This window comes from Arvicola amphibius, chromosome 5, assembly GCF_903992535.2.
Source record: "Arvicola amphibius chromosome 5, mArvAmp1.2, whole genome shotgun sequence".
Lineage (NCBI taxonomy): Eukaryota > Metazoa > Chordata > Mammalia > Rodentia > Cricetidae > Arvicola > Arvicola amphibius.
In genome coordinates, this window is record NC_052051.1 from 115,144,924 (window position 1) to 115,215,658 (window position 70,735).

Here is a 70,735-nt window from a genome sequence, read left to right on the forward strand (position 1 = left end):
AGGACTGTAGCTGGCACGCTATTGGTCCTGAAGCTATAGCTGTGATGACAGCGTATTGAGGATTGGCTATAGCTAAGATGCTATTGCCCAGGATTGTAACTGGGCTGTTCTTGTGTGCAAGGCTCTCACTGGGATGCTGTTATGCCTGCAGCTAAAGATCTGAAGCTCGGGTGTAGCTAAGACGCCATTTCTTGGTAATATAGCTGGACCACTGTGTGGGGGCTGTAGCTAAGACTCCGTTGTCTAGGAGATGAGGAGCTGTTCCCCAAGATGCTGTTCTGGGAGGTAGCATGCTACTGGAGATGGGAGCTGATCGGCTTAGGATGGTCCTCCAGCAGCCATTGCTGGGTCTGTGATGGGCTGGGTGGGGGAGAGCAGGTGAGTCCTGTCTAGAGGTCTGGGAGATGCCAGCAACCTAAGGTCAGGCTGGAGCTGCTGCTCCGGGAGGCCTCGGCAGCTGCTCTGCTGTGGAGCTCAGAAGCCTGTTTTCATTACTGTTTTAACTCTTTTTTTAACCTTGTTTTTCTCTCGGCTGCACTTTCGCTCACTCATTAATTTTGGTATTTTTCTCACGGTGCCTCAGCCCCTGTCACGGCTGCCATGGCAACAGGAGGCAGTGTGCATAGTGCCAAAATATCTGATCAAAAAATAACCAAAATAAGCAAACACCAGGATGGCTATACTTGGGGCTATGGCCAAAAAAGTGTTGATGGGTGATATTCTGGAAACCCTTAGTTCTCACGGGAGCCCTTCCACTCCCCCCTCTTCTTTAGGGAAGCTTCTGAACCTTCTGATAACCTGGGAGCTTGCTTCCCGAGGGACCGCATAGCATACTTTCCTGGGATTCTGAGATTTTCATCAGTCCTTGGTCAAGCGACAGCTTTTCCTGGGGTTAGCATATGAGGAGAGAGTAAGATCTAAGAGTCTCCATACCTTCCCTAGTAGAATCCTTCTGCACCCACCCACCCACCCACTCACCCCTCCCCTGTCTTAGGCTTATCCCTCCTCCTCTGCTCCTAGCCCATGCTTGGTCATCTCCACTTTCCTCTTTTTATAGCCCAACACCCTGAAGGGATGGACTGAGGCAAGAAAACTGCCATCCCTCAGACCACCCCACCCATCCCCAACTCCTCAGTGAAGGTGCCTGAGTAGAGAAGGGTGTCATAAAAGAACCTAACAGTACTAGGCCTCTGGCCACCTCTAACACTGCCTGCCTAAGGGAGGCTCCTCAGCACCCCAAATACTCTAACCCCAGTCTTATTTCCTCTCTCATTTCTTATTTCCCTGGAGAGACATCCTCTCCAAAGGGCAGGCTCTAAAAGGAAGAGAACCTTGGGCGGCAAGGGAGGAAGAATCAGAAGTCTTGGTATTACCTGTCCTGTGTCCCCCAACCCTGTCCTTTAGCCTCCACTAATGCTCCCTGTGAGGGAGCTTGTCTAACTGTCTGAGCACTGGGAATTGGGGGTATAAGGGGGAACCCCTTAATCATTCAGTTACCTCTCTCTCTCTGTTCCTGTGCCCCACTCCTGGAGAATGCCTCACTCCCAACACACCTGGGAATGACAAGAGAACTTGTTTCCTGATCTTCACTTTCAATTTCTTTTCTCCCCTCCCTTCAAGAGCAGTAGTGGCCTTGGCCTCCTGGCAGAGCCTTCCTAGCCTGTTTCCATAGAAACCTGGTAGGTTGTGCAGTGCAGGAGTGGGAGGGGAGACAGAAGGAAAGAGGGACCAGGCCTCAAGGGCAGCCCCAGATGAAGGAACATGGGTACCGAGAGAACGTGGGGATCTGCTCCATCCAGAGTGGGACCCTGCTTTGGGGAGGGGAGGTAAGAGGTAGAAAATGCCTGCTAGATTCTACTTGTATGCAGTTTGTCCTGCTGCCTCCTGAGAAGGGACCGCAGAACTATCTTCACTTGGCACAGAGAAAGGAGATCTCTCTCTCTCTCTCTCTCTCTCTCTCTCTCTCTCTCTCTCTCTCTCTCTCTCTCTCTCTCTCTCTCTCTCTCTCTCTCTCTCATACACACACACACACACACACACACACACACGCCGCCATCTTCACCTCTTTAAGATGCTTGTTTATCAGAAACTGCTTAATTGGGAGCGACTTTCTTCCCAGGCAGGACCCATTAGTCTCTAAGACTAAGGGACCAAGGGACACCTCTCCCCCACCAGCTCTTCATCCTTCTTAGCCCAGCGACTTGGAATTAGAAGGCTGGGCAGCCCCAGGGGACCCAGTGGCCTCTGCTGACCTCATGGCGTGCAGCTCTCAAAGGCCTCATTCATGTCTGGGGGCTGAAGGCACCATTCCCCCCCCCCCCGGGGGGGGGCATGTAGCTTGGGGACTGAGGGGTCTCGACTCAGAAGGAAGGAATGCGTCTGGAGAAGTTGCCCGCCCCTCCGGGGAGGGGGCCTCTAGTTTCAAGGTCCCCACCAGATCTCAGTCGGGACCCTTTCGTGACCTCAAGTTGGGTCCCCTGTAGTTCCCAGCAGCCTTCGCGCATCCCTTGAGGGTGGGGACTGCTGCGGTGTCAGAGAAGGGGCGGGCGAAATCTGGCCCCACCTCTCTGCACTCGGGAAAACCAGTGCAGAGTCGGGAGCTGTCCAGCACTTCAGGTTTGAGAAACTGCTAATTCGCCTAGTTGCCAATAGACAAGAGCTCTGGAGCCAGCCCTAAGAGCTCATGAAGTCTTCCTCACCTAAGTTAAGACCGCAGGCTACAACTGTCCTAGGTGGGCTTGGATGCTCTGGCGGGGAAGGGAGGAGGGAATCCCTCGACGCTTAGAACTAACCTGGGGAGCAACATGCCCCTTACTCTATCTCAGCAGAACCGAAGAAGCGAATGTTATGAGACTGCTCCTCCGAACAGTCTCAGATCTGAGCAGGAAAAAAAGAACCCTTGGAGCTCAGGCCTTGCCTCCCCTCCCCCATCTCTCTGCCTGTGCTAGCTTTCCTCCCTCTCTCCTCCCTTCCCTCCTCTTTTCCTCCCTGCTGGGTTGGGGGCTGCTGAATTATCATTTCTCAGTTCTACTAATGTGCTCCCTGCTGCGGGGAGGGATCATAATTCTGGGAGATGATTAAGTTTCAAATTGTTTTTCTTTCTGTTGTTGAAGATGAGGCTTTAATATGATCCCTCCTCAGTGGGGGAAAGCACCCCATCTCCCCTCTTTTAATACTTTTATCAGGACAATACCTTTTGGGGTCCCCTCTAGACTTTTGGCTGTTTAAAGTAGTAAGGGAAGTGAGGGGTACAAACTGACCCCTGACTCAGAGGAGAATTCATACAGTGTACTGGAAAGAATTTAGACAAACAAGTATTCAGCTCTTATCTCTGTCACTTACTGCCCCTGTGATTAAGCTCCTTCAACTATCTGAGCCCCGGTCTCTTCATCTATTAAATGGGCTCATGGAGTGTTAGTGAAGAGAAAAATGTTTAGTGGAGTGCTTGGCTTATGCCGAAACTCCATAAATGTTGGTAGTATGCCCCATGCCGTGTTACCCTGCTCCAGAACCTCCCTGAATTTGTTCTTTGGTTCTGTAAATGTTTATAAAATGTCTTCTATTTTCCAGGCACTTTGCAACAGCCATTAAGTGACCCATATGTCCCTCAAATACCCCTCCATCCACCTCCTTCCCTCACTTCAGCTCAGCTTCACTCCCATTGTAGCCTGTCTACTTTTTGCTCTGCCATCGTGGTTCCCAGTCCGTTCTTCCTTCTCTCTTTCTCTTATTGTCACCTCGATTCTTTTTTCTTTTCTTCTTTTTTTAAAGACAAGATTTCTCTATGTAGTCCTAGCCATCCTGGAACTCACTCTGTAGACCAGGCTGGTCCCGAACTCAGAGATCCACCTGCCTCTGCCTCCCAAGTGCTGGTTTTTTTTTTTTTAATATTTATTTATTATGTATACAATATTCTGTCTGCGTGTATGCCTGCAGGCCAGAAGAGGGCACCAGACCTCATTACAGATGGTTGTGAGCCACCATGTGGTTGCTGGGAATTGAACTCAGGACCTTTGGAAGAGCAGGCAATGCTCTTAACCTCTGAGCCATCTCTCCAGCCCCCCAAGTGCTGGTTTTAAAGGCGTGTGCCACCACGTTCAGCTGTCACCTGGATTCTTATTCTTCTAACATACATGCCTCTTTTGTCTTCTCCATCATTGTTCATGTCACTGAGGCCACCAGAGTGGAAAAACAGGGAGGGAGGGAGTTTTCAAAGGAAGAGAGAGAATCTTAAGTCATAATTTATGTGTGCATGTGTGTAAGTCTGTAATGTACTATGCGTTCAACAGTGAATGCTGACCATATAGCAGACTTCTAAACATTAACATCTGCACTGCAAGCTTACTTGTCTGCTTATCTCCTTTAGGAGCTGCCTTGCTAAGGGTTTCTATTGATGTGGAAAGACACCATGACCAGGGAAACTCTTCTAGAGGAAAACATTTCATTGCGGTGGCCCACTTACAGTTTCAGAGGTTGAGTCTGTTATCATCACGGAAGAACATGATGGCACACCGCCAGACATGGTGCTGGAGAAGGAGCTGAGAGTTCTACATCTTGAAGGCAACAGGAAGTAAGCTGAGACACTGGGTGTGGATTGAGCATACTTTAAGACATCAAAGCCTGCCTCTGTAGTGACACACTTCCTCCAACAAGGCCACACACACTTCAATAAAGCCACACTTCCTGATAGTGCCACTCCCTTTGGGGGCCATTTTCTTTCAAACCACCACAGGAACCATAAGCCCCTGAAATATGTCTGTTTCTTTGACTATCTGTCTCTCTTCTCTGTCTCTGCCTCTCTACCTTCTAAAAATGTATTGTTGTTATATTAGTCATCATTCTTGAAAATTTATTTATTTAACTTTATTTTTATGTGTATTGCTATGAAGATATCAGGCCACCTGGAACTGGAGTTACAGACAGTTGTGAGCTACCATGTGGGTGCTGGGAATTGAACCTGGGTCCTCTGGAAGAGCAGCCAGTGCTCTTAACTGCTAAGTCATTTCTCCAGCCAATATATTAATCATCTTTATTGAGATGTAACTGAGATAAAAATGCTGATAGTTGCTGTAGGAAATCTTACAGCTTGTGGTTACCCGCCTACTGGGGTATAGCCTCTTATACTATAAATATGAATGTAGAGCCTGCGTCTGCTCCTTTTTCTTTCTTCCCTGGCTGTTCTTTCAAATTGCTGGATTGCTGGATTCTCTCTCTTTCTCTGCCTTTCTTCCTCTCAGCATTCAGTTCTGTTTTCCCCACCTACCTAAGTTCTGCCCTATCAACTAGGCCAAGGCAGTTTCTTTATTCATTAACCAATGAAAGCAACACACAAACAGAAGGACCTCCTACACCAGATAATTAGTTACTTACTTACTTAGGTATTTTTTTTTTGTTTGTTTGTTTTTGTTTTTTTGGAGATAGGGTTCCTCTGTGTAGTCCTAGCTGTCCCGGAACTCTGTGGGCCAGGCTAGCCTCGAACTTAGAGCTTAGAGATCTGACTGTTTCTGCCCTCTGAGTGCTGGTATTAAAATAATGTACTATCATGTTCAGCTTAAAACTATTCTGTTCTATTCTGTCTCCCCATCCATGTGTATGTGTGTGTGTGTGTGTGTATATACATACATCACAGTACACATGTGGAATTCAGAAGACAACTTCAGGGAGTCAGTTCTTCCCTGCCACCATGTGGGTTCTGGGACTTGAACTCAGATCATCAGATTTGGCAACAGATACCTTTACCCATTGAGCTATTTTATTGGCCCAAATTGCACACATTTAGTATATATAATTTGAGGAGTTTAGATGTCCCTGTTTTCTCTGAGTGAGAAAGCTTACACTATATTAATAAGAGCCTCTGACTTATGGTAGCCGTTTGTGTTTTTGTGAGCCACAGTTTGCTTGTGTTAAGGACAGTTTCACTGAGCTACTGGTCAGTGAAATTTACAATGTAAATTGAAATTATCTAAAGTTAATTTTTATTAAACAGGTTTCTTTGGGTCTTCATTTCCTTATAAAGGCTTCTGTATCAGACAAAACACTAAATAACTATATCTAGTTTTCTTCTGTCATTCTGTGTTTTGTTATAGCAATCTGAGCTATAGACTTAGTCAGTGGTTTAAAAAAATGCTTTTTCTCCAACACTGGCTTTTGTTTGCTTGGTTTCAGTTTGTTTCACTTTATGACTGTGTGAGGGTTCAGTTCAGTATAGGAAATAGAAACCTTTCTAAGTATTTTAAATGGGAGGGAGTTATTTTAGGGAATTAGTGATTCCACAATAATTGAAAGGGCTTGAGAAATGAACTCCCAGAAACTGCACCAGGAGAGCTAGAATGTTTGCCGTGACTGGCAAAATTAGAAATCAAAAGGCCACGATGGTGGAACTATTGATTTAAAGAATGCTTTGCCAGAGATTTGCTCTCGAGGAATTAGGAAGCAGAGATCTGCAAGCTGGAATGGCTCTTACAAGAGAATTCGACGTCTCTAGGGTTCTACTTAACAGCGAAGATCCAGGCAGACAGCGTGGTGGGTAAAAGTGTTTGAATGGTCTGAGTTTGATTTCCAGAACTCACGTGGTGGAAGGAGAGAATGGGCTCCTGCAAGCTGTCCTCTGACCTGCACATGGGCACACACAATAACTAAGTGACATGTTGGGGAAACAAAGCCAGGGACAAAAGAAAGGCTTCTTCCTTCTTCCTTCTTCCTTCTTCCTTCTTCCTTCTTCCTTCTTCCTTCTTCCTTCTTCCTTCCATCTGGTGACTTAAGTGCCCTGATGTTAAGGGGGTCAGAGGAATCAGACCAGATCTCTAGGCTTCTCATTGGAAAGCAGGAGCAGAACACACACTTACCATTCCAGCTACTTGGGAGGCTTAAACAGACGGACTGTGAGTTCAAGGCCGGTCTCGGACAAAAAGTAGAAAGAATTCTGGGGACATACTTCATTGTTATAGTACTTGCTTAAGGCTCTAGGCTCAATGTGTCCAGCACACACAGACACGCATACACCCCAGCTGAGAAGGAAGAAGGAACAGGACTGCCTGTCACTGGACGGTCCATAGCTAAGCAGGTAGTATGAGATCGGTGAAAGGATGAGACAGAAAGTATCTGTCTCAGACCAAGTTTCAGCAGCGCAAATCTAGAACTATAATCATCTCAAACTGATCTCAGTTCTAATTTGGAGCTAAGGAGACCAGGCTCTGAGATTTCCTGGAAGAGCAAAATTAAAGACAGACAAGATTGTGGCCTCAAAGTCAAAGCTATGATGTTCTCGCTGCCCACAAAGAGCTGGCTGTACATGATAATCCAGGGCCTTGAGCATAGCTCCCTGGTAACAATGGCAGCTTCTCTCATGCTTTCTGGTGTGGGTCTGTGTGGCTCCATGAAGTCCACCTGCCACCAACCTTGTAACCATCATTCTACAACAAGGCCCAGGACTCCCCTGAGGGATGCAGAAGGAAAACACTCTGAGTATTTTCAAAGGCTCATCTTTCAAGCAGGAGGGCCAGGAATCTAGGAATGTTTTACTGGAAAACACCGAGGAGTTGATGTTTCCCTGCTGTTGGTGTTCACTTCCTTCTGAAATAACAGATGTTTGGGCATCTCTCCTCTGAGGCCAGGAGTCAGGAGACAGGGCCTGGGGGTTGTAAGGAAACAGTGGCATCTGCTGACATTCCAAATCTATCACAAGTCCACTAAATGGCATCAGTGCGTGACTGTTGAATGAATATTAAAATGTAAGGACTCGGGGTGGCCTGGCTCCCTGGTCTCTTAAAGAGTTTAGGGATGGACAGTATATCCTGGGTTTAAAAACCTGGCCTTACAGTTGTGCTATAACTACTCTGTCACTTCTTAGTTGTGACCTTAGGCCAATTATTTCTTCTCTCTGGACTTGTTCTTCCAGCTATAAAATGGAAATAATTGTGTACCTATCTCACAAGGTGCTTAAGAGGATTGGCTGGGGTGATGATATGTGATAGATACAAAACACTTGGCCAGTGCATGATACATACTGAACTTTTGATGGATAGTATCTGCTAGTATTTTTGCAATGATTAACAGTGTATGTCCTCAGGAACAGATACTTTTCATCCAAAAAAAAAATGGAAAGAGGACCTTCTTCATCCCTCCAAGGCTTTTTCTGTACAGGCTCAGTCACTTTCTAGAGAAGTGGGGATCCGGATCAGGTGAGGGTGTTCCTTGAAACCTGCTTTCCCCCTCTGAATAACCTTCTTTTTTATCCCAGCTCAGTCCCCTGTGGTTCCAACAGGCTTTTAACATGCCACATGGAGGATGGCATGGCGACATCCCAGCAGTGAGAAAGGGAGGGTGTGATATTAAAAGTCGGAAGATCAGCAGGATTTAGAATCATCATCTCTGACCTTTAAGTCTCCCATCTCTTTCTCTGTTTTCCTTTTCTAAAACCCTCCAACTAAGTTTATTGAATATCTACTCTTTAGCAAGCATTATGCTGGCACTGAGGGCATAGAAGAGAAAGCAAGACACCCACTACCTATTTAGACAAATGAATAACACCTATAACAAATAGAACCACACAAGCATATTGATTGGTTGCAAACGTAATAGCTTTATGCAAGGGAAATGATGGGGGGGGGGAGTAATAAGAGTGAATAATGGGAAAACTTGCCCTCCCCTGCTAGGGAGGTCCAAGCGGAACCAGACCAGAAGAATGATTAAGAATCAGCCAGACAAGAAGAAGGAAATTCCCTGGGCAGTAGGGAGTTCCTGCCAAAATGTTAGATGATAACTTTATGGTGTGATGCCTTGACCAGAGGTATTTGACTCTCAGCTGGGAACTCCCAAAAGAATAAATATTTAATGGTGGGATTTGTGAAGGCAGGGGACCTGCTGATAGAATCAGGAGACCTTCTCATTGGATAGTCAACCAGACCATGTGGCTAAGGAGGTCTATCTCTGGGAATGGCGTGTGTGTGTTTGTGTGTATGTGTGTGTGTGTGTGTGTGTGTGTGTGTGTGTGTGTAAAAGAAAGTAGAAGTGTGGTCGTTTCTTTGGGACAGTAAACATCAGTGCAGGTGTGCCTGAGTATATGCAGAGCTATAGTTAATCATTCTGGCATCTGGACCAATTGGCAGAAACACACACTGAAATTCAGGAGCACACCAGCTCCTGCATGGAGGAGTGCAGAGAAGGGAGACCACTCTTTCACCTGCACAGGAGCCTCCAACAGTTGAGCTCTATGTCCTCACCAGTGTACATTCTAGGTCATTCATCCTGGCCAAGTGTAGAACACAAACTAGCCAGCACTTCTAAAGAAGCAATGGTACTGAAAGTGGAGGAGGGGAGAAGGCTTTAAAATCTGAAATCTTTTGGAAAATCATTCTTTTAAAATGTTGACCTTCCTCTATATTTTGGCCCCTGGACCCTCAGTGAGTTCAGTTTATTAACACTCTAAATGTACACATGCATATATGTGTGCTGGTGGTGTGCATTTCTGCATGTACACATGCACGTATGTGTGCTGGCATTATGTGTTTCTGTGTAGCTGAACAGGTGTTTGGGCTAACAGTGTGCAGAGTGGAAAGAAGCCCTGTGAGCTAGTGGTCAGCACTAGTATTCCCCTGCTCCTCTGTCCCCTCCAGGGGCTCAGCCCTCCCACTATGCCCATCTCCACTGCTCTTATGAAAAACAGAGGCTGGAATGATCTACACATCAGGCCTGAGTCCCTTCATATTAGTGACAGACTGAAAATATACTGACCGCAACAAGATAGACAGAAATAATATGCTCACATCCACCTCCATCCCATAAAGCGAGTGGAACCTGGGCCCATTGCAGTGAATGAGCTTCAATAATTCATCCTAGCTGCTGATGTGGTATTGACATAAAGCTAATTTAACACTGGAGGAGCCAGGGAAAGTAAGGAGCAATTACGCCTTCACCTGCGGCATGGTCTTTCAGCTAGCTCTGATGCTGCGCCCGAAGCCAACTCCCAAAATAGGAAAAGTGCTAGGGAGGTCATTGGCACCCTTCTTTCCTTGAATGCAGTTGGCTTTCTGAAGGTGTGTTTGGTTTTACCTTGCTCATTGTCTGTGCTTGTGTGCACATGCATTCATGTGCACGGGTAGAGGTTAGAGGTCAATCTCAGACGTCATTCCCCAGGAGCTGTCCATTTTGGGTTTGTTTGTTGTTTGTTTGCTCGTTTTGAGACAGGGTCTCTCATTGGCTTGGAACTTGGTGAATAGGCTAATCTGGCCAGTGAACCCCAGGGAACCGACTATCTCTGCCTTCCCAGATCTGGTATTATAAGTACATGTCCCCACGCCCAGATTGTTTAATGTGCATTTTGAAATCAGACTCAGGTCCCATGCTTGCAAGGCAAACATTTTACTGACATGCTATCTCTCATCTTCCCCTGATATTTTTTTGAGACAGGACCTCATACAGCTCATACATTTTTATGTGTGTGAGTGCTGTGTTTGAGCACGTGTGTACATGTGTGAACATGTATGTAAGTACATGTGTGTGCAAGTGCATGTGCACATGTGTGCATGTATGTAGAGACCCAAAGTTGGAGGCAGATGCCTTCCTTGATCACTCTTCACTTTATTTATTAAGGCAGAATCTTGCTGAACCCAGAGCTCACCAGTTCCTCCTAGTACATCTACCTAGCTTGTCCTGTGGTCCTCTGTCTCTACCCCCCAAGTGCTAGTATTACAGGCAGACTGTCATGCCTGCCCAGTGTTTACATGCATTCTGGGAATCCAAACTCCTGCCCTCATGCTTGTATAGCAAGTATTTTGCCCATTGAACCATCTCCCCTGTCTTATCTTTGAACTTTTGTTCCTCCTGCCTTTCCCAGGTTCTAGTATTGCAGGCATGTGCCATCATACCTGGCATGTTGACAGTATTCTTACAGTATTTTTTTTAAGATTTATTTATTTATTTTGTTTACAGTATTCTGTCTGCATGTATGCCTGCAGGCCAGAAGAGGGCACCAGATTTCATTACAGATGTTTGTGAGCCACCATGTGCTGGCTGGGAATTGAACTCAGGACCTTAGGTAGAACAGTCAGTGCTCTTAACCTCTGAGCCATCTCTCCAGCCCTGTTGACAGTATTCTTGAACAAAGACTGTCACTTCTGTTTCTAGACTTTCTAATAGTCAAAAGAGATGTTTCTTTAAGATTTCTTTATTCCTTCCTTCCTTCCTTTTCTGAGGCAGGGTTTCTCTGTGTAGGCCTGGCTATTGTGGAACTCACTCTGTAGACCAGGCTGGCCTTGAACTTAAGAGATCTGCCTGCCTCTGCCTCTGCATCTCAAGTACTGGAATTAAAGGTGTGCGCCACCACCGCCCAGCCCAAGAGATGTTTCTTATATTAGATAGACCAAGGTATGTCCTATCTCTCTTTGCACAGAATAAAAACCCCTAGCACTTTCCATGGGGTACGGCAAATGGACAAGTGAGGCTGGAGACAGAGGAAGCTGTGGCCAACATCTTAAATGATGTCCGACATTCCATTTCTTTATCCTCAAAAACAAACATCAGGTCTGGGTTGTACTCAGCGGCAGAGCAGTTGCCTAGAATGCACAAAGGCCCCAGTTCAGCCCCTAGAATTCCAAAAAATTAAATAAAAGTCACTCCATCTGACGTCACAGAGATGCTGAAATTCTTATTTTCAATTATTTAAAAAAATATGGAAAGGGCTAGAGATGTAGCTGAGAAGTAGAGTGTTAGGCTAGCATTCACAAGGTCCTGAGTTCAGGACATAGTGCCACCAAAACTCCTCAGAAAACTCAGCATCTGTTGGTATCAGATTCGGTGAACAGACAGGATCCTTGCCATCGGAGGGTTGGAAGCTCAGTGGGAGAGGCAGGCATCAAACAGGTAAACACGTGAATGAGTAGATAATTGCCGATTATTACCAATGCGCTTTGTTTCTATTTATGTATTCATTCATCCATTCAGCTATCAATCCACACAAGAGAAATAATAACAGTAAGTAAGCAACAGTTCGGAATGGCAATGCTTCTCAGTGCCCCGAAAGGTAAATGGTTTGGGAAGGCCAGAGGTGGAACAGACTCGGGCAGGAAAAACTGTGTGGCTAATGCTTTACTTCTTCCTGCGGGTAAATGGATAACTTTACTGGAGCTGGTGGGGAAAAAGGAATTGTGAGTGTGTGAGTGTGTGTGTGTGTGTGTGTGTGTATGTTTGTGTTGGGAGCCTGGTCAGTTCAAATCTTGCCTCTGCCATTTTTAAACCGGTTGGGTGACCTTGGACAAGTTATTTCTTTCAACTCTCAGTTGCCCCATCTGGAAGACAGAAATGATCACATCTCTCGCTTTATAGACTTGTTGTGAAAAATTAAGTGAAATAACATTCTAAAGTGCTTACCAAGGCTTGGCATATGGTAAGTGTCAATAAATTACTATTATTGCTATTATGATTATCCTCAAGCGTCTTTATTACCCGCAGGCTTTGACACAGTTTGTTCCGTCTGCCTGGATCGCACCCTGTTTCCGCATTCATTCACACTTGCCTTTCAGGTGACACCTGAGATATATTTCTCTAGTAGAATGTTTCTAGCTTCTAGATCAGTAGCACATGTGAAAAACATCATGTGAGGCCTTTTAAGGCAGCTCAGGGAGCAGAGCCCTGCACATAGGCCTAGCAACCTGAGTTAATCCCTAGAACCTACATAAAGGTGGCAAGAGAGAACTGAGGCCACCAAGCTTTCATCTAACCACATTGAACACCCTCTAACTACTGCACATGCACAGGAGTACATGCATGCTAATATACTGAAACATACTTGGTTTGAATGAGGATGGCCCTATATGCTCATGTATTTGAATACTTGGTCCCAGTTGGTGGAACTCTTTGGGAAGGATCAGGAGGTGTGACCTTGTTAAAAAAGGTGTGTTACTGGGAGTGGGCTTTGGGGTTTCAAAAGCCCACACCATTCTCAGTGAACTCCATCAACTCTTGTGTCTGTCTCTGTGTCTGTGTCTCTGCCTCATGTTTATGGATCAGATGTAAGCTCTCAGCTACTGTCCAAGACCATGCCTGCCTGCTGTCATGCTTCCCACCATGACGGCTATGAACTCTGACCCTCTGGAACTGTGAGTGCCAAATTAAATGCTTTCTTTTCTAAGTTACCTTGGTTATGATGTTTTGTCTTGGCAGTAGAAAGATAACTAAGACACACATGCATAATAAATAAAAACAATTTGAAATTACTGTGTGAGAAAAAAGATATAGCTCATTAGTAGAGCTTTTGACCAGCATGTGCATGTGTGAGGTCTCTGGGTTCATACTCCTCTCACACACACAAATAAATAAAATTTAAAAGAAAGAGTCTCTCTCTCTCTCTCTCTCTCTCTCTCTCTCTCTCTCTCTCGTGTGTGTTTGTGCATGTGCGTGAGTATACACTCATGTGTAACAAAACGGTTGTTCAAACTTGATAAAGTGCAGTGGCAAGGTGATAGCACTTGGAGAAATGGAAACTGAATGAGACACACAGGGGTTCTCCTTCCTATCCGCAACTTCTTTGTAAGTCTAAAATTATCCCCCCCCCGAAAAGTTATTTTAAAATGAAGATTCTGTGCCAAACCACAGTGACATGTCATTTCATACTATCAAAAAGAAAGAGGAAGGAAGGAGAGAGGGAAAAAACAATCTCAGAAAATAACAAGTATTAGTGAGGCTATGAAGAAATTGGAAACCATGCAGTTGACAGGAATGTTAAATGACAAGGTTTCTTTGGAAAACATAGTATGTTTTCATATCAAATTTCATAAAAAATTAAAAACAGGGCTGACAAGAAGGTTCAGATGGTAAAGGCACTTGCCACACAAGCCTGGGGATCTGAATTTGGTCCCTGGAGCCCTCAGAAAGGTGAAAGGAGAGAACCAATTTATGGAATTGTTCTCTGCCTCCACATATGCACTGTGACACTCACACACACACACATATAGTAAGTGAATAAAATTTTGAAGTTAAAACGGTCAACTTTAGTTCATGTGTATTTTACCCGTGTATTTATTTTTTCAGTCACTCCTGGGTTCTGTCTTCATATCTTTTGATTCAGTGCAGCAATAAAAAAGTTGATCCAGAAGTCCATGTCAAATTGCAGGAGCCCTATAAAGTCAAAACAACTCTGACAAAGAATAAGTTTAGAGGACTCACACTCGCTGATTTCAAAGCTACAATTGCCAAAATAGTCTGATACCAGATTAAGGATAATACATCTACCAAGATGATAGAATTGAAGCAATGCATGTTGGCTCACACCTTTAATCCCAGCACTTCAGAGGCAGAGACAGGCGGATCTCTGTGAGTTTGAGGCCAGTCTGTTCTTCATGGTAAGTTAAAAAAAAAGAAAGAAAATAGAATTGAGGGCTCAGGAAAAAAGCTCTGATACAACTGTGGTCAACAGATTTTTAGCTCCAAGAATAAAATGATTCTCTTATGGTGCTAGGATAACTGGATATCTACACACACACACACACACACACACACACACACACACACACACAAATTAGAGGTTGGACAATGATGGCAAAGCCATAATCTCAGCAATTGGTAGGTTGGAGTAGAAAGGTCTCAGTTCAAGGCTAGCCTAGGCTATGTCAGGACCTTTCAAAACAAAAAACACATAACAAAAATCCCAGAAACTGGTGCCCCTATTGTGATGATAAATTTTGATTGGCAGTTTGGTTGACTGTAGGAGCAGCTAAAAGACACACTTCTGGGTGTTGTCTACGAGGGTGTTTTCAGAGTGGCTTAATGGAAAAGGACAGACCCACCCTGGCTGTGGCCAACACCATTCCACAGGCTAGAGTCTCAGACTGAACGGAAAGGGGGCAGCATTCACCTCTCTGACTCCTAACTACAGGCCGCCCCACTGTCCTGCTGCAGCGTCCTCCCTGCTAGAGCACACTGTGAGCCTAGAAAAGCCCTTCCTTGAGTGGCCTTGGCCAGACACTTTGTCACAGCATTGTCTCAGGAAGTAACTGTACACCACCTGACACCATGCACAAAAATTGGCTAAAGAGTTTCCAGGTGGCCGGACACTCCTGGAGAGGGCATGGGTGTTCTACCCCCCTGACCACATGCCTTGACCTACCTTTCGCTTCCACAGAGCTGTTTGTATGCATCCTTTAATACATTGGTTGAGTCATAGACAGGTAAACATTATATGTCCATATGGTATTCCTGATGAAGCATTTGACTTCTACCAGAACCCAGAAACAAGCTTGGGAACTGGTTTCTCAAAGTATAAACACGGTTGTGTCAGACGGCACGTCTGAGTGGGGAGGTGGTGGCACACGCCTTTAATCCCAGCACTCGGGAGGCAGAAGCAGGGGTATCTTTGTGAGTCTGAGGCCAGCTTGGTCTATACAGCAAGTTCCTGAATGGCCAGGGATACATAGAGAAACCCTGTCTTGAAAAACCAAAATAAAACAAGAAGAAGAACAAGAACAGGAAAAGGGCATATCTGCAATGAAAAGAAGAGACATATCAGCATCTTCCTCTCAGGGATTTCCAGATGGTCCATGAGTGTCCCTATCTGCAGCAGACACTAGAGCACTGCTGAATTGGTGGTCAGAAGACCAAGCGAGAAAGCAGCTTACAGTATACCTATATTAGCTTCAAAACTTTTCCCGTTCCAGGCCTGTGCTAGTTTCCTACTGGGTGTAACAGGTTGTCACAACTTAGTGATGATAACAAAAACAAACCAACAAAAACTTTAACTCTCCATGGAACTAAATATAAGAGCAAGAACTATAAGACCTCTTGGGCTAACACACGAAGGTACACTTTCATGACTGTTGAGTTTAACAATGGTTACTTTTCCTTTCTTCCTTCTTTTTTTTAAAATATTTATTTATTCTGTATACAATATTCTGTCTGTGTGTATGCCGGCAGGCCAGAAGAGGGCACCAGACTCCATTACAGATGGTTGTGAGCCACCATGTGGTTGCTGGGAATTGAACTCAGGACCTTTGGAAAACCAGGCAATGCTCTTAACCTCTGAGCCATCTCTCCAGCCCCATCTTTCTTCCTTCTTTTCCTTTGAGATAGATTCTCACTAACCCAGGTTAGCCTCTTACCTGCCCTCACAATAGAAGTGCGAATGCCTCGCTGGCAATGGTTTCTTAAATATGGTGCCGAAACTACAAGCAACCAGGCCAATGAGATGGCTCAGAGGGCAAAATGCTATCTGCCAAGTGTGGTGAGCTGAGCTTGATCTCCAGGACCTACGTGGTGGAAGAAGAGAACTCATTTCCACAGGTCATCCTCTGACCTTCACATTTGGGCTGTGGCACACACATGCCCCTCGATCAGTCAATATAATAATAACAATAATAATAAACCAACTACAAACAGCAAGCTAGGGTTAGCAATATTGCCTGTAATCTCAGTACTTGGGTGCTAAAACAGGAGGATTTTAAACTCAGGTTATCCTGGACTTATAGTGAGATTATTTATAAATAAATAAGTATGTTAAATAAATAAATAAATAAAAAACAAACAAATAAATACATAAATCTGGGTGGTGTTGACATACACCTTTAATCCCAGCACTCAGGGAGCAGAGACAGGTGGATCTCCATGAGTTCATGAGTTTTGCAGTCTTGTCTGCAAAGTGAGTTCCAGTACAGTTTCCAAAGCTACATAGAAACCCTGTCTCAAAAATCCAAAATAAACAAATAAACACATAGGCACATGTATAAATAATAAAAAATACATAGACTATATCAAAATTCAAAATGTTTGTATAAATAATACCATCCAAAAAGTTAAAATAAAAACCTTTCAATTCTAATTGCAAATCGTATATCATCCAATGAACTTCTGGTATTCAGAATATATTAAGAATCATTCCAACTCAACAATAGAAGGACAACTCAGTTCTTAAAGTGAGCAAAGGATTTTACTAGGTATCTGTTTTAGTTACTGTTGTGAAGAGACACCATGACCAAGGCAACTTACAGAAGAAAGCGTTTCATTGGGGCCTTCCTTACAGTTTCAGAGGGTTAGGCCATAAGCATCATGGTGGGGAACATGACAACAGGCAGGAATGGTGCTGAGCAGTAGCTAAGACCTTATATCTTTTCTACAGTCACAAGGCAGAAAGCGAGCAAGCTGGGCCTGGTGTGGTGGGCTTTTGAAACCTCAAAGCCTGCTCCTAGTGGTACATCTCCTCTAATTAGGACACATCTCCTAATCTTTCCTAAACAGTCCTCCAACTGCAAACCAAATAATCCAATCTATGAGCCTAGGTGGACCATTTTTATTCAAATAAATACAGTATCTCTCCAAATAAGATATATAAATGGTCATTAGATACATGAAAAGATGCTCATCAGTATCGGTCACTATTGAGATGCAGATCAAAGATACATAAGTTACTGCCTCACATCCCTGATGACAGTTACAGTTACTGAGAATCACAAGTGTTGGCAAGAATGTGAAGATATGGCAATCTGTGCATTCAAACAGAAACCGTAGTGGGACAGCTAAATAGTCGACAACCAAAGTGTTTTGGTGACTCTTCAAGAAGTTAATATAGAACGTGGTGTGACCATGCACACCTGCAATCCTAACAGTTGGAAAGTGGAGGCAGGAGGACAGGGGAGTTCAAGAGTTCAAGACCAGCCTGGGTTACATGAGACCCTGTCTCCAAACAAACAAACAAACAAACAAAGAAATAAACAAAATGCCCCAAAAGCTAGATAGAGAATTACTATATAACCCAGCAATTACATTACTGGATGTGGACCCAAGAGAACTGAAAACACCTAATCAAACAAAGTGTGTTATAGAAGGTTATCTGCAAATCATCTACCCAATGTGACTCAAATGTAAAAATGTTCATAGCTCTGCTGTGTTCACAGTAGTCAAGGGGTGATACCTACCCAAATGTCCATCAGTGGATGAAGGGCTAAAATAATGCAACAATCAAAAGAAATGAAATATTGACTTACCATATAGATATACCTCAAAAACATATGAAGTGAAAGAAACCAGATATGAAAAGTCACATACTGCTTCATTTTATTTACATGAAATGTCCAGGATCCACAGAAATAGACTACAGGTTACTGGCTGGAGTACCTGGTTCTTAAAGGTAGAGTGTTTTTGATGGCTGGTAAAAATGTTTTAAAAGTAGATAGAGGTGTGATTGCACACCATTGGAAAAACACTAAAGGGTGCTGGAGTGTGCACGCGCTGATTTTTCCCTTAGCTACATTTTATCTCTTCTTTAAAAGCAGCTTGCTTGTGACCCACTTTCCACTGCATTTTACTCTATTCATTAATACAGAGAGAGAGAGAGAGAGAGAGAGAGAGAGAGAGAGAGAGAGAGAGAGAGAGAGAGAGAGAGAGAGAGAGAGAGAGAGAGAAAGTGCAGGCTCCGGCGTGTCACAGCACTTGGGTGGAGAGGTGTCTGCCGTCCTCCCTGGGTTCCAGGAATCCACCTCAGGTTGACATGGTTTGCTTAGGAAACGCCATCTCCTGCTTAGCCATCTCAGTGGCTGAGCCCTATTTTCAAAGACACACATATTCCCTTGATACATATGGCGTGATGTCCAGGCTCTGCATATTTTGACAAGGAGCTCAAACTTCTGATAGGTAGTCGAGGGAGAAGGACCATTAAACTACTACGTTAAGCCTCCTGTGATGGGGTAGCTGACCAATCCCTTGTCTGAGGGGCGTGGTCGCTCCAGGTCACAAAATACCTTTAAAAGATCTGTGTTTGGGTAAGCTCCGCCCTCTTGATTCCCTGCTCTTCGCTGGAACCCTGGCTCTGTAAGTTTCTCCCATTTCCTTCCTTTATTAAAGCTGATTATTTCTGATAAAGCTAGTTTGGTTATTTCCCCTTGCCGGCCAACCACCCACGCTACACTCCTGTCTGCTGGGCATGAGGGTACATGCTGTAATTCTAGCATTCAGGAGGGAGTGCCATGAGATGGATCCTGGTCGAGGCTACATAGCAAAACCTTGCCACAAGCAAACAAGCCAACAAACAATCTCCTACACAAGTCTTAATTATAAGCTTTCTTCACCTCTTTTCCCCTGTACTGGCTAGTTTTATGCCAGCGTAACACAGACTAGAGTCATTTGGGAAGAGGGAACCTCAATGGAAAAAATGCCCTTAGCATATAGGCCTGTAGGCAAGTCTAAGGCGCATATTCCTAGTTAGCTATTGAGGTGGGAGGGTCCTATTCATCCTTGGCAGTGCCATCCATCCCTAGGTCCGTGGTCCTGAACAGTATAAGAGAACAAGCTGAAGCCAGGCATAGTGGCACACACCTTTAATCCCAGCACTTGGGAGGCAGAGACAGGGGGGGTCTCTGTGAATTTAAGACCAGCCTGGTCTATATATTGAATTTCAGGACTGCCAGAGCTACATAGTGAGATACTGTTTCAAAAAACAAAACAAAACAAAACAAAAACACAACAACAAACCATAACAAAATAAAAACAAAAAAGAAAGCAAGCTATCCGGAGCAAGCCAGCAAGCAACACTCTCTTCATGGCCTCTGCACCAATCCCTGCCTCTTAGTTCCTGCCCTTACTTCTCTGAGTGATGAACGACAAGCTGTGATGAAATAAACCCTTTCCTTCCCAAGTTGCTTTTGGTCGTGGTGTTTATCACAGCAGCAGAAACCTTAAATAACACATGCTCCTACATTGTAAACTCCATCAAGATATTATTTATGCCTTCCTTGTTTATCATAATAATCCTAGTATCTTTTTAAAAAAAGACACCTGGATATTATATGGGGTCAGTAGACACAGGTAAAAGTTTAGGGTATCCACCAGAAGAAGACTGCTCATACATGGGTTTAAGCTAATAAAAAGTTTTTATTAGCTGGCCAGCAATTACACTGAGTGCTCGGGATCCCAAATCCTCAGTATGCTTTCTCAGGGTGAGATTTTTAAGTATATATATAAAAAAAAACCCATATTCTGGGTTGACATACTTCAGTTAGCAGGGACAGTTAGCCAGAAGCAGAACTACAGAAACCAAAAAGCAAGGTTAAGCACATTGAGAGACTCTCCCAGAACTATGGGCTCTGGCGGATCAGGTCTTTGTTTTACACTATGGCAGGTGGTACTGTCTGCCTGCTGAGTTTTATGGTCTGAATGGAACTTCCAACATGGCATCAGTTGTATACAGGTCTGGGGGCCCCCTGCATAACTGAATAACTGAAGTACATTAGCCAGAACAAATCTGAGTAAAGTGAAAGAGACCCTAAAGGATCCATAGTGTTGGTTGTGGGTTCAAGCTTTAGACCTCTCATCTCTGGAACTTTCACTGGCCAGGGGGTGTATCAACACACAACGTGGAAACGGGTGGAACTCTAGTTTTAATGTGGGTCCCAAAACTCAAATTCCAATTTGAAATTTGTCATTGTAACTATCTTAAGTGGAAGGCCTTCAAGAAATCTGTGTGTATGCCTGCAGGCCAGAAGAGGGCAGCAGACCCCATTACAGATGGTTGTGAGCTACCATGTGGTTGCTGGGAATTGAACTCAGGACCTTTGGAAGAGCAGGCAATGCTCTTAACCACTGAGCCATCTCTCCAGCCCCTGCTTTTTCTTTCTTGTCCTGTCTTTCTGTTTGTTGTGCTTGCCATGTCCTTCTGCCATGTTATAGTGCAGCAGGAAGGCCCTTGTCAAATACAGCTCCTTGATCGTGAATTATCTAGCATCTAGTACCAAGGGCAGAATACACGTCTATTGTCTGTGGGCCCCGTCTGTCGCATTGTGTTATAACAGAGACACTTGGGAAACGAGGCTGTTTCCAGTACCCCAAACTAGGCTCTGTCTGGGGAGGCCTATCTTGGATCTTATGGCAAGCTTGGCCAGAGCAGTCTTGGCTCTGAGACCCTCAAAAGGCTTGCATCCAGAGGTGCACAGTCCTGCTGGAATCTCTTGGCTAGCAGACTCTGGCCAGATTTTCCTGACCTCCCTGGCTGATTCCAGTGCCTTTTGGCTGGGTGAGCAGTCTTACTCTTGGCCTCTTCCGCGGTACCTTTAGAGCACAGTCAGCAGAATTGCTCCCCTCACCATCAATGAGCTGGGTCTGGGCCAACCCACTGTCGCCTGGACTGGCTTCTGAAGTCTCATCCACACTGCAAGAAGCGTGATACAGCCAAGTGGATTTAGGTGAGACATCCAGGGGTCTACTGGAATCTCAGACCTGTTCCCCTCCTATGAGCCAACACAAATGGAATGTTCTCCTTTTGGCCCTTATCCCTGTTATCTAGAACCTCTGGAGTCAACCAATTTTCCTGTTCCTCCCCTTCATGTCTTCTCTAGGGGCTTAAGAGTAATGCTTTCCAACTCTGCGTTGAGCTTGTAGCTGTCCATTCCTCTAAATTAGTATGCACCTCCTTCCCCATATATACATACACACAAAAATAGGCAGTCAATGCTTCAGGTCTAAGGAGTTTCTTGATTTTATCAGTGACTAACTGTGTGGCCCTCTCCAAGGCTTTCAATCATCCCCTCAACACGAAAAACTCACTTCCATTGACTACCTACTACATACCAGACAGGATTGGTTAGAGCTTTAAATGCACTATCTCCATCAGTGCACACAGAATTTACCGGGTAAGTTATGTCTAAACAACTTGTGAAGCATAACAAATCCAAGAGATTCCTAAAATGTCCGCAAGAGCAGTTAACTCATTATCCCCCGTAATTCCATGTGGTTATCTATTACACATGTCTGTGATGGACATTCCCTATCTTTTTTGTGTGTGATTTTGGGATCAAACCAGGGTCCCACTCATGCTAGGAGAGCATTCCGCCACAGCGCTATAGCCCCAGATCCCTTGTTTTTCTATTTTTGGATTTGTATGGGAGGTGTACACTCTATTTCAGAAATCTCAAGGCCAAATTTTGCACTGGATGAGTAGGCTTTAGTTTACCAATGACGTCACGGTTTCAGTCTAGGTAGCTCTGGGGCAAAGTGAAGAGGAACCCTCTTATAGGATCTCATTTTTTCACTGAACACATTTTGAGTGTGCACTTCCTGCGCAGCTCCAAGCGCATGCCCCAGTATTGTGTGGTTTACCATTCAACAGGGTTCCAGAAAACAGCATGCATGGGTAAAGGTTAGAGATGTATGCAAAGACTCAACAAGCACAGAATCAAATCAGTCTCATCTCATACATCCAGCTGCATGTGCCCAGCCAGGAGAGGTTCCTCCCAGAACATGAGCTGGGTGAGACATGCATGGGGAAAGCGTGGTGACCCCCAGAAGATGGTACTATTGTCTAGTGCTATGCTTCAAGTGACCTCAGGTGTTGTGGAGCACTGTCCTCCTGGCCAGCCTTGGCTGCTGTCCAGTTGTACTCTCAGCAGCTGTGAGAACATGAGATTCACACAAGAGTGGGCCCATTAACATCAATAACAGGGAGAGGAGAGCTTCACAAGGCTCTGCCCCCTCCCCATGGATAAGCACATAGGCAGGTGCTGGCTGCTGGGGGAGAGGTTTTTCCTTAGTGGTGTAGTTGCCCATAAGTTGATAGTGTTCCTGTAGATAAACCATCACCCATGCAGATAATTCATCAAACTGAGATTAAACTAACTCATTAGTTTCCCAAGTTAGACTTGGCTAAAATTCTTTCTTTAAATAATTTATTTATTTTATGTGCATTGGTGTGAAGGTATCAGATCCTGGAACTGGAGTTACAGACAGTTGTTAGCTGTCATGGGGTGCTGGGAATTGAACCTGAGTCCTCTGGAAGAACAGCCAGTGCTCTTATATGCTGAGCTACTTCTTCAGTCCCCTAAAATTGTTTCTTCAGTATGTGATTGGTGTTCTATCTGGAATGAATAGACATTTGTTCATTCTTCTCAGGAAAATGTCACACAACATGGGAATCTCCATTCTGCTCAGAACTGACCTTAACAGCTATAGATAAGGACAATGATAGGTCTTCAAGGGTGTGGTCTAAGGAAACTGGCTCTTACATTCAAATACTCCTATCCGACAATCTATAGGGCTCTTTCGTGGGTGGGATGAGACAGGGTCTCACTATGTATCCTGGCTGTCCTGAAATGCTCTGTGTAGACCAGGCTGACCCCAAACACAGAGATCCACCTGTCTCTACCTCTTGAGTGTTGGGATTAAAGAGGAGCACCACCCTTGCCCCTAGGTCTCTTAATGTCTCAAAGTGTCTTCCAGTAGAACAGGTGTCTATAAAGTTGAAGTCTCCCTGCCTGTCAGAGAAGCCAGTATGGATTAAGTAACCAGTATGGATTAGGGACCCAGTAGGACGACTTCCAGATTTTCCCCAGGTTTGAGCCTATTTTCCAAGTTCAATGAATGTTGTTTTCAGATGGTCATCATTTTTGAATCAGTACCTACTAGTTTTTTCTTCTGTCTTATGAAGGGGGAAAGGCTCTGGTCTTTGCCAGGCAAATGGTTCAGGCTGGATTCTTGGGGGGAGCGGGAGTGGTGGTTTGGGGGAGATGGGTTGGATAGTGCCCTAATTTGTTTCTGCATCAGTTTCCTCTCTGTGAAACATACTTGAATCACAGATGTAGAAATTATTCTTTTTTTATATGTAGGAAACTCCAAGCTCTAAAAAGTTAATTTGTGCAGAAATTCCCTCTGGAAAGTCGTCGAGATTCAGTCTGATTCCAGAGTTGGAGTTTGTGATTACTGATAGATCACTATTGGGGTGGAAGAATGCAGGATGGAGGGGGAGATGCACCACCATATTAATACTGATGTCCACTATTAGATGCTTTCTGGTATCCAAGGTGTCAAAAGGAAACAGTATGTTAGTATGAAAGGAACGGAATATGGTTTTGAGGGTTAGCAGGAAGCTCAAGGAAGAGTCAGCCAATCTGCACTTCTCTTTCTCCCTTCCTCACTCTCCCTCTCTCCTTGCCTCTGGAAGGCTCGAAAAGGCAGAATCGCCACGTTAGCACAGATCTGCAGCGCCGACCCCCATGGAGAAAGCCCAGCACCCCCTCTGCAGGACGCCACTGCATCTCCCTGCCCCCCAGCAGCCAAGGCTTGGAAGAGGGAGCAGAACTGCAGCGGTTGCCACGGTTTATGCTTCTCCAGAGCTTCGAAGCAAGATTTCCCCAAAAAGCCATATTAAATAAATAAAGGGAAATTCAGCAGATGGGAACATGAATCAATGAAAACTCCCATATGAGTGCGAAGATTTATGTCAAAAAACAAAACATCAACATCTGGGAGCTGCCGCGTCTCCTCTTGGTTGTTAGTTTGAAATGGATTCTTGGTGTCGTTTTCTCCCTCTTTCTGGCTGCGAGAGAAAGCAGGAAAAATAAAATAAAGAATAGAAACCCAGTTTGAAATAGTCGTTTTAAATCAGAAACGAAAGCCCGTTTCCCACCCCAACCTCTACCCCCAGGCTGGAGGGGATGTGATGCAGGCGACCGGGCTGTGGGCTGGCTCCGGGAGCCTGGGACCTAGAGCCCCCTGCCGGACTCCGCGGGGCTCCCCGGCCACCCGACCGGGGCAGCTCGCGGCTGCAGCCCGCACAGCTGCGGCGGCGACAGAGCGCGTTCACACGCACAAGCGCCTTCCGCACTGCGGTCGCGTCCCACGCGGGTGGAAGCCCAGGTCGGCGATTCTGTGACAGCTTCTCCGGACGGTCAACCCGGCAGTCAGGGAGCTCATGCCTGCCCCGAGGGAGGCAGGACTGCTCAGGAGTAGCGTGCAGCTCTATGGCTGGACCACACAGGGGTGAGGAGGAAAGGTGCTCGCTCAGCCCTGAAGTCTGGATTCAAACCCTAGCTACAACAGCCCGCTGATGGTCTTTGAGCAGATTTACCTTTCCAAGGCAGCGTGGGAATAGCTGTAACAGGCTCCCAGAGGATTGCGGGTGGTGAATGACAAAAGCACACAAGGCGCTTAGCACCGTGTACAGATACACAAAATTGAATAAATGTAGACTATTATCATTAGGACAGAGGCTCACGTCCCTCATCGTGGCTCCGTAGGATGCATTCTTCCTGCTCTGCAGCCTTGTAGAGGTCTTGACCCACCTCATCACTCGGCTACAGCTGCGCTAACCTTGTCTTTTGCCCAACAGCCCCATTTTCTTCCGCCTGAGGCCTTCTGCGGAAGGTTCTTTTTCATCTTCTGCTTCAAAACAGCCTGCACTTCGCATCATCCAGGAAACTCTTACTGCCTCCTCCCTCCCCCAAATGTGCTCTGTTCTAGCCTGGGCTTCTCCTTTCTTGTAAGGTTCCTGGATGAAATGTATCCCTTACCTGGGTAATATGCTTAATGCCCATAAATCGGATAGTTTGCTCCATAATGTCAGCATCCTAATCTATCGTGGTCCTTGCAGTATTCTTGGCCCCCAGGCCAAGCCAGTGACAACAGCTTCTTCAAGTGAGGTAAATGACCAGAGTGGAAGGTGAGCCACTAAAGTCAGACAGAATTCTGAGGACAGGACAACTCCTCTCCCACCTACTCGCTTCTATCTCCCTCCTCCTTCATCCTCGTCCTTCTATCCTCCTCTTCTTCCACTTCCCCTTCTTGAGACAGAGTCTCACTATGTAAACCAGGCTGGCTAAACTTGATAGAGGGCTGCCTGCCTCTGCTTCTAGAGTGCTGGGATTAAATGCACACACCACCACACCTGGCTTATTTTTCATTTACGTATGTGTGTGTCTTGCCTATGTGTATGTGCACCATGTGGGAGCCTGGTGCCCTTGCAGGCCAGAAGAGTGTGTCAGATACCCTGGAGTTGTGAATCAGTATGTAGGAGCATGGAATCAAACCCAGGTTCTCTGCAAAGACGCCAATACTCCTAACTGCTGAGCCATCTCTCCAGCCTCTGTATTCTGGGTCTTCTATACAGCCTCACCAATTCCTCCCAACGGTAACCTCATATGCCTATTGACAAACAGGGCACGAAGAACTCAGGCACATACAATTTTATTCTTGACCTAGTGGCGCTCTGGCCCAAAGATGGAGATGGACATGTGAACAGAGGACAACAGAGATGGGAGGGAGGGAGTTGAGTGCTGGGGTGGGAGAGTAGCGGTTCTCTAAGAACAGGACCAGTACTGGAAAGATGATTCTGCAGCTAGGAGCACTGACTGTTCTTCCAGAGGACCCGGATTATATTCCCAGCATGCACATGGCAGCTCACAGCTATCACAGATTCCAAAGGATCTGACACCCTCACACCAATGTACATAAAATAAATAAAATTAAAAAAATAATAATAAAGGAACAGGGCCCTTGGCTCCAGGAGATAAAGGTGAACCAAGCTGCCGAGTGCTTTCTCGGTATTATCATAGTAAAACTCAGCGCCACTGTGAAGGCCTATCATCATCCCTGCCGCACAGAAGAGGCAGGAAGCAGTTAATTCGCCCAGGGCCACAAAGATAGTAATGGCAGCAGAGGGATTGAAATGGGCGGGTTCTGACTCAGAGCCAGAGCTGTGAACTACTTAGCCATGCTGCCTGGGAGCAAACAGCTGTGAGGCTGCTCCACCCCCAGTTCTGAACTGGTGGGAGTGGGAGCTGCAGTCCTGGTGCAGGAGAGCCACCGTAGTCGAGCAGGAGCAAACACCTGGCTCCCACACAGAGCCTAATGACAGGGTGCAGAGGGGACCTGCTAGTGCTCAGCAGAATTGGAGCACCTCTGGCTTCTGGCTGCCAACCCTCGGGGAAGGCCCCAGCCTGCGCCTGGCACAAGGCCCTGAGGGTGCTGCTCTTACCTCTCACCTCCAGCAAGCGCTGCAGATCTTGCCACATCCCTCACCATCCCCAGCTTTCACAAGGCTGGGCTCCATCCTCTCTGTTGCTCTTTGGTGGCAGCCGCACCTAGATTCTCGCGTTAGTCTAGGAGCATAGGCTTTGGGCCAGGGAAGGGGGATCCTGCTTCATGGTGTTCTGAGCTGAGGCCTGGCTGAAGCTGAACAGGGGTTTCTTCAAGGAGCTGATGAGACCGCCTATCTTTTTCAAGTTTCCCCACCCCCCAGCTCTCAGAAGCCTGCATCCACCCCAATACCTAAAATTTATTTTCTTAAATTACATTTATTATGTAAGTGTGCATGCCGTAACACATGCACCAAGGTCAGAGGGCAGCTTGTAGGAGTAGCTCTCTCTTTCTACCATGTGGGTCCCACGGACAGAACTCTGGTTGTCAGGTTTGGTGGCAAGCATTTTTACCTGTTGAGCCACCTCACCAGCCTTTATTTCTTACTTTAAAAACATTTTTTTCAGGGGCTGGAGAGATGGCTCAGAAGAACACCGGCTGCTCTTCCAGGGAGCTGGGAATTGAACCCAGCACATAGCAGCTCACAGCTGTCTGTAGCTTCAATTCCAGGGGGACCAACACTGTTGCACAGACATACACAAAGGCAAAGCACCAATGTACACAAAATAAAAATAAGCCATTAAAATTTTTTAAAATTAGACTTATTTATTTTATGTATATGAGTATTTTATCCCCGGGTATGTCCATGTACCACACTGTTACAGATGGTTGTGAGCCATCATGTGGGTGCCGGGAACTGAACCTGGGTCCTCTGTCGAAATGGGTGCTCTTAACTGCTAAGCCGTCTACCTCTCCAGTCCTTCTCTCCTTTTAAGATAGAAACCCTGTCTCGAAAAACCAAAAAAAAAAAAAAAAATTAAGATAGAGTCTCATGTAGCCAGGCTAGCCGTGAATCCGCCATGTAGTTGAGGACAAGCTAGAACTTCTGACCCTCCGGCCTCCACCTCCCGGGTGCTTGCATAACAGGTGTGTGCTACCTCATTTGGCTTTAGTGCTGAGGAATGAACTCGGAGCTTTGAGCACGTTGCCAGCACTCTGCCACTTGAGTCACATGCCCAGCTGGCCTCGAGCAGCTGCAGAACTCTGCCAGGTGGACCCGAGGTCATAACAAAACAGCTAACAGAAGGAACTAGAAGGTGGGAGAGGACTGACAGTTAGGAAAGGAGATAATGGCAAGATCACGGCCACCACTCACAGAGGCCTTTATGTACCAAGCGCTGCACTGAGGGACCCGTTTCACAGAAACAGAAATAACAGTGGTAAACTAACAAGGAGGGGCATCTTGGAGGAAGCTGGACCAGAGACACGTGTAAGCACCTGATGCAAGAGGGTGATTTTTACAGGACCTGGGGACCAGCTAGACATGGGAGTGTATGATACCTGTGGGGCGTCTGCACAGATCACAAGAAATCCATAAGGCAGTCTGTGGAGGGCTCACTCAGTTGGCTCCTGAACCCACATCTTTGATCTTTCTTGGGTCTGGTTATGTCCTGCTCTTGGTATTCCTTAGATCACCACCCCACCCCTCCAGATTCTGACGCAACTTTTACATATGCAAGGTTCCAGTGAGTCTTCAGTATTTACAATGACAGACCAAACTAACATGGGGAGGGTGGAGAAGGGAGATGAGCCAACCAGAATCCAAGGTTGCTTTCCTGGATCACTTGGAGAAACACAGACAGAAACAGGGATGTGGGATAATAGGTCTTTGTAGGTGAGATTGAAGGAGTAATGTGGCCAGCCCACTCAAATACTCTGGGTTCCATGTACCCTGGTAGCTAGTGAGGGGGGCTCTGATGGACCTAGTGTCCAGCGCAGTAGAAAGAGAGATAGAAGTGGATGCCAAGGCTGAAAAGCCAGGCATTCACACAGAAACAAGAGGCAGCATTCGTATTGAGAAATTTGGCAACGGAGACAAAGAAACAGACGGATAACTGAAGAAGCAGGAGGATCGACTAAAAGTCTTGGCTGAGATAGGAAAGGCCTGTGCTTATTTCATAGGCAGAAAGCAAAGACGTAGTGAAGAGATGAATGCTTTGATATGAAGATCGGGATGACCACAGTGGCAAGGTTGAGGAAGAGTCAGGAAAGGAATGGGACAGAGAACGATCCGTTTGGCTTAGAACAAAGGAGAAGCTCAAACTTCTCCAACTGAGTCTGGGCTCTTGTCATGTCCTCCAAAGCACAACTGTGCCCTGAATTTATTTGTATGGTGTGTGAGCAATGTGCACAGTGGCTCTCAAGCTCTCTCCTCCTCCTCCTCCTCCTCCTCCTCCTCCTCCTCCTCCTCCTCCTCCTCCTCCTCCTCCTCCTCCTCCTCCAGCACCATCATCTGTGATCACCACTCACTGATGCTGTTTTCTCATGAAATGGGTACTACTTTCATTAACCCCATGATACCGATAAGAGAACTGAGGGAAAAGATAATAATTAACCTGACCAAGATAACCAGGCGGTCAGTGGGAGCACTGTGTTGAATGTCACACAACCCCTGCTCTTCTGCGCGGCTTCCTGACATTTCAAAGAGTTGAAAATGGCCGCCTCCCGGGAGCCGGACTGCAGGGTAGAGAGCATGAGGCAGAGGTCTGCTGCTTTTTGATACAACCCTTTAGTACTATTTGACGTTTTACTAGAGTAGAAACTCTCTTAACGACCTTCTTTGCCCTCTTCTACATTACCTTTTCATTGGTAATGAAAAGATAATTTCAATTTCATATATCTTTTATCCGAGAGGTCAATGGCATGCTCCCTGCTCCTTGCCAGCAGGTTCTCCCTCAGCACACTTCATACCCAAGTATAAATTGTTTGACCACCTGACCAACCCCATGTCCAGGTGCCTACCAGGCAGTAGGTTTCTTGCAAAATGTTCTTTGAAAAATAAATGAAACAAAACAAAACATTTGTAAGAAGGGGTTTGCATTTATAAAAAAGCAAAAAGAACTGGTAGCAATGTTGAGGTAATGACTCGGACTTCTCAGTGACAAGCGTGAGGTTGTTGGCCGAGAACGGACAGGGTGACAAGGAGGGCTTGACCTCTTTCCTGGACCCAATCTATCCCACACAGCAGCTACACACACACACACAGAGTCCCTAGTCCTTATTATTCTTTCTTTTTCTTTAGGGTCTCATGAATTCTAAGCTGGCCTCCAGCCTGCCATGTCAATCGGCAATGTATCTGAAATTGACCTTGAATTTATGATCCTCTTGACTCACATACCTAGTGCTGGGATTACAGGCATGTGCCACCATGCCTCTTTTTGCAGTCCTGGGGAATTGAGCACAGGTCTTCATGCATTCTAGGCAAGTACTCTTCCAACTAAGCTACATTCCCTCACCCCAACTCTATCTCTAGCTCTTCATTCAGTTTCGAAAGAAGTCAACCCGTGGAGACTGGAGACATGGTTTAGTAGGTAAGAGAGTTTGTTGTGCTAGCATGAGGACCCGAGATCAAATCTCCAGAGTCCATGTAAATAGCTGTGCATGGCTGTGCATGCATATAAAAATTCCAATGTGGGGAGTAGTAGCAGAGACAAGCAGATCCTACTTGTTTATTGGCTGGCTGGCCAACAAGCATCCGGGTTAATAAAAGACCCTGTCTTAAAGGAATAAGGTAGAGAGATGTTGGCAGAGGTCGCTTGTTTGTTTCTGGCTTCCCAGGCCTGAAATAATCACTCAGAAACTATTAATTAAATCACTGCTTGGCCTATTTGCTTACAAATATTTCTAGATAACACTTACATTTTGAATTAACCCATTTCTATTCATCTGCCTATTGCCATGTTGCTGTGGCTTACTGGCAAGGTTCCGGCATGTCTGTCCCCATGATAGCTACATGGCTTCTCCCTGATTCCACCTACTCTCTCTTTAAATCTCTTTTAGCCTGGCTATATTCTGCTAAGGCATTGACTGAAAGCAGCTTCTTTTTCATTAACCAATAAAAGCAACACATATACAGAAGGGCTTCCCACACTAGAGAGTGATAAAGGAAGACATTCAAATGTTCTTCTATGGCCTCTGGTTGCATGTGCCTAGGAACACACACCCACTTGCATGCATACACACAGGAGGAGGAGGAGGAAGAGAAGAAGAAGAAAGGGTCAGAAGAGGAAAAGACAAATAGGAGGAAAAGGAGGAGAAGGAGTTGTTATTATTATCTTATATGGGCTCCTATACAGCCCCTCCCATAGAACCTGAGTCTCCAAAGAACCGCATTCTCACAGTCATGGTCTAGGGTCTTGCCCTTCCACGCTAATTTGGGGCTGGCCTTCCAACTTGCTTTAGCCAACAGAGCACAGGAGGAAGAGAGTGCAGGTTCCAGGCCTAGGTTTTGAGGTACCTGGCAGGTCTACTTTTGTACACTCTCAGTCACTATGTAAGAAGTTCAGCTGCCCAGAGAGGCCACATGGAGTCAAGAGGCCCCGGGACTCCATGCAGAAAATGCCCAGCCTTTCTGTGGCCCCAGGTGTCTTCATATGACTTCTGGTACAGTTGCCATCTAACTACAACCTCATGAGAGACTCCAAGTGAGACCAGCAATATTGCCCAGCTGAGCCCTATTTACAGAACTAAAGGAAATAATGATGGGTTTAAGCCACCGAGATCTAGAGTGTTTGCTATGCTGCAATAAATAACTAAATGACATTCTGTATTTTAATTGCCTATTGGCTTTGTTTGCCCTACTATATAGATTCCTCAGGGCAGGGTTCTGTTTTTATAGTTTTTTTATTCTTGGGAACTTCATACATATGCACAATGAAATATGATTGTGTACACTTCTAGACTCCCCACGTCCCTCTCCAACTTCCTCTGTATCTCTCCAACACATCTTCTCAACCTCAGTCTTCCTTTTCCTTTGATAGTCCACAAGATTAAATCAGTGCTGCCCATGGATGTGGATGTGGGGCCGTCTCTTGGAACATGGGAGACTCACCAGCAGCCAGACCCTCAAAAATCAAATTTTCCTCTCCCAGAAGATATCAGCTCAAACAAGGGGTGGGGACTGGAGAGCCCCTCTCAACTATATCAGAATTTTAGCTGGTTTGATTTTGCGCCAGTAACCACAGTTGCCATGGGTTCACGAGTGGGATATCCTTGTCATGTCCTGAAGACAGTGTGCACAGCACCCTCCCCATCCTCTCTCTCTCTTTCATTCTTTCTGCCTCCTCTTTGGAAATCTTCCCTAAGCCTGGGGGTTGGAAGATGATCATTTCGGGCCAAGCACTGGGTCAACTCCTAAGCACTTGGATCAGTTATCTATCACTGCACTGACTGCTGCCCACTGCAAAATCAAGTGGCTTTGACCCGTTTTGCTGTTTTGAGACAGGATCTCCTAGGCCACCTATAACTCACTATGTAGACTAGGTTGCCTATAGCTCATTATATAGACTAGGCTGCCCTCAAACTCATGACAATGCTCCTACCTCAGCCTCCTGAATGCTGGGATTACAGGCATGAGCCACAATACTGGGCCACATCCATTTTCTTTTTAAGTTGTTAAATACTCTACGCTCTAGCACTGAATAAACTCAAAAACTTGATTAGTATGAATTTAAAATGTCTACAAAAATAAAGGCAACAACAAATGTCTACAACGCTCCCTGTTGTAAGAACAGAAGGGCTTGTATACATATCACAAGGCGTGATTTACTAGGTACCTAGACAATAGGTTCCTAATGAAAACAGCTGGCCTTTGTAAAACAATTGAATCAACTTGACTTTGGGCCATAATCCAAAAACAGACTGTGAGAGCAGCGGAAGAAAATGGCTGATGGCTTCAGGCCTTGGCATTTCTAGTAAAGACAAAAGTCCATGTGATTCCCACAGTGTTCCTGTTGGATTGTTGGATTGTACTGACAACCGAAAGGCTCTGAGGATTCCAGCCACCCCCACACTTCTCACTCCAGCAGCCTCTGATATCCCCAAGATATGGGGGGGAAATGTTCCTTCTTTCCTTCTCCTCCTCCTTCTAAACAATGTCTTACTAGACATCTGATTGTCCCTGAATTCACAATCCACTGGTTTCAATCAACCAAGTGCTGGGATTACTGGTGTATGCCACCACCCCTGGCTATAACGTCATTTTGTGTATGGGGGCAGATACTTTATTTTCTCTTTCAAACCCCTTCAACTAACTTCGAACAGGCCAGGACCTCAATGAAGGCACATGGAATGAACACACTTTTGCTCGAATCATGATAAGGGTCTGGTGCTTCCGGCTGTGTGCAGTTAAGAGGCATCGGGGACACATACTTTGTGGGCTGACAGTGTGTGTTAAGCCCTATGTGGGACACAAAAATGGGAAGATGCCACCCTTGCCCTGAGGGAAAGAACCAGAGAGAGCACACTTACATAGACGAGATAATTAAATAACAGGACAACATATAATTACTGCTAAACTGTGTAGTAAAAATTAAGCACTACAGGGATTGGGGAGAGCAGAGAAGTAAGTGGGGAGGGCTCCACCAGTTGGGGATCTTCACTGTGGCCCTGCAATCAGGCTGAGCCTTGAGGAAGAAAGCCAAGTACAGACAGGCTGAGAGGAAGGGGTGTCCAGAAGTCCCAGGAGGGACAGAGCCAAGTCGGCACACTTGCGGTTTTATGTCAGGCAGCACAGGGACTGCGAAAGGTGACCGTCCCAACTCCCCAAGCAAGAACATTTCTGAACAGTTCCCCACATTCAGGCTCCTGGGCCTTCATGTGGTTTCCTCTGCTTGCAACACCCTTTCCCCTTCTCCACCTGATAAACTTACTTGTGTTTAAAGGGCCCAACTCAAAACACAAACCACGTGGAAGAATCCCTCCGTGATGTACCCCCACTTGCTGCTCATGCTCTATTAAAACACAACTCACAGTTCCCTGCTTACCTCCTCCACTACTATAATTAAGACTAATTTATATTTCTTGGGCCCTTTCTACACACAAGGACCTAGGCTAAACAGTTATGTTGTTTTGAATCTCACAATTACATGAGGTATTATTTTCCCTGTTTTACAAATAACAGGCTTAAGTGTGCTTAAGAACCCTGCAAAGGAGTGGTAGCAGTGCAGGCCTTTAATCCCAGAGGAGGCCAGCCTGGTCTACAGAGCAAGTTCCAGGACAGCTAGGGCTACACAGAGAGATGCTGTCTCAAAAATTCAGTAATGATAATAATAATGTCAATAATAATAAAATAGCAAATATTAAGTTTTTTACAGAGAATTCTAGGACAGCCAGGGCTACACAGAGAAACCCTATCTTGAAAAACCAAAAACCAGGGGCTGGAGAGATGGTTCAGCGGTTAAGAGCATTGCCTGCTCTTCCAAAGGTCCTGAGTTCAATTCCCAGCAACCACATGGTGGCTCACAACCATCTGTAATGCGGTCTGGTGCCCTCTTCTGGCCTGCAGGCATATACACAGACAGAACATTGTATTTATAATAAATAAATAAATATAAAAAAAGAAAAAGAAAAAACAAAAACCAAACAAAACAAAACCAAAATAAAACAAATAAAAGCCCTGCAAAGATAACCAAGCTAGGAAATGAGAAAGCTGGCATTCACAGGGGGGCTATTTGTGGGTCTGGAGCCCGTTGGCTATTTGTCAGTGCTAGAGACTGAACCTGGCTTGTGCCTCTGACACTGAGCCATGATTTCAGTCCTACAGACTCTGTCCTTTCTCTTTTTGAGGCAAGATCTCACCACGTAGCCCAGAATGGTCCCAACTCATCTTGAATCTGTGATCCTCCCATTCAGCCTCCCCAGGACTAGAATTACAGGCACATGTTCTCGGGCCTATGTCAGAGTCTGTGAAGTGAAGCATGCCCCGGCAATGCTGACACACGCATGGGCAGCCCGTTTATATTGGGTTCTGTGTTCTGAGTTGACGAGGACAACTGACCAGGTCTCTTCCTCAAGGAACAGGTTCCCCCGAGATATGAACTCGGATCACTGGATTCAGAGTCCAGAGCTATACCCAGTACACCACGGGAGCTGGTGTTATCTCAGAGTCTATGCCTATTCATTCATTCATTTTTGGAAGACAGTGTCTCATGTAGCCCAGGCTGGCCTAGACCTAGGTAGCTGAGGATGTCCTTGAACTACTGATCCTCCTGCCTCCGGTTCACCAGACCCACTGCAGTCTACTCTTCATGTACTAGAGCCCTGTATTTTTGGAGGCCACACATGCTCTTCGTCAGTCTGTCTTCTCAGATCCTAGAACGGTGGCTGACATATGGCTCGAGATTGTCTGACAGAGAAACACAACTTTCACACCACATGCCGGGGTCTAACCGTAGGTACACCCCGTACTCTCATCCCAGACACTTCCACCCACCTAGAAGTCACATATTTGGGGGAAGCAGGAAGTCTGAACACCTTCCCCCCACCCCATATAGGACTCTTCACAGTAGTGAAAGTGGGGGGACCAGTTTACAAAAGCTAACACTGGCTGAACCTGAACCGGAGGGCTCTGACTGAACACCGTCTGTGAATCCTTCAGTATTCTAAACGAGCAGCCACTCAAAAGCCTCAGCCTGTGGCATCAGGAAAGGGCAGTCATGACTGCTCCAGCTGGCCCTATCCTTGCGCAGGGGCCCAGACAAGAGAGTATCTGTGAGGGGACAGGGAAACAGCATTACACTGTGACCTTCAGCAGCCTGAGTTCTCCTAATATTTTAGGGACTTTGACTCAGGCCAAACCACAATTCCTAGCTGAGAGGATGAAAACAATTTCAGGAGTAGCCACTCTGATGAAGAAGAGCTGGAGATTTTATTAACGATAACTTTAACATGGGTATAAGCATGGGCTTAGGAAGCGCACAGGGAAACAAAGTAAGGCAATACCAATGTGCAAGTCTATACTCAAGAGGGAGTCGCAATTGTTATCGTCTTAGCCATACATAAAAGATTGCTAAGAACCACCCCCACTTCTCTCTTGGGTTAAGTGAATTTATAGGGTGATTCCTTGGATGGAATTATAATCTGATAAAGTGAAATCAGATGCCCCTAGGGTTGCGCAAGGGGTGTAGTACATGTCGTTTGCCTGTAAATCGAGTTTCTGGTGAGATTACTAGAGGAACAATTGCTTTAGGCTGAGAAGGGGGGAAAAAGGCCTTTAGCAACTGATAACTGGGCTGTGCAGGAATTCTTGCCCGGACGCTGGCAAGGATTTTCTTTGCTTTTCGATTCTGACTCAGAAAGTGCCCAGGCTAAACGTAAAGAGACAAAACCGGGCTAGAACCTGGGAACAAAACCTGCCCTGGGTACTTTGGTCCACCAACCAGCCGCCATACGGATCCACGCACCTCCGCGGCTTGTGCGATTGGTGACAGAGGACACCTCGGCTCTGGCCCCGCATCACGTCCTTGTTACTCTCATCTCGCCAAGCCCGCCCCAGCCACCACTTCCTCCCGAGAGCACCAGCCTTCCGGTAGGGCTCCATGCTGATTGGCCGGCCGGGAAGTCGGCCGCTGGGGACTGCGCAGCGGCCGCTCCTGTCCCTGTCCGGTCCTTCGGCCTTGATCTCTCGGCTGTGAGCGCATTATGGTGCTGGCCGCGACATGTGGCGCCTGACAGGTCTCCTGAGGCGAGGTAAGGGTCATCTGCAAGGGGAGTTTCTACAAGCCATGGCCTCAGAACTGCAGTGCTCCGCGGGAAGACAGCCGTAGCGCCAGTAGGTGGGGTTAGATGCTGGGAAGGCGGAGCATAGGCTCTAGTCGAGGAGTCTGGAGCCCTTGGAATTTGAGACGTGGTTGGGCAAAGTAGGGAAGAAGGTGGAGCTTACATCCAAGGCGGAGGGATATAGAGTTCTAGAAAGGGAGGAGCCTATAAAAGAAAGCCAATGAAAAGAGGAGGGATTTAGAGACATGCTCAGCTTAGTGAGAATGTGTGTCTATAGATTTATGGTTCTAGAACAGAAGTTGCCACTCATAGGCAACTCTGTGAGAATTTTTTGAGAATAGACTTACGCCATTCTGAGGGGTCTTGCTTTATGGGGTGGTGGAACCTTGGGATCCTTACTAGACTATGGATTTCTATCTGTACCTTTGTCTAAGAAACTCTGCAAGAGCTGGGGGCTTAGGCTCAATGGTAGAGGGCCTGCCTAGAATGCTGCAGGTCCTGAGTTCCATTCCCAGCACCAGAAAAACAAAACCAAACAAAAACACGGCGCAGACAGACGTCCGTGATTCCTGGGTTCCTGGGGTAATGCTCCCTCACAGACTAGAAGGAAGATTGTTGAGGCAATTTTTATTTCAGCCCATCCCTGTTGGTGTGACTGATCCTTTTTGCTTCCACAGCTTTTCCCCGCGTGCTGAGACCTGGCTTCCGAGGGGTAACACCCAGGCCCACCGGTTCAGATGGGTCTCAGACATCCTCCACTACCCCACTGCTCCCTAGGCCCAGCATTGTTAGGTGAGAGTCTGACATTCTGTCACATATGGCCTCCTGCTCCCATTTTGTACAGAACTTAGTAGCCTCTAATTGTACCGTTTAGGTCAGGCTCCTGTGGTCCAAGGAGGAACAGAGACCCCAAGAGCTATGGGTGGAGAGATGCCTTCCGCTGGATGTCTGCTTCTGCTCATGTCTCCCCAAACACTCTGCGGGATGCCATCTCATGGGTAAGGCTTCCTCGGCCCTGTCCTGTACCTTCAGCACAGGCGAGAATGATCTTGCATGGGAGAACATCCTAGCGTAGAAACAAGGGCAAGATCGTATCTGCATGGTGAGTTCTGCAACCGTGAGCGTGGTTCCTGGAAACCTTGCCGTCCCTCTAGCCTCTGCATTTATTCTTCTCCATTCGGTAGGCATTTAACACTTTTGAGCTAAGCACTAAGAACAGAGCAGAGAACAAGGAAGACATAATTCTTGCCTTCATGGATAATAAGTAGCTGATAGATAGCATGACTCACCAACAGGAACTGTTAATGCCCACATCATCTTGTTTAATATTTACAAAAATCCTGCAAGGGAAATTTAACCTTCATCTCATACACAAGGACACTCAGGCTTTAGAATATCAGTAGTATATCTAAAGTCACGTGGCTAAGTAGAAGAATCGGGTTTTGCTTTCCTGACATTCAAGCTGCACCGCATGGTTGCTTCACCTGGTGTATCTTGTAGAATCGCCTAATGCAGAGCCTCATGCATAATATTTGCTCGGTAAATATTTGTTGAACTGATCTCTAAGGTCAGGGATGCATCACAAACATTAGGTCTCCTAGGGCAGACTCTTGGCCCACAGGCAGTGTTCCATGTAGAGATTCTAGCTATCCACTATTCTGAATGAAATGGACACGCGCGTATATCACTCTCAGATCTGCCACATCCCAGTCTGGTACTTCGTGCTTTGTACTGTAGGCCAGTGACTCGACACCTCTGAGCCTTGCTTTTGTTGTTTCGTTTGTTTGTTTTTCGAGGTAGTGTTTCTCTGTGTAGCCCTGGCTTTCTTGGAACTTGCTCTGTAGACCAGGCTGGTCTCGAACTCACAGAGATCCATCTGCCTGTGCCTCCTGAGTACTGGGATCAAAGGCGCGCACCACCCCCACCCAGCCACTTTTTTTTTTTTAATAGACCGTTAATTTGGTGTCATCAGAGCTGAACATGGGATATCTCCATGACACAGACATGGCTATCTGGGTTTCTATGAACTGGAGGCAGATTATACCATAGAGTAGGCAATATTTTTCCATTTTTGTCAGAGAACTGAGCCCTAGGTTGGTATCACATCAATTCCTTCAGGGAACCGCACCCAGATTCCAGAGGTCCTGTTATCTCTAGGTTCTGTCACCACTGCCCACGTGGAGGGGTCTGCATGCAGACTCCTCTCACCAACAGCGCAGACTCACCAACAGCATTGGCCTCATCTTCCTAATGATGGTGCCTTGTCTTTCTTCCTCCCGCCTGCATCCCACTCATCATTCCAGTACTCTTTCCTCTCAGGCTCTTTGCAGCCCCCTGATTGATTTTCTTCTTGGTGTTTCGCACAATTGCTAGGTTATTGTATTTGTTTTTCTGTGTGTTTGGGTTTTGTCTCTTTCAGCAAAAGATACAAATGTCATGAGGGCCCAGACGCTTTCTGTCTTAACTTGCCGTCATGCATAGTTCCTGTTGCAACAGAGAGATACTGGGGTATCATCCAACCCAGGAAGATAGGGGTGAAGGAGCAGCTCCTGGGATAGGAGCTGGCTCAGCTGTTCTGCGACACCTTTTCAAGCTTCCACTTGTATCTGTGTGCTCTTGTGGCTGGGTTGGGAACTCTTTTTTTTTTTTTTTTCCCCCGCAGCATCTTTTTGCCTGCCTAGACCCTTTTGTTCTGTCCCTCGCTGGCACACGCATTCAGCACGCACTTTTTAGGCACCTGCTCTCACTTCACACTGCCCTGGGCTCCAGGGATACCAGAATGTGCATGGTCCACGGGCCCTGCGTCTCTCATGCTTACAAACTAAAAGGGAGTGACAGACCCTAAGCGAATGATTGAAAAGAACTACAGAGCCGCAAAGGACAGGCTCAAGTGCTGTGAAAGTACATGGCGTGGAGCTGCCCCCGTTAGTCAGGAAAGGCTCCCGGCAGATGATGATTGACAGGTGGGGGCTGTGTTCCTGATGTGCTGCTTTCTTTCCCAGGGCTCTCTGGCCGTGCTGGCCTTGCACCTGGCGAGGCAGATCCACTTCCATGCACCCCTGATAGCAGGACCCCAGCCAGCTGAACGCTGCTCTTGGCACAGTCCCCTCTACCGCTTCCTCTCCTCTTCCTGGTGGCACCCACGCTCCTGTGAGTTCTCCATCCTCAGGGGGCAACTGGGGCAGGTTGGGGAGTTTCTCTGGGCCAGGAAGTATCTCTGGCCACACCTCAGGAAAAGAGCCATCAGCAACTCCTTGCCTTTCCTATCTGGAGCCAGAGGGAGAGGAGTGTGGGGAAGAGGGCAACGCTGGGTGTGGGCCGTGCCTGCCCCTCCGTGCCCCCCCCCCCCCGTGTCCTTCTATCACCTCCCAGAGAGGAAACCCCCACACCTAGGATACGTTAGACCCTGGGTGTGGCTTCCTGCCCAATCCCGACCAGTTCAGCTCAGTCCTGCAGTGACTATCAGTAATTGAAACTATTGAGTGTGTATTTTGGGTTGTATGCAGAAAGCATATAGCCACATGATTGAAGCTCTGGAGTAGGACTTTAAGAATTCTAACTTCCCAACTACTGCTTAGCAACTACTCTTGTGTCCCTGAAGAAATCAGTTTTGGTCTCCCCATGCCTCAGTTTTCTTATCTGTAAAATGGGGTGATAATAAAGGGGATTCCTTGGGAAGACCAAATGAGTTAATAATTGTCAGGGACTTAGCATTGTACCTAGCACATAGTATGCACTCGGTCATCATCGGTTGGAATTTTAGTTCTTGTGTTAGCATTAAGCAGAAAGCTGGGTGCTAGGCTACAGTAGTGAATCAGATAGGCACTCCCGGCCTCTGGGAGGATTCAAGCGATTTGTGCTCAGGGTGGGAGGTCAGCATAAGTATGAATTTCAGTAGAGCAGTGGTTCTCAACCTCCCTAGTGCTACAGCTCCTTAATACAGCGCCGCATGCTGTGGAGACCTCCAACCATAAAATTATTTTTATTGCTACTTTATAACTTAATTTTGCTGCTGTTATGTATCATAATGTAAATATCTGTGTTTGCCAATGGTCTTAAGTGACCCACGGGGTCATGACCCACAGGTTGAGAACCACTGTTTTAGAGGAAGGCCAACCAGAAGGGTGGAAGAGGAACCGTGGGAGGGAGGTGTCTCAGGAGTTTCACAATTCTTCCTCAGGCCTCCCAAGCCTCAGGGAGGACTGACTGGCAAGTGTTCTAAGCTCCCAAAGATCGGACCCCTTTCTTACCTGACCTCCTTGCTGGCTTCTCTTCAGCACTTCGGAGGCACGTTCTTCCCAGGCCTGACCACCCAGCTCCCACATACACTGGCCTCAGGGAACCAAGGCTGGGCCAGAAAGAACCCTCCCCTCAGACCCAGTGCTGCCCTTCAGACAGCTCCCTGAGAACTGGTCTTCTGAATCTCCCTGAAGAAGGTGCAACCTCACCTAATACCTGCAGAGTGGGGAGGGGGTGGATGGACCCAACACCCGCAGGAGGGAGGGGCTGGTGGGCGGACCTTTGTTGCACTGTGCACCCAGATAAAGAGCTATCATCCCTGTGAAGCCTCTTGCTTTCTGGGTGACCGAAAGTTACTGGACATAGGGCAGACTGGAAGAGAAATAAGGGAGAAGTCATACCTTTCTCCTCTCCCTGACACCTTGCAGAGCCCAGTGACTTTGACTTCTTGCATGCCAGCAGGGACTTCACATCCCAAGCAGAGGCAACCGAGGCCTGCCCCCCTGGAGAAACAAATGTATGTTTCAGGTTTGGTACCCTGGATGCCCACTCCTATCTTGGGGCTGGTGGAGAGCCAAGTGAACCATACCTTGATGCTGCCTTCTGTTTCTTCCCCAGGAACAAGACAAGGCCAAGGCTCTTCCCCTAGAGGAGGCTGTGACTTCCATCCAGCAACTCTTTCAGCTCAGTGTTGCCATCGCTTTCAACCTCCTGGGTACCCGATTCCCCTCCTCAAGGCAGGAGAATGAGGAACAGGAAGGGGCATGGGCTGGGTAGAGCACAGCAGAGTAGAGAGTGGTTTAAACAAAAGAGGTTTATCTTCTCTGGGCAGGCAGACCAGACGTGGCATGCTGGTTCAGTGGGGGTCAAGGACCCATCCTAGTTCTCACGTGTTCAGCTCTCATCTTGAGTTTGGTATTAGTCATTCCAGCTCCAACTTTCCTGTACATTCTTGGCCGTTGGGTGGAGAGACGCAGTAAGCTAGAGGACCACTTCTTTCCTTTAAGGGCCGAACCTTGCTCTTTATAGAGGTTCGTAAGCCACAAAGTCGGCGTCTGGCCGTCTGTTATAGAGGAGACTGAGAGATGTAGTCTTCAGCCGAATGGCCATGTGCTTCCTTGAGTAGTCTGTCCTGTGTAGACAGTAGAAAAATTTAGAGGACACCTAGCATTCTCTGCCATGCTTAGAAAAGAGAGGGTCCTGCGGTTTGCAGCAGGCCCCAGTGCATAATGGGAAAGAACCCTTACCAAATCTGGGGACTCCACGTGACTTGGCCATTTGTCCTGGTTCTCTGGTGACTTGGCTCTTCTCTCAAACCATCTAAAGTGGAGCCCTGTATTCCCAGCAGCACCTGTTGGGACCTAGTAGTTGGGAACAGGGAGGAAGAGGCCGGGTCTCATTCAGAGCATATTTATTGATTGTTCACCTTTGCTAGCCTCTGTCCGGGAGATATGGTGGTTCTTACTCTCGTGTTGTTCACGTGTGAATTGAAGGATAGTAGACAGTAACTGGACAGGTACAGTGGCCCATGCCTTTAATTCCAGCACTTGGGAGGTGGAGACAGGCAGATATCTTGAGTTCGTAGCCAGCCTGATCTATAGAGCAAGTTCCAGGACAGCCAGGGCTACACAGAGAAACCCTAACTTGAAAAACAAAAAACAAACAAAAAAGAATTTCAGATGATAAACGTTATGAAGAAATTGAACAAGGGGTTGTTTCACTAACTTGGGCAAGGAACAACTTTTCATGGAGAAAACTGCTGGAAGGGAGATCCTTGAGCTAAGCCTGGCTGACAGAGGCCAGGTTTATTCCCATTTGGAGAAAGAGTTCTCCAGCAGAGAGAGAAACAAGAGTAAGGTGCTGTGACAGCGTTGAGGTTTATTTGTTAAGGGACAAAAGAGAGGTGACTGTGGCTGGAACTTAGCCATCATAGGAAGGAGAGAAGGATGAAGTCAGAAGCAGCCAGGAGCCAGCTCAGGTAAGGTCTTCTGATCCCAGGAAGAGTAGGGATTGCCTACGTGACACAGGAAGGCACTGGAGCAGGAAGAAGGATGGTCATGTGATCTGATTTACTCTTCCAAAGGTCTGTGTGGCTATTTACAGACCAGCATGGATTGAGGGGGGCCGGAAGGGAGACGTGAGACCAGGCAGGAAGACTTGCTGAGAACTAGACAGGACGTGATGAGGGCTTAGCCATGGCTAAGGCAGCAGAGACTAGAGGAGTAGAGGAATCCTGATGAGCAGGTGGTGTCTTCTGCCCCCGTGTCTCCTTCCCAAGGACAGAGGACTCCGTGCACTCCGGACAGTAGATTTTCAGGAGGCAGGGAAGCAAGTGTAACTCTGCTTGCTGAATAGGGTGCAGCTTTTTCCTGGTTGGCTTTTTTTGTGATTTTGAGGGCAAGGCTCTTCTCAGAACCCTCCTGCCCATTCCCCCATTCATGTATTCATTTATTCAGCAAGTGCTGAGCCCTGTGGCAGTGCACAAAGGCAGCACAAGCTATAATCATATTTTGCATTTATGTAGAATTTTCATCCCATGCAAAATTACTTCTCTGTTCTTGTTCTGCCTGCCTCGAGGATTTTACAGTATAATTGAAGAGACGGGGCTTATTCTTTTGTACCAGCTGTGTCCATAGACAAAGGTTTGGTATATTAGGAAAGCGCTAAAAAGGGTTTAAGCCCCGAGTGTGGTCTGAAGGTTCTAGAGGAGAAACAATGGGAGGCCTGGTGATAGGGGCAGAACCCAGGGTCTCAGGCAGGAGCCAGTTTGAGCAAAGATGAAAATTGGCAAAGTTGAGTCCTGCCTGTACATTTTCTGTTTCCTTAATGTCTGGGCAAAGCAAAGGGCTCTGACTTTGGAGATGGGTGTCAGCCAGGTATTGGCTGTCTTCTGCTGAGGCTCTTCCTTGCCCTATAAGGCTAGCTGAGCAAGATCACCTGTGCGATGCAGGTGTGCAATGGAAACCCTCTTCTAGCTGACATAAGCCAAGAATCTCGGGGATCTCTTGGCCTGTCGAGCGTCAGGGGGAATGGGAGTCAAGGCACCTCCAGAGAACCCAGGGGCCAGCACTGATAGTGTCTCAAGGTTGCTGCTGTCAGAATACTTAAGAGTTCTTTTCTCTCATGAGAATCTTCTCCGCCTGATTAAGATTCACACTCCTGACAAAGTCACATTGGTGGGGAAGAGCACAGGCATATGATTGACAGCCCAGGGGAGGGGTTGTTCCCGAAGGGCAACCAGGGCTATGACCAGATAAGCAAGCACAGCCACCCATCCCTGGCACCAGCCTCCAGCCCCCACCCCCATGTCTCTGGCACCAGTGAGCCAGCTGGAGAAGTAAGTGCTGCACAGCTGTATCCCGCACAAGAAGAAAAGAGGGATTCTGGGAGGAGATGAGCAACCCGAGTGTCTGGTCAAGGATGCGGAAGGTCACGGTGGGAACTGTGTGTGTGCTTCGTTTCCTACAGGGACAGAGAACATGAAGGCAGGGCACCACACAGAGGGCTTCTCCTACTTCCAGAGAGCCGCAGACCGTGGCTACAGCAAAGCACAGTACAACGTGGGCTTGTGTCTGGAGCATGGCAGAGGCACCCCTAGGGACCTCGGCAAGGTACTGTCCCATCCCAGACCCAGTGAGCTCAAAAAATGAGTAGTAAACAGCAGGGGCTGATAGTTCAAAGTAAGCCCTCCTAAATTATAGACGTGTACTCCAAACTCGGGAGGGCAGGCATTTTGCAACTGTACTCTCAGAGCCTAGATTGTACCTAGATAAATAGGTTAATTTTAAGATAGAAGGGTAGGTATGCAAGGGTGTCATATGTAGAATATTTTGTTGAGCTGTATGTGAAAGGAAAGGGGATAATCAACTTGATGTTCTTGTGTCTACAGGACCTTAACAGTGATATATCAGATCTGTATCAACAGGGAAAGACATTCATGGTATACTGCTATGTCTCTCTCTCCATATAAGTGTATATTCATATAAAATGTATAGTTCCGGAGAGATGTCTCAGTGGTTAAGCGGACTGGCTGCTCTTTCAGAAGACCCAGGTTCAATTCCCAATACCCACATGGTGGCTCACAACCACCTGTAACTCTAGTTCTGGGGAATCTGACATTCTCTTTGGCCTCCACAGGCACTACACATGTGTGGTGCACACACATACATGCAAGCAAAACACCTATGCACACAAAAACATATATATAGTATACACATGTACACAAGCTTACATGTATAAATGTACACACAGTATATGCAGTGTGTATAACATATCCATGGGGAAGACTTGGAAGCCTATACACTAAAATTTTAATAAAGAATGATCTTAATTGAGCAGGGTAACACACACTATAATTCCATCACTGAGGCAGGAGGATTTCTCTACTTTTGAGGCCAATGTGGGCTCTATGGGTAGTAACAGGCTGCAGGAACTCTATCTCAGACTCCCTCTCAAAAAGACAATTGGTCAAAAACACCAACAAAAACTGATGCTCCTTATGAGGCAGGATATCTTGGGCTTTTATGTTTGTGCTCTGGGTTTCTGTTTTTAATTTTGACTTAATAGCATTTACCATTCTAACCTGTAATGATTATGTATTTATTTGAATGGCTCTTAAGATTTCATTCAAAGAAAGAGGCCATTACCTACAGACTGGTTATTTCTCCGGTTGCCCCAGGCTGTCCTCTTTTACCACCTGGCTGCCATCCAGGGCCACAGCCTTGCTCAGTACCGCTATGCCCGGTGCCTGTTGCAAAGTTCAGCCTCTTTGTCAGACCCTGAGCGGCAGAGGGCAGTGTCTATGCTGAAGCAAGCTGCAGACTCTGGCTTGCGAGAGGTGAGTACCATCCATGGGATCTGTCTAAGTGAGGTGTGTAGAGCCTGAAAGTGACTAACACGCCCTTTTCCTCCTTCCCTTTCAGGCCCAAGCTTTCCTTGGGGTGCTCTTTACGAAGGAGCCGCACCTGGATGAGCAGAGAGCCGTGAAATACCTTTGGCTCGCAGCTAGCAATGGGGTACGTGTGCGATCTCTGGTCCATACATGTTGGGGATCAAGTCTGATAAGAAAAGGAATTTGGGAACTGGTTCTGAGCTCTGGGCTTATCATACGTTTTCCAGGAGCCTTCGGCTAGCCACACCCTGGCTCCCACTGACCCACTGTGTGACCTGGACAGGGCCACTGGGGTGCTGAGTTTGAAGGTGGGGACACTGCTCAGCCGAGGTGGAAACACTTGCTCTCAGACATTGTGAATTGTGGCACAGCCGAGCTCCTCCCCTCCAGCTACCCAGCCTGTCGCTACTCACTACATATCGAGCTATTGCTTCTTGATTCGGACTTTTAAACCAGCCTAATAATGCCCACTCTGTCTGCCGCTTCACAGGGTTGTTAGGAGTATCCAACCAAAGTGACAGGCGTGCAAGCTCTCTGTGAGCTGTACCCATGATGCGTCCTTGTGGTGGCCTCGGGAAGTCAGACATATATGAGAGGGGGGATACTTGGTTGTCCGACCTGGGTGTTGGCATTCAAGCGGCATAGCCCAGTTTGTTCCACAGGGAATTGGTTCCATGGGATGTTGATGAGGAATGCCAAGGGAATGGGCACTTGGATCTCAGGAGCACTAAGTGAAAATAGTTGTTTTGTGAGTAGACAGTCTCTGAGCTCTTTATCACTGTGAAATGCCAAGCTGATCTGTGGCTTGCTGGATCCCTGTTGTACCTGGAAGGGTCAGAAGTCCTGGATTGGAGCAGGCGGTGTGTACAGTGTCATTTCCCTGCCTAGGACACTCCTGCTTCTCTTTGATCTCTGACCAGCAGGCTGATAACACTGTTGCATCAGAATACTTAACCCTGGCCACTCTGTGCTACACACAGTACCTGGAGTCTGACAAAGGAGGACAGCTAGCATCAGCCAGCAATTGTACTGTAACTCTTCTTCCTCGGAGGAGTGGGCCTGCTGTCCATATGCCGGGTACACCCTGGGCCTTCTGACCTGCTAGGGTTAGACCAACATGCTGAAAGAAGGGATGCACAAAGGGATATGTGTCCCCCACTGTGGAGCACTGTGTTGGGACACAGCCCTTCCACTCTTCAACCTTTCAGAAACTGGGTTGGTCACTTGGGGGCTTATTCTGCGTGGTGTTGCAGAGGTAGGTGTCATGGTTTAGATGCAGCAGTGGGCCACAAGGAGAAGCTGGGTTCCACCACCCAAGGCCTCTGTGGGTCCCAGGCGGGTGGGAGGTGGTGGGTGAGAGACCTTGGCGGGTTTGCAGGGCAGATGAGGTGGATAGATGCCATACAGAGAAAGTGGGTATAGTTTATTAGTTTATTTAGTGGGTTGTGGAAGGGAAGGGGTGAGAGAGAGAGAGTGAGAGCTGGTGCATGCTGATAGGATTTACTGAAGGAGAAGAGGCCTCAGCCACCTCTTCCGAAGAGAGCCAGGGCAGAGAAACCCAGGCTAGAAGCAGAAGGAAGATCTGCTTGCCTCAGGGGAAGGGAAGGAGTAGGCGGGGCTTGTCTCTTAAAGAGACAGGACAGACCATTACAGTAGGGTTTAGGTCTTACCTATGGCTGTTGCTATGTTCTGCCCTAGCCTGCAACTCTCAGATCTACTGTATTTCTTACCGACTTTGGCCTTTATGTCACCTAAGTAGGAACAGAGTATGTAGCAGAAACTTGTGGTACACATGGGACCATGGTTGAGAGTGTAGAATTTTTTTTTTTTAACTGAGGGGTTAAATATGCTAAGAGCTCTCTAGTAAGGGAGGAGAACTCAGTGGTGTGAGAAGCTAGAGGGGCCTGTCATGCTAGTTGCACTGACCTGAGCACTTTCCATACAGCGAAGCCTAAGTAGGTAGTGCTTCTGTTACCCCTGCCCCGTAGCCGAGGAAACTGGGGTACCTAGGTTGGAATCCAGGAAGGCTAGCCATGCACGCCAGGCTCCTGATGCCTACTTGTCTCACAAAGGAGTGTCATGTCAGTGAGGAGGCAGAGCCCAGGGCAAGGCAAGGGGCAGAGAATGAGGAAGACATGGCTTGTGCTATGGTTTCTATTCTGCAGTCCTCTCAGGGAGTCAGGAAGGTGGACCTGGCTTTGGGAAATCTCTCTGTGCACTGGCCTGTCAGAAGGCCAAGGCTTGCCTCCTGGCGTCCTTCCCATCTAGGGCCGAGTCCTTCTGCATTCTTTTCTCAGCCAGTCTCAGCAAGAGAAGCCTTCACACTGGTGGGGACCTAACTCCTTAGGCAAGCACTGGGCCTCTAGTATTTCATGGTTGAGGAGCTTGAAATGTGGCAGGCTGATGGATGAAGGCTCAGCATCCCTGCCTGACTCCACCTCACTCCTGCTAGGCATTCCTGTTCTTCAGTTTGTCTGTCTTCTCCTTTAGGACTCCCAGAGCAGGTTCCACCTGGGAGTCTGTTACGAGAGGGGCCTTGGTGTTCAGAGGAATCTGGTCGAGGCTGTGAAGTGTTACCAGCAGTCAGCAGCTGTGGGGAATGAACCCGCCCAGGAGAGGCTTCGGACCCTCTTCAACATAAAAGCAGCAGGTAATGCAAGCCAAGGCCTGGTTCCTTCCAAGCTGAGTGCCCGGTGACAACAAAGGATGGTGGCCCCAGTGGTAGCTAGCAGCCTGACTTTCAGAGTGAGGTAAACTTGTGTTTTGACCTGTGCTGTCACTGAACTGGGACTCTATGTCTTTCCACCTTGATTTCTTCTCTGACAATCAGAGACACAGTAGAATTGAGCACTTAGCTTGTTATAAGCACTACATTTTAGTAAAATAATAGGCTAGCACAGCCGGTCCTGGTGGTGCATGCTGGGAATCACAGCATCTGGGATGATGATGCATACATTCCCAGGCTGGCTTGGGTACCAAAGCAAGACACTGCCTTTAAAATTAAAGCACAAAGCCGGGCGGTGGTGGTGCATGCCTTTAATCCCAGCACTCGGGAGGCAGAGGCAGGCTGATTTCTGTGAGTTCGAGACCAGCCTGGTCTACAAGAGCTAGTTCCAGGACAGGCTCTAGAAACTACAGGGAAACCCTGTCTCGAAAAACAAAAAAAAAAAAATAAATAAATAAAATAAAATAAAATAAAAAAATAAAAAAAAATTAAAAAAAAAATAAAAATAAATAAAGCACAGTAAGTATTCAATAAACGAGTAAATGTTGGTTCCTGTCATGATTTTTTGGGGAGAGCCAATGTCTTGAGGCTGACTGAAATACCTTTCTAGGGCTATGAGAGCCCCACAGAGTCACTGGGGCTGAGCCCCATTAGCAATGCCAGAGGAGCCAGGTCCTTTAAGAAATCCCTGCCCTGCCAAGGCGTGGTGCACGGCTTCAATACCAACACTTGAGGCAGAGGTAGAGGCAGGTGGATCTCTGAGATTGAGACCAGTATAGCCTACATAGAGAGTTCTAGGACTGTGTAGGGAGACCCCATCTTAAACAAAGATCCTGCTAAACTGCAGGAATAAGCATTGCTGTCTTCTCTTTGTAGCCCCAGGGCCCAGCAACCTGGCCATGACAGGACTGAAGTCTTTCTCCAGTCCCTCCCTCCGTAGCCTGAACACCCTGTTGGCAGGTGCCTCGGGCCTCCCTCATGCCTCAAGCACTGGCAACCTCGGCCTCCTCTGCAGAAGTGGCCATCTTGGAGCCAGCCAAGGAGCCCCCAGCAGGGCTAAATCATCCTTGGAAAGAAGTCTCGTGAGACTGGGTTTTGGCTAAGGTGAGATAAAATACAGCCCTGGCTAGGAAGGGGTGGACTGGAGGTTGGGTGGCAGCAGAAACTGAGTGTTAGTACCCTTCCTAGAGTAGCAATTCCAGTTCGTGCTCAGGTGCCACCTATTTGAAGTGCATGGCTAATCAGTGACTTCGTCCTTTTTTCCACTTGGTAGCCTTCCAAGTAGCACCAAAAATATTCATTCAGTGACTCCATTTGCCACCTTTGCTTTTGTTTGTTTTGTTTTGTTTTTTAAAGGTAATCCTTGATTCAAGTGTTTTTGTTTTTGTTTTGTTTTACTATTTATTTATTAAGCATAAGATGTTGTATGCACATATGCCTGCAGGCCAGAAGGGGGCACCAGATCTCATTACAGATGGTTGTGAGCCACCATGTAGTTGCTGGGAATTGAACTCAGGTCCTCTGGAAGAGCAGCCAGTGCCCTTAACCGCTGAGCCATCTCTCCAGCCCTTTGCTTTTGTTTTTGAGCAAATAACTAACCTCTGTTCCTGTGCCTTCGTTTCCCTACTCTTAGACCATATCATAGTTTCCAACAATCCTTGATGTGTGCATGCCCCTGGTAGCTGACAAGATTTTACATGGCATGTAAATTAAGTTGCTTTACTTCAGTGATATGTTAATAGATAATGCCAAATATAATGGACAGATTGGCCTACAATTCTTTTGCACTTGTATATAGAGCTAAAGGGTAGTGACTTAAAGCATCCTGTCCAGTGGAGCGCAGATTCCAAAGGTGACGGAAGTATCGGGGTGTCCTCAAAGGTGACGGAAGTATCGGGGTGTTTTCAAAGGTGACAGAAGTATCGGGGTGTCCTCATGAGTGGCTGAAGCTGGGGATCCTGCGTGTCACCGACATTCTTGCCTTGTTCACCCCTGATGGACTCACGATCGTTTTCATCTTTGGTGTGGAAGGGAGAGGTTGCCTGAATGCTTACATGTGTCTGTTTGGATTTTCTTCAGACCTCCCTGCCTGAGAGCTCTCAGAGATATCACAACTTGAATCCCAAAGAAGAGGCCAGTGAGCTCCTCACCTTCCCGGGAGCCTCCAGCACTTCCCCGCACCAGAAAGAAGAGGAAGGCCTGTGAAGTCCTAGGTTCTGGCTCCACCACTGACCTAGCTGTGCCACCTGGAAGCAGTGACCGATTTTCCAACATTATTTTCTCAATTCTAGACCAAGGACAGTAGCATGAGCCCTCTTGCCTTAAAAGACTGAGGTGCAGCCATTTTTCTACATAAAGGACCTTAGTCCTTGCTTAGGGTTCCAAAGGCAGAGTGATGCCCACAGTTCTATTTAGAGTCACCAGGCCACCAGGCATGGTGCGAGTGTCTAGGGGGATCTCAGTGAGTTCAAGGCCAGCCTGTTCTACAAAGCGAGTTCTAGGATGGCCAGGGCTACATAGGGAAACCCTGTCTCAAAAAAACAAAACAGAGGTCTGGATGAGGATCAAAGCTGACATCATGGCTCCAGCCCAGACTTCTGGTCTACCAGTTCACGCTATAGTGTTATTTGCAAACATTATCATCACCCGGCAGGTGTGGGGGTATCAGTAGAGATTAGGCACCTGGAGTCTTGGAGTCAGAGAACTGAGAGTGTGAGTCCTTTTTGGAAAAGGTCGGGTAGGATTATGCAAGTGTTTAATAAAACAGATGGTAGGTTATCTCCTCTCTCTTGCCCTTGAGTGTATGGGGGAGAGCCAGGGAGATGGGCAGGGGGAGCTGAAAGCTGAGGCTCCATCCTCGTCTCTAAACTCTCCATTAACCAATTTAAAGGGACTTAAAAGCTCTCCAAGAGAGAGACTTAGAAAAAAAAATGACTTCTGAGTCAACGCTAATGACTCCAATTACTGAATTTGTGAATAGCTGTTCCCTGGCTTCTGGAAATTAGCCCAAGTTCAATAGCAGAAACGTGGCTGTGGGTAGGGGGTGGGAGGAACTGAGGACCAGCACGTCCCCCCACCCCGAGACTATTTCCTTGTCCAGCCAGCATGATCAGTTCAAAGATGGGAGGGTTTGGGTGGGGGGTAGCTGTGCACGCTTTCTTCAGCTGCCCACCCCTCCCTCTCCTAACTCCTGTGTGGTCTTAGCTAAGCTGTTCTAGCACCTTCCTGAAGCCCCAGTGCCTCCCCTGCTCTCTGCTTCCTTCCCAGATTTGCCATGTACACCATCCTGACCCCTGTTGGACACCTTGTATGATGCCTCCCACAGACATAGGCACCTGGTCATGTTCCGGCACTTAGAACAGTGTCCCAAGCAAGGGGAAGGCTCCATGTTCAGATTTTGAAGCCCTGCAGTACACTAACCACTGTGGCAAAAATAAATAAGAAAGGTTTCTGTGGTCGACTAAGTTTGAGGAGCGCTGCCCTTGACGGCCCCTTTTTATGAATTCACAACACATCCAGAAATGTGAGTTCCAGGAAGCCCTGCACTAAGACAGAAGCAACAGAGCCTTCCTGGGTGCCCTGAGAAACGTCACCACCAGCATTCTCAGGAGTCTCACTAAGCAGCTTTTAAGTCATTTGGGTCCCCTGAGCCCTGCTTGCTTCCCCAACCATGTAGGTCAGACAATGAATCCAGGTGTCCTGCCATGATGGTATCTAAGCTTCTCCCTCCTACTCAGTCCCTGCTGAGTTAACTGGGTGTCCAAGTTTGGGGTGGGGTATTTCTAAACTTTCCAGCCTTGGAAAGAAGAGCCTCTGCTTGGGGGAGAGGGAAGGAGATGTTCTCTTAAGAGATGTTATCGGGGCCCCAAGCCCGTGGCTATGCAGGCATTGTGGTCTCAATGCAGTCACTGCCAGTCTCAGTACAGCCCCAGGGGACAGGCTTCATGGACAGACTCCATACTGCTGCACTTCTGCCTTTCAAATTCTATTAATGACTCATCAGTGCCCTGAGAGAAAATGGGAGAGGAGGACAGGGAGGTGGCCCCACAGCAGAGCCAGTTTGGATTTTGTGCTGGGGATGGGGGGATGCAAGGCTCCATGCCTATCCACGAAACCAGTTCTTCAACCGTGAGACCTTTCAGCAAAGCTGTACTGATGATGCTGTGGTGGGAACAACCGTTCAGACCATTAGATCGTTGTTGCTAATACAGTGCAGGGCACTCAGTAGGTGCTCAGCGAACACATCTCTGCCCAGCAACAAGTCTGCACATAGTGGGGGCTTTAAATAGTTGTTTTGGGAATGGATGGATGATTATGCCTTTCTCCCCTCTGTGATCATTATGCTACTTCCGACACTTAGAAATTGTTCAAGAAATACAAAATATAGCCAAGTGTGGTGGCTTCTGTCTGTAATCTTAGCACTCAGAGAGGCTGAGGCAGGAGGATCGCCTTGAGTTCAAAGCCTACAGAGAGAGACTTTGACTCAGAAAAGTTTATTGAGTGATGCTTATGTTGCCCTCGTAGTATGCACCATTCTTAGGAGGAACTAGAAAACGCTGACCTACTTGGCAGGTAAATATGATTTGCCAAGTTGGTAATATGCTGTCTCCTGCCTCCCCGACTGTCTTTTTTGGGAATTTGGTTCCCTTCAAAGTCCCAAGGGTAGTGGTGCCATCACACTCTTGTTTCAGCCGGAGGAGAGGTAGGGTCAGTGAGCTGCCAGGCTGAAGTTGGTGACAGACGGGAAGGCTGCCTGTCAATCTCTGAGCTGCCCCAGGCTGAGTGAACACTGCCTGGCACTCTTGGTGCCGGAGAACGGCTGACTATTGATTTAAAAAAAAAAATGTCCCTCTGTGCTTTCCAAATTAAGACGACATTTAACTGAGTGCTTGCTGGCTTGCCTGCTCTCTCTGTCTCCCAGGGGACAGAGCCCATCTTGGTGGAAACTGCTTCAAGTATGTCCAAAGCCTTAGCTTTGACATCTTGGCTGATGTCAAGAAATTTCTGTAACCTTCCTGTTCAGCACACCCAGTTCTGTCACCATATGTACTGCCTCGTTCAGAGCCCATTGCGGGGAGGGGGTGGGAAAAGTGCTGGTGTCAGCGCGCTAGGAAGGGATACAGCGCCAGCCCTCACAGGGTGCAGGATTCAGCACCAGCCCTCACAGCACGCCCCCACTCTGACAAAACAGCACTGCCCAGGAGTTCTCTGAGTCCTGCGGGAGGGCTGAAGACAGACCTAGAGGGCTGCAGCGGTCCTCAGTCTTAGAGAAGTCAAAGTCTACTTTGAAAATCTAATGAAGGCACTCTTCCAGCCCAGAGGAGAGTGTCTCCAACCCTGCTCAGTTTGCAGTCTAGCCGCTCATGGGTCCTGAAGCCCAGACACAGTAGGCTGACCTGTGATGGAAGCCAGGAATACTGGCTAACACTATTCAGCTCAGGACGCTGAAGCACAATTGCCAAGTGTTCAAGTCCATGGCTACACAGTAAGCTCCAAGTTGGCCTAGGTTACCCTATGAAACTATTTGAAAGAAAGGAGAGAGAGGTCTAATGAGGGGCTCAGCAGGTAAGATACTTGCCCCTAAACATGACAACCTGATTACTGATCCTTGGAACCAACAGAGTAAAAGGGGAGAGTTGACCCCCTACCAGTTGTCCTCTGACCTTCGCATACATGCCCTGTGGTATGTATCCCGCCTGCTCCCCCTCAAAAGATAATAAAAATTTTAAGTGGCTAAGCCTGGTGATACATGCCCTTTATCCCTGCAACCAGGAGGCAGAGGCAAGCAAACCTTCGTGAGATCAAAACCAGTCTGGTTTACCAGGCTACCAGGGCTACACGGTGAGATCCTCTTAAAAAAAACAACAAAAACCCCACTGTGATGTAGAATATGTTAAATCCCAAATTCCTGATCCCAGACCCTAGCTTTTCAGCAGACCTGCTGCAAGTCACAGGTCGTTTACATCGTTCCGTGTCCTTGGCTATAAAATGAGCTGAGAGCTGGTGTGACAGTCGTACACAGGCAATCCCAGTTCTTGGGAGGTAGAGTCAGCAGGATGAAGAATTTGTCCTCAGCGCTAACAAGGAGTCGAGACTGAAAAGTTCAGACTCTGTGTCTGCAAATGGTTTAGTATCTTGAAGCCATGCTGCATAAACTTTTACAGGTCATGTGTTTCCTCAAGAATCTGATGAGAACTCTGTGTCTTCTGCTCAGATAAAAATACGCACGCACGAAGCTCCGTCTGGTATGCAGGGTTCCAAGGACTGGAGCTTTAGGACTAGAGTGATACAATTAGTCTTTTTTTTCTTTTTCTAGATAGGGTTTCTCTTTGTAACTCTGACTCTTCTGGAACTCACTCTGTAGACCAGGCTGGCCTCAAACCCACAGAGATCCATCAGCCTCTGCCTCCCAAGTGCTGGGATTAAAGGCATGCGCCACCACTGCCCAGCTTGGTTTAGTGTTTCTAATGATCAAGTCTCAGCTGTGGTTCCAGCATCCCTAGGTCATCTGCCCACTCCATCTCTCCTCTGCCTGCAAGTCCTCTAATAACTTGTGAGATCAGCCTGGTCTACTTCGTACTGCAGTCTTTAGACTTGGCTTTTACATAGTAGAACTATTCCCACCCTCCAATGAAGTCTTACCTGGAGCGCCAACATAAGTAAAAGGAAAGTCTGAAGCATGTATTTACCCATTTATTCATTCATAGGGCCACTCAGCTAGTATCTCTAGTGTCAACTGTGCCAGGCATCTGGCTGGACAAGCTGAGCTCCCGCTTACGGGTTTTCATAGCCTCTTTCTCTGACCTGGAACCCGGCAGCTCCATGAACCAGTGTGAAGATCACAGGTCTCATAAGATCACCCTGACCTGGAGTGAGCGATGAGAGACCCAGGCCTTGGAAATGCTTAACTTCGTCGGGTCTCATACTGCTCATCCATAAGATGCACTAATATCACTGCATTGCAAGTATATGCGACCGTTACCAGCTCTCGGTGGGAGCCCGGCTGGTCCGGAAGAGGACAAGTGAAGCAGACACTATCTTCTGCCTTCAGTGTCCAGGAGAGCCCCCCACCAACATCTTAAACTAGCTGTGATTGCTTGGAACAAATGTCCAGGAACAAAAAGCCTCGGGAACGTCTTAGCTATTTCTTCATTCTTCCCGCCCCTGGGAGGCTGGCTGCTGTCAGTATGGGTGTCATAGTCTCAGTTCACATATCATCCTCTGGGGCCTCGATTCCCAAACCCAAGCCTGCCAGTGGAGAAAGACTTCCCCGACTGGGGTCTCAGATAAGAAGACTTCTGCATCTCAAGGGCTGCTCCCTGGACTGACACTGGGCAGATACAAACTCCCTTTAACCCGTGCTTGCAAGCATGGCGTCCTATGGGCCTGAATGCCTTCTATTTGCAAACCTTCATCTCAGGGACTTTTCCTTTTCTTATTCTTGGTTGGCAATCAATCTAATGCCATGGTTGATGGCATCGGCTTTGGAGTTGGGCCAGCCTGAGCACAAATCCTGGCTCTGCCTCTACTCCCTTCTCACTCCTAGGAAAGACACTCAACTTTTCCAAGCTTTGCATCTGTGGAATGGGTATAATAATACCACCAACCTAGCATTGTGGGGAATATAAATACTCCATCTACAGCCTTGCTTTACTTAGTCCTGATTTTCTGACTGAGAAGCCTATTGTTGGATAACACAGTGGAGTTGGGTCAAGGACACACATGCCCATCATCTGCGTACCTGTCCCTGAACCAGCGTGGCCCACTCCCGCCATGACCCAACAGGAGTTTAATGCCAAGAATAAATGACAAAAGCCTCCCCCAACCCTCCAATACTCTGGCAAACAGGAAATTGAGCTGCAGTTTTTCCTTTTTTTTTTAGTAGGTCAGAGAGCATTGCCTGTCTCCCCCAGGAGCCATCCCTCTGCCTCCAGTATCCAGTGAGGCCACCCCCCTTGTTTATGATACTACACTCTGTGACATCTGGCATCTGTTCCTCCTGAGGAACTCTGTATGTGTTTTTATCACAAACTCGTCTTTGAGAAACAAGATGCTTCTCTTCTCCATAAAGCTCAGCCAGAGTCTGTTACAAGGTCTGCTCCAGCCAGTTACCTGTTAGTCCTCCCCTGTGGGGAACAGCATCATTTACCCTAAAGTTGAGGGTGTCTCTGGCCAGTGAGTTCCACAATTTTAAAAACCAGTTCATTCCCTGAGATCCTCAAGGCCTGAGTACTACCCTAACATCTCCCAGGGGACCTGGTTCCTGGAACCAAAGGCATCCCAACCAAGCATGTTCATAGATTCCTGCCACAGCCAAGTCTGCCCTCGGCTGCCTTCTTTCTACCCAGCTGTGCTTCTGAGCCGGAGGTTCCACTGGTGGCCAGGTCTAGACTGAGGGTCCTGCCGCACACGGATAGCCGCCGCAAAGCCGCAGACGCGGCCTCCACTGGCACCGTGTGCTGCTCCAACAACATCTCCAGCAGCGAGTTCATCTCTGAGACGAAAGTGCTGGCCAGGCGCGTGCCTGTCGGGCTTAGCTCGGGTCCTGGTCCGGCTGTTTTGCCGAATGTCTGGAAGGTTCTCGGTTCCTCTGAAGCTGCGGCGTCAGGGGAAGACAAGTTGTCTCGGTAATTGGTGGTAAGGGGCAGTGACAGTCTCGCCATCCAGGCAGGGTCAGGGGGACTCAGCTTGTCCAGGGCCAGACCTGTAGAGGAAGGAGGGACACGGTGAGGGCCAAATGCAGGGAAGCCAGGCAGGCGGGGTGGGGCTGTAAGCAGGACAGGAGCAGTGGACAAAGAAGGGAAGGGAAATGGTGGGGGACATACGACGGTGGGAGCGGGACGGGAAGGAAGAGGCCTTGACGGGCAAGCTCCCTGGGCAGGAAAACTGCTGACCAAAGCCGGAAGAGCTTAGTTTGGGGGAGGCATGAGGTAGATAGGATTAGCCTGTTTGAGCCTGGCATAGAGGAAGGAACACATCTAGTATCCCAACACTTGGGAAACTGAGGCTGGAGAGTCACAGCAAATTTGAGGCCAGCCTCATCTGCCCATCAAGTTCCAGGCCATTCAGGGACCCTATCTCAAAAACAAGCAAAAAAGGGGGGGGATAATAATAACCACTTATTAACTGCTCATATGCCAAGAAATTGCATAATTATCTCATTTCACCTACTCAGGTGTTTGAGGTCAAGGGTCTTATCTCCATTTTAAGGATAAGGATTCTGACCCTCAAAGAAGTCTTGATTTCTAGGAAACCAAAACTGGGTTGGACCTAGGTCTAACGACTTTGAAGACCCTGGTACTCCGCAGCCCTACCCACTCTTTAGGAAGCATGGCCTTCTTGCCCCTGGGTACTTCTCGGATGCGCCTCTAGAATTCCCAGGGCTGACAGGGCCTGCGTTGTCACTATAGGGCCATCTCATCTCCCCCCACACTGTTTCCTGGCCTAGTGTCCAGCTGACAAGGGGCTGTCTGCCTGAGGATTGTCCTGAGAAAGGAATGGGGCAGTGGCAGCGACAGCCTGGTATTTGTGGCTTTTAAAAATAACGTCCCCTGGATTCTCATGCCACCGTCACCCTTTTCTCATTTCTCTCGGAAAACCCTGCCTAGGAGCTGGATGTGGTGGCACGTGCCTGAAATTCCAGCACTCAGGCTGAGACAGGAGCGTTACTGGGAGTTCCAGGATAGAATAGGTTACACAGGACAATAGGCCAGTTAGGGCTACATAAGACTCTTTCTCAAATAACACCAAACAAATAAACATGAATTCCAGCACCAAAGACAAAGACCAAGCAGGAAAAAAAAAAGGAAATCCAATTTCCTGCTTATGAACCACACACACACACACACACACACACACACACACACACCACACACACACACACACACGGGGCGGGGGGGGGGAGAACACTTATTAATGTTAACAGGTACTTAATGCTTGTTTCAGGCTAGTGGTTTTAAATCTGTGCAAGAAGATGCTGGAAGGAAATAGGGCACAGTGTTAACTGAAATTCTCTGGGCATAAATGATTTGTTCTTTGTTTGTCTGTTTGCCTATATTTTCTACGTTATCAGAATGCTACTTCCACAACTTGAAAAGGTCATTCCAATGAGCAGCTAATCATTCGTTTGGATCAGTGAATGATCCCCTGGTTCTTGTCTCCAGCTCTGGACTGTACAGGCTGGGTCTGGCCTCCTGCCTGGGACTTGGTGAATGTCTGTTATATGATTAATGGACATGCTGATTGACCCTTGACATTGGGAGACTGTAAACATTACTTCCCTGAGTCTCTGAGAAATAAGACTCCAGCCTTTCCTTGTTCATGGTCAGCTTCAGAGGAGAATGGGAAGTCATGGGGCATATGAGGACAGCCGGAAAGTGATGATGAGTTCACCATGTGACCTTCATTACAAATTCGGGGAGCTCATGAAACTAATAAAATAGCCATCCCCTCCCAAGGGTGTAGGCCACCGGAAGTCAGAATCGGATGTCTCATTCCATTTCCTTTTGTTCTTTTTTGAGATGAGTTCTCACTTTGTAGCCCTGGTTGGCCTGGAATTCCTTATGTAGACCAAGCTAGTCTCAAACTCACAGATATCCACCTGCCTCTGCCTTCCAAGTACTAGGATTAAAGGCGTGCCCGCTACACCTGACATCCGACCTATTTGGGGGGACAGATTCTCTCACGGGAACCAGAAGCTCCCAATTCAGCTAGGCTGGCCAGTCAGCAAACCACAGGGATCCTCCAGTCCCTACCTCCCTAGCACTGAGACTACAGATGAACACGCCTGACTTTTAAAATGGGTTTTAGGAGATCCAAACTTAGGCCCTCAAATTTTTGTGGTGAACACTTCACCCACTGAGTCATTGTATCACATGTCCAGATGGATTTTTTTTTTTTTATCTAATCACCAAGTCCCCAGTCCTAAACATGGCTCTCAGTAGCCCCAGGGCATCCAGTGCTTGGACCGCAAAGTCTTTCCCACCCATTTCTCCATCTTCCCAACTCACATTGCCTAGTGCTTCCTGGGCTGTGGGGAGGCAGGACAGGTCAAGGATTGAGCCCACAAGTTCTACCCACAGCTGGCCGATGACAGAATTCAAAATTGTAGCCACCAACCACACGTGGGTGATGAGCCCTTGAAGTGTAGCTGGGATGACTAAGGACTCAATATTTCATTTTATTTAATTTCACTTCATCTAAACTTAAATAGCCATATGTGGCCAGTGGCTACCATATTGAGCAGCACAGCTCTAGAATTTAGAGTCATATTGCCTATATTAATAGCCATTAACTGCATGACCCCAGGCAAATTATTAAACACTTTTAACCCTCAGCTTTTTTTCCCTTTATGAAACGGGGATAATGAATAGCCCCTTTCTCTTCATATTTTCTCCAGAGAAACTTACAATAGGTGACTTGCCTTTAAAAAGCTCTTTCGGTGCTAGTTGTTCTTAGTTCCAGAAAGGGCAAAACCTGCCATGCCTTGCAGCCAGACAGAACATGTGGGAAATAAATTAACTCCAGAAACAGAAGATGGGATGGTCAGGGGTAGGGTGTGTCATGTCACCTAAAGGAGTAGACTAGTTCCCACAGAGGGCACTTGGCTGTCAGAGTCTCACATTAAAACTCGTATTATGTTTATAGTTAAAGCTAATTGTTTTCCTTCCCTTCCCTTCTTCCTCCTTTTCCCCTCCTCCTCCTCCTCTTCTTCTTTGTTCATTGTTTTTATAGGCTCTTATGTAGCTCAGACTAGTCCAGAATTCATCAAGGATGACCTTGCATTTCTGACCCTCCGGCCTCTACTTCCTGAGTACTGGGATTAAAGGTCTGTACCAGCAGGCCCATTTAATGCACTGTTTGGGAATGAACCCAGGAGGAGGCAAATACTATTATCATCTGAGCTACATTCCAACCCAAAACCAATTTTTTTTGAAAAAAACAATCTCTTCATCTTCAATTAGCACATAAAGGAGTTGTCCCTTTCTGGGGTGAAAGGTTATTTAAATATGCCAAATGCAATGGTGCCCTTGAGTTTATACTGCGTGCGCAGGATGGAGGAGACTGTGCAGGCCAGCTTACTTCCTGAGCCTGGGTTCACCTGTACATTTGGTCTTATCTACTCCAGAGGACACCTGTTGGCTTTCCTGGTGCTCGACACACAGACCAAGAACTAGGAAGTTGTTTACTCAGCAGTGATCTTGTGTTATTCTCTTTCTTGTCTTTTGTTAAGATTTATTTATTCCGTGTTATGCATATGAATGTTTTTCCTGTCTATCTGTCTGTGTATGTGTGTACTCATTGCCTGTGAAGTTCAGAAGAGGGAGTTGGATTCCCTGAAACTAAGTTACAGACAGTTGTAAACTGCCATGTGGGTGCTAGGAGCTGAACCCAGGTCCCCTGGAAGAGCAATCAGTGCTCTTAACCACTAGTCATCTCTCCAGCCCTGTTTGTTATTCTCAATGATGAGTTTTAAAAAGTAGGCCCTGCGGTCTGGAGAGATGGCTCAGTGGTTAAAAGCACTGGCTGCTCTTCTAGAGGACCCAGGTTCAATTCCCAGCACCCACAGAGCAGCTCAGCACTGTCTGTAAATCCAGTCACAGGGGATTCAACACCCTCGCACAGATAAAGTACAGGCAAAACACCGATGCACATATAATAATTTCTTTAAATTAAACAATAAAAAAGTAGAACCTGGTCAATTAAATAAAGGAAAACCGGGCATGGTGGCTCATGCCTATAATCTCAGCACTTGGGAAGTTGGGGAGGAGGATTCCACGGTCAGCCTTGGCTACATATTGACAGAGTCAAACCCTGTCATAAACAACCAAACCCACCACCAGAACTAAATAAACAAGCAGATAACCACTTTCCGAGACTACATGGGGAAATAGAATCCTAGGCACACCCCTCTGCACAGTGGATTGGACAACTCTGGAGCCTGGATGCATGGGCAAATGATGGGCACAGAGACAGCACGGGGTGACCTCAGGGCATCTCTACCTGTATGGGGGTCCAGCAGGCTCGATAGCTCTTCTTCCAGAAGTCGCTTCACAGAAAGGTTCTCCTCCTCGGGGCCTAGGGGGCCCTCTTCCAGGTCGGGCTCTGCTTGGCCACCAGGCCTGACACCTGGGCCATCTGAGCCATCTGTGTTTGGGATGGGAGCCCTGTGAAGAGGCCAACCAGGTTTCAAGTGAGGCATTTTCACATAACTGTTCACAGCATCTGTATCATTTGCCATCTATACAGGGAACTGATGCATAGCCTGGCTTACGGAGTCAGGGTGCACTGGGTCCTATATTCCCAGCCTTCCTGCTGACTGCTCCTCTCCTGTGAAACAGGAGTAATAAGTGTAACCCTCGTGGGGTTTGTAAATGAGACTTCGTAGGTAAAAGGTTTAGCACAGAGCCCTGCAATGGTCTAAACAGAAGGCGCACAGGGGAGAAATGGAGACATTGGTAGTGTTGCCCTCCATGGCCCCCCTTCACACCTCCATGGAGTATGGCATTTAGTAAACTTTAGTCGAAGTCGATGTGGTCATCTACCCAGTACCAGCCAGGCAGGGTGGGTTTTGCCTTCCTTATGCCTTGTTCTCTTGTCAAATGCGCAAAACATGGCCTAGCATACACTGGGCATTTGACAAACACTATGGAATCTGACTGTGGTTTCCTTCCTACTGAAGCCACCTCCCAGAGCAAAGGAACAGGTCTGTGGGGGACGCATCTGAATTGGGCACCCTTTACTCACGTCTGCACCTGCACCCCAGCTTCCTGGCTTAAGCCGAGGACCTTGTGTCTCACTGACCCTCAAGGGCTCTGACAGTCACACAGGACAAAGCCCATCCCTACAGGGCAAAAGTCTCCCATGATTCTCATGTGATTTTTATTGTCCTCATTCCCCACGGTGACCGTTCCTGCTGCTATTAAGAGATCATCCAGAAGGTAACAAACTGGGGATAACGGGGTGACAACTCCCCTAAGTCAGGCCTCGTGCTATGCAAGGTACATGCACTTACTCATTGGAGTCTGTCCACGAGAGTTCTTCCCATTCTGCCACCCAGATTTTTGCAGTAGCTTGCCTAAGGACCCCACGGGCTAAGTAATTAAGCAAGAATTCCAATCTAGACCTATGACTCTGGAATGTGAGCACTCTTAGGGCTCAGGAAATCGTGTCAAAATGTGAAAGCTTTTAAAGCTGTGCCTCTGACCTCCTATCCCAGAGCTCCCACCCCCAGGCGAACAGATAGCCATTTAGAATTCCTTTCCCAAAGAAGGTCATAGAAACTAGAACTTTTCCCAAAGCCAACATAAAACCTAAACACACACTTGAATTCCCCCCTTACTTTCTGTGTAAGAGCTGGCAATAAGGAAATACTCTGGCTTGCCTAGCTTGATGGCAGGTTGTGAGTCCCTTGTTCCAGAAAAGCTCCTAGCCCATACCTGGAAGCAAGGAATGCTGGGTAGAGCAGCCAAGAAAGCCATACAGATAGGCCTGGCTAAGTCTAAATTTCAATTTACTCATACCATTTTCATCCAATTATATTTTCACAGGTATCCCGGAAACACTAAACCCAATCTTAAAAATATGTCTTTGGATCTTCAATCTAAAGACTTCTTCTGTACCACATGAAACAATGATTTCAAAAATTGTAATGGGATCTGTGAGATAAACTCCTCAGTGGCTAAGGGCATTTGCCTGAGTTCAATCCCTGAGTGATAGAAAAGAGAGAACAGACACCCTCTGCTGTCCTCTGTCCTTCCACACATACACACATCCCCTGACTCATATGCAAAATAAAGAAATGTAAAAGAATTTTTTACATTTACTATAGCTTTTCTCTTGTTCATTGGTCTGTTGGCAGTTGATTCCCAACTGTTGCAAATGTTGCAAATGTTGAGCCTGCAGGAGGGAAAATCTGTTTCTCCATCCATTGCTATCCTCTGGAGGGCTCCTCGGGTCCAGGACTGCCCGCAGGAGCACACCCTTGCACTTACATCCTTATATAGCATGTTTGTAGGCCAAGAGAAGGAACGGTGAAAGTTACAGATTTCAAACCCATCAAGTAAGCAGGGGAGACAGTCAGCTAAGAGGTGAAGTAATTTCCTTAGTGACACAGAAACTGTAAATATCATAAATACAGTGGCCCCAGGATGGAGCCTCCGGAGTGGGGGGATGGGTGCTGTCTGCTGCATGTACCCCCTGGGCTGGGCTCAGAGGATGCCCATCCTTCCACACTCACCAAGGGTAACCTAGGGGCCCGGTGTAGACCGTGCTGTGGGTGCTACCCGCTGCTTACCTGCTGCCGCCGGGCTTGGCTGAGTATTTATTTCCTCGGTGGTTTGGTTTGGGCTGGAATTGGCCCTGATGCAGCAAGGACAGCAGCTGGGAGATTTGCTACAAGACAGGAAAAATCTGTTGACTCCACACAATTCCGACCCAGCGCGCTTCCTTGCCGGATGTTTCCCTCAAACGCTGCTGCTTTCTTTTTATAGTTTTTCCTCTGGCTTCAGATGCTTCTGCGATCAGATAGGGGGTTGGGGGAACGGACCTGTGTGACTGAGGCAGGGACCTGGGGGAGGGTGCTTCCCAGCTTTGCCGTGTCCCTGCAGGCCCTGGGCAGCTGAAGGAGATCCTATGGAGACCCTTGGAACCATCCCCATTAGCTCGTTCCCTGGAGTGACTGGCGGGCTTGGAGTGGAAATGGCATTTCCAGACCGTACAGTAGTTACTTTGGTAAGGATTGTCTTCAAGAGTTATTTTTCCCTTTGCACAGTGTTCAAACGTTCTGGCTTGAACTTGTGGAGGTGTGTGTGTGGGGATATGCAAGGCTGCCTGGTACAGGCAGAAATAGTGTCATTTAACCAATTCACTTATTCACCCTGTCAATGGACATGGTTTTTTGTTGGTTGGTTGGTTTTTCAAGATAGGGTTTCTCTGTGTAACAGCCCTAGCTGCCCTGGAACTGGCTCTGTAGACCAAGCTGGCTACGAACTCAGAGATCTGCCTGCTTCTGCCTCCTAAATGCTGGGATTAAAGGCATGTGCCACCACCACCCGGCAATGGACATGTATTTTAAAAGCATATCTTTGTGCCAGGCTAGTATTTCTGTGGGACTTGTAAGAATGCAATAGGGACCCTATGTGGTCTTTGGAAGCTCATGATTTATAAGAAAGGCAAGGAAGAAGGGGACAAAAACTTCACCAGAGTCACAATTATCCATTTACTTTTTTGTCTTTTGAGACAGGATCTTACTATGCTGTGCAGGCTGCCCTGGAACTCCTGTCTTAGCCACCCAAGGGGCTGGAACTATAGGCATGAGCCACCAAACCTGGCTTTCAGGCAATTCAACAAATGTTTTCTTGAATTCTGACTGTGTGCCAGGAACTCCTGCTGAGACCGAAGGCTCCACAGGAATTCCGCCAGAGACTGGAAGATCTTGGCCATTAAGAGAAGACAGCTTCTGTTCAGGGTTCTCAAAGACTAGAAAAATGACAGGGCTTCAGGTAGATGGGAGAAGAGGGACTGACTAGATGTTAGTCCTGCACCCCAAGGTCCTGGAGGGAGAGGAAGCAGCCCCAGTCTTCGTACACTCGGTTCTTCCTGGTTGCCAGCTTGTGACCTTTCAGGCAGATTTTGAGACCCACGGAGACTTCAGCTTCATCACCTTTTGTCTCTGAAGCGCTTTGAATTCTCCACAGTATTGTCAGGGTTAATTAAATACATTGATACTAAGACTCGGGGGTGTTACCTCTAAAAATGCCGCTTCATGGTGGCCAGCACTAGGGTGGTACGGTGACTTGGGAGAGTCAGGGTCCCTGAGCCTGCCTCAGGTAGATTCTGCCTCCCTACCTGGCCCAAAAGCCCTTAGAAGACAGGCACCTAAAACTTTTACCCAAGCGACACTAGGTAAGCACAACTTGAAGGCCAAGCTCAGTGTCACATCCTGGCATTCAGAGTCACTTCACAGTTGGAACCCAGACTCTGGGGTTGGATTCAGGCTCACACTAACTCTGTTTCTGCCTTACCTCCCATCTTCCTGGCCCTAGAAAATCACTTCCCGGTCCTGAGTCTCGGTTTCCTCAGCAGTAGGGGAATAATAATGAGACCGAGGTCACTTGGTGGTGTGGCATTTAAATGAACTGAGCTGTGTGAATCACGTGTTGATAGAGCCCCAGGTAGCACTTAAAAATTACCTGTTGAGGGGGCTGGAGAGATGGCTCAGCGGTTAAGAGCATTGCCTGCTCTTTCAAAAGTCCTGAGTTCAATTCCCAGCAACCACATGGTGGCTCACAACCATCTGTAATGAGGTCTGGTGCCCTCTTCTGACCTGCAGGCATCCACACAGACGGAATAAATAAGTACTTTTTAAAAAAATTATCTGGTGACAACACATGTGCCACACAACAGCTGCAGGAAGGTGATACCAACCCATGCATTTTGTAGATATGCAACCTGAGGCACACAGTCCTTGCAGCGACAAGGCCTGGAACTTGAACTCAGGTCTGACTTTATTGTGTGGCTGAACTGCCAAAGAGACCTGGGTGTTGGGCATCTTACTCTTGACCCCCAGTTGATTCCAAGGGGTGCCTTTCTTTCCATGACTTCAGTGTGTCATGCAGAGTGTCTGTCTGCTCTCTACTGTCATGTCCAGTGGCATGGCATAAGAGTGCATCCTAGGGCTGGAGAGGTGGCTCAGTGGTTAAGAGCACTGGCTGTTCTTCCTGAGGTCCTGAGTTCAATTCCCAGCAACCACATGGTGGCTCACAACCATCTGTAATGAGATCTGGCACCCTCTTCTAGCGTGCGGGCAAACATGGAGGCAGAATGTTGTATACATAATAAATAAATAAATCTTTAAAAAAAAAAAAAAAAAGAGTGCATCCTAAACCAGGCGGGTGGTGCATGCCTGTGATCCCAGCACTAGGGAGGCAGAAGCGGGCAAATCCCAGCACTAGTGAGTTCGAGGCCAGCCTGGTCTACAGGGCAAGTTCCAGAATAGGCTCCAAAGCTACAAAGAGAAACCCTGTCTCGAAAAACCGAAACCAAACCAAACCAAACCAAAACAAAACAAACCAAAACAAAACAAAAAGAGAGTTCATCCTGAAAGCCTTTGGTGGACGAATGAGTGAAAGAATGAAGTAGTTGGCTGTAGTCCCCTCTGGGTTTGCAGGGAGCCCCAGGGTGAGGTTCCTAGGAGAAAAGCTAAAAACTGCCTCCAAGTGGCTTCCTAGGAAAGGGGTTGGAAAAGAAGCTGTGTCCCTGTTCCATGAGAAACCTGAGCTGACTGTCTGGCCCAACAAAAATATGTCTCTGATGCTCAGCCTTGCACAGCAAAGCTCTCGGGATGTCAGAGAAGCAGTTAGGGATATGTTAAGCGCCGTCCCTGAGAAGACCTCCCATTTGTGGCTAGTAAACCCCGAGGCATGAAACAGATGACCCCTCATGATCCCATTAATCCTTACCTCTAGGGCAGCAGAGACCAAGCAAGTTTGACTATGGAATTCCCATTTTGTAGATGAAGAAAATGAGACTCCACAGTTAGAGGTCATTCCCTACACTCTCCAGTTCTAAACTGTTGCGTTTGAACTGGGACTTACCTAACTAGACAGTTGTTTCTCCTGTCTCCCCAGCTGGTACACTCTGGGGTCTCAAGCAAGTCCCCTGAGGGAGTGTTACCCAGGCCTGACTGTTTCAAGGGAGGTTGTCTAGACACATGAGCAGGTTGAGAGCAGGCATGGGGAGGTGCTTTGTGGAGGGGATGGTAACCATTTGCTGAGCAGACACTACAGTCCGGGCAGACACTGCTGTCCAGGCATGGCTGCCAGGAATCGATTCATTTGGTTTTCCTGCAGTCTTGCAGGGACCATGTTGCTAAAGTGGGTACCTCTAACTATAAGCTGAGTAAGTTCTCTATGAGCTACAGGTGGAAAGAGGTAGAGCCAGGATTTGAACCCAGGCAACCTTACTCCAAAGTTCTTATTTCTAATCACTACCTGTGCTGTGTTTGCTGTGTGTCCACCTGTGCCAGGCATGCATACGTACTTTACAGGAATTAACTGATCTGACCCTCAGGACAACTCTGTAGGGCACACACACACTTCTCACTGCCATTCCCAGTTCACCATCAAGGAAACTGAGGCTCAGAAACACGCTCGGGACCACGCAGCTAAGATCCGTTGACCCCAGCCCTTAAGTTCTACATCACAATACGCTGGGTGAGTCTAAGGGTGAATATGGGAAACAAGGGGGTCTATTGCTCTTGGTGGTGTTCTGGGGTGGGGGGCAGTGACCAGAAAAACAGCTGCCCGCGCCAGAGGTACCTGCACAGGTGGAGAATCCCCAGCGAGCTCCTCCACGGGGTTTCGTTCTGCGAAAGCAGCCACGGACAGCCGGACCAGGCTCCTCAGGATCTGGTGAGGACCAGGCTGTCCTTCAGGAGACACTTTGCCGTGGAGATTCCGCTGCCGTCTCAGGGTTGCAGAGGAGGCTGGCGGGCTCTGTGGGGCCTCCTTACTGCCCTGGTCTCCAGCCAGCCTTGCTATGGGGCTGCCAGGCAGCTGCAGAGGCCTTGAGTGCAGCTGGCCCAGGGCAGGTGGGGACTCAGGAAGGCTTAGGTTCTCTCGGGAGGCGTTCCTCTGCCTGGGATGGTTGAAAAGAAAGTTGTAGGTGTCCTGCAGTACCTCCTGGCTCTCTGCCAGTGCTCCCTGGTTGCCTTGGTTACGCAGGGTCCTGTATAAGGTTGGTGTGAGGTGGAAGGGGGCCTGCAAACAGGAGTCCCAACCTGTCTCTGTCAATGCCTCCTTACTGGTATCTTTAAGGGATGATTTAACGTCATCGACCTCATCCTCCTGGGCCCTGAGCATGGGCACCAGGTGAATATCTGCCTTCTGGATGTGTTTCTGGGGCCTCTTGGGCTGGTGGCGGTACGTGGACTCGGCTTCGCGACAGTTGTAGGCCCTATTATCCTTTTTCTCCGTCCGGCAGATGGACACGAACAGAGCCAAAATCAACCCAAAGATGGCCAGCAGCACAGCCAGGCAGATCATTGCCAGCACTGGTGTGCTCAGGACCCCAGACTCATGAGCAAAGTCCCTTAGGTGGTCCACACTGGTGACAAAAGCAACCCTCAACAGAGCTTGAGTCTGCAAGGAGGGGCTGCCCTGGTCCTCTACTACTATCCCCAGGTCCCACTGACTCCCAATGAGGCTGCTGGCATTGGTGACATTAATCAATAGCTGCCCCAAGGAGGGGCTGAGGACAAAAAGATGAGCATCATTCCCACTTCGAATGCTGTAGAGGAGCTCCCCATTGGCCCCTGAGTCTGCATCTCTTGCCACAATCGTCACCAAGAGATAAGACCAGGGGCTGCGGGTAGCCATTGGTGTACCAGTAACTGCTGGCTCCAAGCCATTGGGATTCTCGATGGGCAACAGAAGGTGCCCCGTGGAGGCATTTACAAGCACTGAAAGGGTGGCTTTACCTTCACTGAGCACAGGATGAATCACTTCTGGGGCATTATCATTGGCATCCAAGAGGCTAACCCACACAGAGATGCTGGATGCAAGCTGGGGATGCCCTCTGTCCTCTGCTATCACCTGGAACTCAAAGCCTGTCATCTGTTCATAGTCCAGTGACTTCTGAGCAGTGACTTCTCCTGTCTCAGAGTCAATAGCTACTAGGTGAGAAACGGTGGAGTCCTTGATACGGTATGACACTTTTCCATTAATGCCCAAATCGGCATCGTGAGCTTTGACGGTGATGATATGAAGGAAAGGTGGGTTGTTTTCCCAAGTGGAGACCTCATACCGGCTCTTCTCGAACACGGGGGCATTGTCATTGACATCACCGACCTGAATTCGCAGCTCCATCTCAGCTGATAAGGGCCGGGGTCCTTGGTCTTGGGCGAACACGGTGAGAGTGTATGTGGACCATAGCTCTCTGTCCAGTGTGGTGTTGGTAAGCAGCATGTATGTGTTGCCGTTAGTTCTTTTCAGCCTGAAATGGCCCAGCTCTTGGTTCAGCCAACAGTGGACCAGACCATTGTCTCCTGAGTCCAAGTCTTTTGCACTGACAAGAGCAATGAAACTGTCCCTGGGAAGATCTTCTGACACCAGTGACGTCTGGGAGGCCCATGTGATGTGAATGCTCGGAGCGTTGTCGTTGACATCCAGAACTTTGATGAGAACTTTGCAATGGCCTGGGATGGAATTGGGACCCAGGTCCCTTGCCTGAACATCCACCTCATAGGCAGGATTCCTCTCATAGTCTAGGCTTTGGCGCAGAATGATCTGGCCTGTCTTGGAATCTACACCAAAGGTATTCATCACCTCTGGGGACACGTGCTTGCCAAAGAAGAATTCTACCTCCCCGTTGGGTCCTTGGTCTGGGTCTGTAGCAGTCAGGTTTATGAGAAGAGTGCCGGGGGCAGTGTCTTCTGGGATTTCTAGGGCCAGTGAACTCTCAGCAAACACCGGACTATTGTCATTGGAATCCAGGACATTGACCTTGACCATGCTGGTGCCTGTCTGAGGGGGATTCCCATTGTCATAGGCAGTCAGCACCAGATCAAAAACCGAGTGGACTTCCCTGTCCAACTCCCTCACCACCACAAGTTCTGCATGTTTGGTCTCATCGGGCCCCACAATAACATCCAGGGCAAAGTGTTCACTGGGAGACAGGGCGTAGGAATACAAGCTGTTAGGACCAGTGTCTTGGTCAAGAGCTCTGTCCAAGGGGATTCGTGTGTACAGAGAGGCACTCTCGGAGATTTCCAGCTCCTGTTCACCCTTGGGAAACTCTGGCTGATGGTCGTTGATGTCCAGTACCTGAATCTCCACATGAATCAGAGCCGAAGCTCCCGTGGCAAGCACATCAAAGGACACCAGGCAGGGATCTTGCTGCTGGCATAGCTGCTCCCGATCCAGCCGCCTCGAAGTGCTGAGCAGGCCGTCCTCAGGGTTCATCTGAATAGGCAGTGCCTGAGGCAGCTGCAGGATCTGGAAGGCATCTCCTGCCTTCCCACGCCTCTCCTCCACTCCTGGTTCTTGGGACAGTTTCCCAATCACTGTGCCAGACGGCACTTCCTCTGTCACCTGGAATTTCACCATGAGAGTGGCCACCTCCTGACAACCCCCTGAGAGGAATAAGAAGCTGCCTGGCCCCAGGAGCCCTAGCAGGAATGGCAGAAGTAGCATCATGCTCACCGCAGGGAGGGCTGGACTCGACTGGCTGGAGGTCTTCAGAGGCAGGACACGTTCCCGGATGGCTCGATCAGCCTGGATCTCCTGCTTCTGATCTGCTGGTACAACGTTGTCCCATAATTAGAAGATGCTGGAAGAAGCAGGGTTCCCAAGCAAGGCCATCTCTGTGAAAAGTGATCCGAGCGGTCCCCAAACGGATGAATTGCTAGAGGAGATCCCTGCTCCCCAGCAGCACCAGCTGGTTCACTCAGCAGTGATGGGCAGGAACCGGTCTGAGACTTGACCTAGGAAAGCGGGATGTAGGGA

General features: G+C 47.6%; 2 protein-coding genes across 3 annotated transcripts; one reads left to right on the forward strand and one right to left on the reverse strand.

Moving 5' to 3' along the window:
* Window positions 1-36,187: 36,187 nt before the first annotated feature.
* Dele1 (DAP3 binding cell death enhancer 1) lies at window positions 36,188-51,008 on the forward strand. 2 transcript variants are annotated; one of them, XM_038329989.2, is made up of 13 exons: window positions 36,188-36,345; window positions 37,053-37,167; window positions 37,250-37,373; window positions 39,378-39,525; window positions 40,653-40,811; window positions 41,043-41,131; window positions 41,233-41,329; window positions 44,083-44,225; window positions 45,293-45,451; window positions 45,537-45,629; window positions 47,996-48,155; window positions 49,107-49,334; window positions 50,310-51,008. In XM_038329989.2, the coding sequence occupies exons 1-12, from the start codon at window positions 36,315-36,317 to the stop codon at window positions 49,331-49,333; spliced, it is 1,545 nt and encodes a 514-aa protein (XP_038185917.1). In that variant the 5' UTR covers window positions 36,188-36,314; the 3' UTR covers window position 49,334; window positions 50,310-51,008. The 2 variants fall into 2 exon arrangements, with proteins under 2 accessions (XP_038185917.1, XP_038185918.1); XM_038329990.2 differs by lacking the exon at window positions 36,188-36,345 and adding an exon at window positions 36,629-36,957.
* Window positions 51,009-54,910: 3,902 nt separating this feature from the next.
* Window positions 54,911-70,735, reverse strand: Pcdh12 (protocadherin 12). The gene is made up of 4 exons (XM_038330215.1): window positions 67,550-70,735; window positions 63,526-63,623; window positions 61,233-61,396; window positions 54,911-56,934 (listed from the first exon to the last, which is right to left on the reverse strand). Exons 1-4 carry the CDS (start codon window positions 70,424-70,426, stop codon window positions 56,525-56,527), a joined length of 3,549 nt encoding a protein of 1,182 aa, XP_038186143.1. The 5' UTR covers window positions 70,427-70,735; the 3' UTR covers window positions 54,911-56,524.

Bases quoted from the DNA above. Each gene is read 5' to 3' on its own strand.
- Dele1 (XM_038329989.2), top strand. From the start codon at position 36,315: ATGTGGCGCCTGACAGGTCTCCTGAGGCGAG. The intron at 39,526-40,652 runs GTGAGTTCTCCA...GCTTCTCTTCAG, and splicing joins CTGGTGGCACCCACGCTCCT to CACTTCGGAGGCACGTTCTT. The intron at 45,630-47,995 runs GTACGTGTGCGA...CTTCTCCTTTAG, and splicing joins GGCTCGCAGCTAGCAATGGG to GACTCCCAGAGCAGGTTCCA.
- Pcdh12 (XM_038330215.1), bottom strand. From the start codon at position 70,426: ATGATGCTACTTCTGCCATTCCTGCTAGGGCTCCTGGGGCCAGGCAGC. The intron at 63,624-67,549 runs GTACCTCTGGCG...CCTGTCTTGTAG, and splicing joins GGGATTCTCCACCTGTGCAG to CAAATCTCCCAGCTGCTGTC. The intron at 61,397-63,525 runs GTAAGCAGCGGG...GCCTCTTCACAG, and splicing joins GCCAAGCCCGGCGGCAGCAG to GGCTCCCATCCCAAACACAG.